The sequence below is a fragment of the Mytilus edulis genome, chromosome 4, assembly GCF_963676685.1.
Source record: "Mytilus edulis chromosome 4, xbMytEdul2.2, whole genome shotgun sequence".
In the NCBI taxonomy this organism is placed as follows: Eukaryota; Metazoa; Mollusca; class Bivalvia; order Mytilida; family Mytilidae; genus Mytilus; species Mytilus edulis.
Genome location: NC_092347.1, coordinates 93,740,899 through 93,812,987, shown reverse-complemented (window position 1 = coordinate 93,812,987; position 72,089 = coordinate 93,740,899). Strand labels below are relative to the sequence as shown.

The following is a 72,089-nucleotide window of genomic DNA, read 5'->3' as shown; positions in this document are numbered from 1 at the left end:
CATATAATAAGATCTATATTTTTCAACGTTTTCAAAATGAAATAACTTGAATTGAAAATTTCCCAACTGTGAAAAGGAGTAGGTCCAGTAAGACCCCTTTTTGGCCCCAAAATATAGCAGTTTTACAAAATTGTTAAAATGTAAACTTTTAGTCATTTATTGGATAGTAGAAAGGTTCTGCTACATAAATATGAGCTCTTTTTGACAATACAATGCACATATATTGACAACTAGCACCATTAATTCATCCTAAATTACTGAAATCTTCACAATTCCAGCATTTTAGTTAAATTTTAGACGGTTTCCGTGTAAAACGAAAGTGGCCGCATTCGTGTTCATCCAAAATATTGAAATGGAAGTTGTATTTAATGATAATACATAACATATATAAAGATTGAGGATGAACACGGATGCGGCCACTTTCGTTTTTGACAAAAACCATCTGAAAAGTGACATTTTTTCGCATATTTGGTAGATTTCTCATATTTGAGCCAGAATCGGATCGTTTTTAATGACTAAATAAGTTAAAATCTTTCACATAAATTAATTGCATCATATGAAATAGACACTTAAGTGTTTAAAAAGTGGTCAAAATCTTTAGTCAGATGAAACTGAAATTTGAGGCCAAAATCGGTCCTTACCGGACCTACTCCTTTGTTATTTCTAAACGTCTTTAATTATTATTTCGGAAAAAAAAATTATTTAGCATATTCATATATTTTCATAATTTTTTCCAAGGAAACCTTTTTTTTTTACAAAGTTTACTTCTATATGTTTTTAACCATCACCAGCGACTTATTCTCTGCCATCACCAATTAGTCCTAATTATTAAAGATCAATTGACCAAATTCAAATGATGATTGGTATATCGTATTGAATATGACCATCGGTCATCCGTGACGTATCCCAAATAACGACGCATGCCGATAGATAGATCAAAGTTTATTAATTAGCGTCTCGCAATTTAAATTTCATCAAGGGGACTTAATTAAACCAGTTACTATACAAATCTTGAAAAAACGATGTACATGTACTTTTTAATATTTTTAAAACAAATTACGAAAACGTTTAGTGTAAAAATCACCGAATATAAATGTTTCTTTCTTGCAGGTTTTGGCATTTGAAAATAACATTAACGTTTTGGAATTCTAATGCAAAAGACAGTCGATTCAAACTATCTTAGCTAACAAGAGACGAAAGATAACAAAAGGATATCAAACTCGTATTTCGGAAACGAACTGACAATACCATGACAAAAAAACCCGGAAACTATAGAAATTATATATTGGTTTTGTTTATTAGTAAAATTCTATTTTTATAGAACTTTGCCATTTAGTTCTTTGCCAGATATAAGTCCTCTCAGAGTCGGAATCAGAATACTAGTTCCATCAAATACCCGTCCAGTTTCTGAATTTCCATAATATATTTGTGAATTATACTTCATACATCTTTCCCGGTCTTCCATGTTTATGATAAATTGTATCTCTTGTAAAGTTATCTACTTCCTAACAAGTTAGACTTTTCAGTCAAACCTAGACTAGATTTCTTTGACTTCTTCGGCATTGATAATTCTAATCGATCCCAAAAAGACACTAAAGACTTCCGATTTGTTTCTCCTGGCCACGTGATATAAGTTACGGACTTTAAAATGCATTTCATAGTGTCGTCCATTAAACCTTGTAGATTTTCGAATGTGTCCACTAAAACTGGAATGATTTGATGTTTAGATTTGCTGGTTATCATTTCAGCATATGCCATTTCATATTCAAAAGTGGTATATCCTCCTTGAAGGTATTCTTTACTTATGATCAGTATAGAACGACGGCTGTTAACTATAGAGTCCACTATGTTGGTGGCAATGGCTGGTGAAAGAAAACATTTAAAATTAATGTTATTATTGCAAGAACAAAAAACTAAATATTTCCATTTCTGCATACATTTGTTTTTCTACAAAAATACAACTATCTGTGGCGTTTTTTGATTGATAATTCATTGTATCCATCGTATATTACCTTCGACAATGGAAATATATTAAAAGCCCATCAACTAACAAATGAGGTACGGTGTTTATTTTTTTATTAACTAAACAAGAAGACCTGTTTGAGTTTTTACGTTTTCCAAATTAAATCGATAAATATGGCTCTCTACCTTATATGTAGTATGCAACATGAAAAGTGCTATTCTCCATGTAGTTATAATAGATCTAAGCAATATTATATAGTATTGTGGAATTTTTAACTTGTGTCCAATTCATTGGTTACACCTTTTACTAGGATAACAATCCTATAAAAAAAATATTTTAAGCGTGACACGGGAACATTTATTTGACAGATATCCAGGATATACTGTTACCAGAAAATAGATTGCAATAAAATTATGATAAAATTTTTCTCTTCTTTTTTTAAAGGTGTTTTCTGTATATTTTATCTTTCTTTAGAAATATATTCATACATCCCTTTTAGAACAAAAATTGTTTTCATCCCATGAGAAAAAAACCCAATGCCCAACAATTAATATAGATAAATATTCTATACCTTTAAAATTTCATCCCTTTACAGAACAGGTGAACTCTGACTTGGGTTATGATAATGTTACATAACAATATATTGACAGGTAGACGTGCAAACCAAAAGCAACCAGGTGACATTAAACAAAAAAACATGTATTACCAGAGTTTAAATTTTGCGATATAAAATAGTTTTCAAAAGTAGAAAGGGATTAATATGGGTGCGTCTAAACACTGCTAAGGAGTCCTTAGTGCACTAAGGACTTATAACATGCTACTAAGGACTAGATAAGGTGCTGTTACATGTAAATTCTTTTCATATTATGGTAGAGGGTGATATTTAATGGATAAATTTCAATTTTTGTAGAAAAATGATCATAGATAAATAAGATATTCAACATTATTTAAACACGTGCCCGTATTTCTTTGATGTGCCGAAAATCAATGAACCGTTTGACACGTGTCAAATTACATAACTGATTACACGGGAATCATGCTATTTGTTGTGTTTAATGGACAAGATTGGTAAAGTTGGATACTAATAAATGAATTGTTGTTGAAATACTATTATAAATGTGGGTTTTTTTTTCAGAATGAAGAAGTATTTTTTCTCAAGTGTATTTTGTAATTATTTTGTGTAAATAATAAATTTGTCTCCAGAACAACATATTATATCTAAGGGAGCTACCATTTGATTTTTATGGGGGGGGGGGGGGGGGGGGGTGGGGGGGGGGGGGGGGGCTAGGATGAAAAATTTTGTCCTGCATTTTTTTTTAGCTGTAATCTCTGTCCTGCCTATTTTTCACTCTGTTCGGTCCTGCCTTTTTTTTTTTAGTTTATCCTGACTTTTTTTTACCTAAATTGTCGTCCTGACTTTTTTTTTTTGCAAGTGTCTCATCCTGCCTTTTTTTTTTTACTCAAAACTCCTGTCCTGCCTATTTTTTTCAAATTTCATCCTAGCCCCCCCATAAAAATCAAATGGTAGCTCCCTAATGAAGGTTGTTTAATTTGATGTTCATATTAATAAATGACGGAATATATATATTTCTTTTGAATATTTTAATTCACATTTATATATATATATATATACATATAGTATACAGATATTTACATTACATTTCATAGCACTGAATATCAGACATTTAAATGTTCAAAATCGCGGCTGTGTTCGGGCAACCCTAGGTCTTTGTGTCTGTCATGGTTTTTTGGCAAGTCTTTGGGGGTAACGGCATAGTAAAGTCATACAGAGTACTTGTCACAGTTTTTTCTTTTTCTGCAGTCAATCTTGACTTGTCACTGTCTTTCATAAGTTAATGAAAAAGACGATCTTTTTGGTCAGCTGATTTTGTAAGCCAGCATTGATACAATAATTGGTGGCGCTTATAGTATCCAAACAGCAGGTATTTGCCTTGGCTGTACAGTGCTCGTCTTAAGTCGGCAAACTCCAGCTTTACTAGTTCGTGGAGAATTTTAACAAGTTCTTGTATGCTTTTTGGTTTCCAGTTAATCGCCGTTTTGAACACATGATTTATTGATTCACAATTGTTATTTGTCCATAAATCAACATGCTGAAGCTGATTACGTGGTTTCAATACATATTCGTACAATCGCTCTTTAAGTTTTTGAAAGTACGTGTCGAAATTTGGGTAAGAGACAGATATGTTTGCTGCTTTTTCGTTGAACTCATCATGATCTTGGGCTGTGATAAGTCCAGTAGCACCGAAAATTGAATTTAATACTTCGTAGCGTTCTTTGTCGTTGGAACCAATTTTATTTTTCAGGTGGTCGGATACATCATCTTTAATGTGTTTTGTACATAAAAGTCTTGTTGCGTTTGGAAAGACGATATCTAATGCTTTAGTCAGACCACCTTTGTCGTCACTACCAACACGTATCTCTATACTGTTAATTGTTTCTTGCAAGCGTGCTTTAATGTGTGACAGGAAAGTATGATAGGATAGAAATGATCCTTCCCAATGTATTAAACAATTGGCCGATGAAAATTGGATGATCACCAGTTTCCTTGCTCACAACTTTATTGTTTTTGTAGACAAAGTAAGTTACTCTTTCATATTTATATATTTGAAATAAAACCTAATCTGACTAAAATTCGTTAAATGATTATTTTGAACTTCTTTTACTTTTAGAAAAAAAAATGTAAAACAATTTCAAATAAATAAGTACCGTATGAAGCCTTTGTAAACTGATATCAAACTGGTTGAAAACTAGTGGTTTTGATAAACCCCAAGGACGCCACATGATTTTTTTTCCCAATTCAATCGTTATTCGTACTAGAACGTATAAGGCAGTAATAGAAAGTGGAACAATAAAAATCATGATTTATAGTTTTTTTTTCGGAATTTACTCATGGTTTAGTGAAGCCATTTGTATATACACGCATCTTTGTCGGAATTAAAATAAAAACAAAAAAGTTATAAATATATATATTCATTTTGTCTTCATGTCTCTTACATAAACATTTTACCAAGCTGACCACACTCTTACTTATTAGTTGGCGCACATCAAAGATAAAACCTATGGCAAATAACTTTGTCGGGAAATAAATGAAACAAAAGCAAAATTATTTGTCCTTTTAATCATTTTAAATAAAAACAACACATTTTATTATGATAATCAAGTATTAATCTTTTCGATACAATTGTTAATTACTTAAATTAAAGAATATGATTGTTCAATCAGAACTTTGTTATATTATTTGGCACGTGTCAATCGGTTCATTGATTTTCGGTATATCAAAGAAAAATGGGCACGTGCCTAGAAAATGTTGAATATCTTTTTTATTTATAATTATTTTTCTATAAAATTTGAAATTTATGCATTAAATATCAATCTCTAACATAATATGTAAAAATAACACGTATAACAGTAGTCCTTCTAGTCCTTAGTGGCATTGTATAGTCCTTAGTGCACTAAGGAGTCCTTAGCAGTGTTTAGACGTACCGGATTAATATAAGTTGAAAAACTTGTTTCCCAATCCACTATAATAAATAAAGATGTTTAAAACTAAAAATAAAAGTTTTCACAAATGTACAAATAAACTAGCTTTCTCTTAATTTCCCGTTTCTAATCAGAAGTATCTATCATAATAAACTTTAAGAAAATATGAATATTATGAAAATGTCTTTAAAAAAATAATTTTTAATTCAAAGATATTCAAATATTTTCATTTTTCCATAATTATTATAAAGAAATATTATGATTCAAATTTAAATTCAAATGGATTTTTTTTTGTTTTATAATAATAATAATAATGAAAATTTATAGAGCGCCCTATATAAAAAATAAAAATTACTCTAAGGCGCTGTACATTAAGCATAATAATAAAAACAAATCAAAGACAAAAACATAAAACATATACTGTGTTAGATTCAAGTACTAAAATAAAAAATAAAATAAAAATGCCTACCATAATATAAAAGGTCCATTCAAAAGAAACATTGTAAAACAACAAATTAAAAAATAAATAGCAATCTAGGTTAAAAACATGCAAAACAAGCAAAAATCACAAATAAGATGCATTAAAAGTTTATACAAAACTACATAAACTAGTAAGAACCCGTAAAAGAGAAAGGAAAAAGTCTGATTAAAAAGCAATGCGATAAAAGTGAGTTTTTAGCTTGGATTTAAAACACCCCAAGGACTTGCATTGTCTTAAACTGTTCGGGAGATTATTCCAAAGAGATGCCGCTGCCCAATCGAATTGTCTTTCACCGTACGTCTTTGTCCGCACTTTTGGAACGGTAAGTAGTTTAGTTGTGCTTGAACGCAGAGATCGGTTTGGTACGTGCAAATTGACTAGTTCCCGAATGTACGCAGGACCAATGCCATTCAAAGCGCAGTACACATAAGTAAGTATTTTGAATTGTGGTCTGTATTGGACGGGTAACCAATGTAAATCGGCAAGTATCGGCGTAATATGTTCATGTTTTCTTGTCCTGGTGATCAGACGAGCTGCTGTATTTTGTACCTTTTGTAATCTGTTCATCGTAGTTTTGTTAATACCGTTCAGCAGAATATTCCCATAATCAAGTCTGGATGTAACTAGACTGTTCACTAGTGTCTTGCAAGCAGATGTTGTTATATAGCTGCGAATACGCCCAATGTTACTGATGTGAAAATGACAAGATTTTACTATGGCAGAAACTTGCCGTTCCATCGTAAGGTGTTGATCAAAGTATACACCTAGGTTTTTCACGCAGGATACACTATTTATCACTGTATTGCCAACTTTGAGTTGGAGATTTGGTACACTTGCCTTCAGATGCTTCGGTGTGAAAATGATAAGTTCGGTTTTATCTTGATTAAGTTTGAGCATATTTGTTGACATCCATGAACTAATGTCGGAAAGGCACAATTCAAGTTTAGAAAAATAATTCTCCCAGTTGTCTATCGGCTTGATAACCATGTACACTTGTGTATCGTCCGCATAGCAGTGATATGTCATGTCATGACGACGGCATATTTCACCTATTGGCTTCGAGAAAAGACAGTACAATTTCGGGCCCAGCACGGAACCTTGTGGAACACCGAATGTAAGATGACATTTCTTTGATGTAGTTGTTCCAATTACAACACGCTGATGTCTATCTGTCAGATACGACTTAATCCATTCGAGAGCGCAACCAGTTATACCATACGCAAACGACAGACGTTCCAGGAGAATTCTGTGATCTATGACATCGAATGCAGCGGAAAGGTCCAGAAGCACTAATACCACTGATGCATGTTTGTCTAAAGCTGCATTTATATCATGATGTACTCTAGCTAATGCTGTTTCAGTTGAATGGCGTGGTCTGTATGCTGACTGGAGTGGATCACACAATGAGTTAGAGTCCAAATGAACATCAAGTCTCTTATCAACTACCTTTTCTAGAGTTTTTGAAATAAAAGGTAAATTTGACACCGGTCTGTAGTTTTTGTAAATTTCAGAATCAAGTCCCGGTTTTTTCAGAAGGGGTCTCACAAGAGCCTGTTTGAAACCTGACGGCACGATTTTCTCGTCGAATGATGCATTCACGATATCTGAAATTAGTGGCACGACAACTTCGGAACACTGTTTCAAGAGGTTCGACGGAATCGGATCAAGCTCGCAGGACTTGTTAGGTGCCTTTTGTATGATAGTTCGAATCTCATCATTGGTTGTGTGTTTAAATGACAACAAAGGTGTACCAGTGAATTCAACATCAGCCTGTAAAAATGCAATGTTGTCACCCTTCACTACGTTTTGGTCTCTTAGTCCATCTCTTATTGTGACGACCTTATTGACGAAGAAATCAGCAAAAGAGTTTGACAGTTCTAAATCCGAAGATGAACTTGGCAACGGGGTTTGTTGTTGTTTACCCATTAGATGTTTTGTTAGTTTGAATAACTGTTTGTGGTCATTTCCACAATTCTCAATTTTAGAAGAGTAATAAGTTTCCTTGGCGATATATAACAATTTACCAACAGTTTTACATTTTTCCTTGAAAATTTGATGATGAACTTCCAATTTTGAATCCCGCCATTTTCTCTCCGCTTTTCGTTTATCTCTTTTGGCAGCCTTAAGATCGTCTGAATACCATTCTGTATTAGGTCTTAAAACAACTGATTTGATCGTGACTGGGGCATGTTTATCAAAGATATTGGTTAAATTATCTTTATAACGTTCGACTAGTTGCTCTACAGAACTATCTATTCCAGAACATGAAAAAGAATCTACAATGTCCTTCTTAAGTTCCGTCATGTCGATCTCTTTACATTTTCTCAAAGAAATATCTTTGCGCATACTCTTTGGTTTCTGGCATGCTAACGTTGCATGAACAGAAAAATGGTCACATACTAAATTACCTTGCGCATCACTGATGTTCGGGCGCTGAACGTTTGGAACTCCGTTTAGTATCTGACTGTCTTTGTTCGTTATAAGAAGGTCTAATATATGCCCACGTTCGTGCGTGGCATCTTTGACATGTTGTGTAAGGTTACGATCTTCAAGACTCTGATGGAAGCGTAATGCGTCTGGATCGCTGAGATTATCTAGGTGGAAATTGAAATCTCCGGTGAAAAGAACGTTATGCGTGGGTACTAGTATAGTATTTTGATCAAGGTATGATTCCCATTCCTCAAAGAAAAGAGTATTGCGCAAACCATTAGATTTAGATGGTGGGGGTCTGTATATTACACAAAGACGAATATTCAGATCCCCATAATGTACAGTGAACTCCATATGCTCAAAGTGAGTAAAATGTTTTTCATGTACGTTCAATCGTTTTATGCCAATACCCCCTTTGAACAAAAGTGCAATTCCACCGCCTCGACGATTATTACGACTGTGATGCATTATGTTGTATCCAGATGGTACTAGGTCTTGAATAACACCTTCATCAATGTCAGAACCAAGCCATGATTCCGTGATAGCCAGAATATCTAAATCGTGAGATGTCACAAAATCACAAATTGATAGAGCCTTGTTTTTAACAGATCTGCAGTTTAGAGTGGCAAACAACATGCTACTTTTAGGATACTTTTTGATATTGGGAATGATATTCACTGATGCAAGTGTTATTGGCCGATCAGAATTATCAGAATTTCTTTCCATGTATGCCCCAACAGGCCTGTTACCTACACATGTCATGATATTACTTGTTGACTCTGTATCAGTAAGTGTGCTTGATATCATATGATTAGTGTCGCATTTGTTCAGATTTACGATGTTATTAAAGGAATTATATAAATTTTATAGGAAATTCAACGAGATTTTTTTTTTAATTCAAAATTTTAAGCTAAATCCAGCCATTCAATGGATCTTTAAAAAGTTTAACATTTGTAAAAAATAGTTTATTGTTTACATTTAAAAAGAGACGTATAATACGATTGCTCTGATTTCAATAATATTATATACCCTATATCAAGGATTTGTATCCTTGCCTATATATAAACCCGAATAATTCAGTCGTTATGTTCCGCTGATCTACGAACTTCAGGCTACTTTAACCTCGTGTGGGAGAAAATCGGACACGGAAATGGCTTGAATTATTCGAGTTATACCCTATAATGTCTATCGACAGAGTTACGGTCCTGAATAGGACTGATATAGTTGGGTATGCACTTTTCGATTTTCTCTTTGAGTTAATATATGACCAAAAATGTTTACAATTTGTATTTGCTGATAACGGATTGATTATGAGTCTGTCTTTACTGGATTGATTATGATTCTGTCTTTACTATGTCTGTATAAATAATTTTATCATTTATATTTCAGTAACATGCATAATATTGGTGTCCAGAATGTGAGGAAGGTCTTTGTCATTACTGTCTCAAATTTCACATATCTTTCTTTTCTTTTAGTCTGTACTGTTCCGCCTATATCAGACGACCCACTTTTCAGTGTGAATATCATATATATATATTGGGTCTAAAATTAAAAAGGAACTAGAACAAATACAAAAACAAAACGAAGAACTGAAATCAACCGTGACAGATCTGCAATGCGAATCTCTGAAACAAAACTTGGTGTTCTACGGAGTCGTTGACCAACCGGGTGAAAACACCGACAGTCTATTAAAAGGATTTATCCGTTCTGAAATCAACATAAAAAGCGAAATTAAATTTGTTAATGTTAGACGCATCAACAGCAAATTCAATCCACGTCCCATACTTGCCTCGTTTGAAAGTTTGAAAGACCGGGAAAAAGTGCGCCGTTCAGCTTATAGATTAAAGGGAACTCCTTTCAGCCTGAGTGAGCAGTACCCATCAGATATTCTTGCTAAACGGAAAAGGTTAATCCCAATTTTAAAAGAAGCCCGAAGTCAAAATGTCAAGGCAGTGTTGCTCAAGGACAAGCTTTACATTGATAATGATGTTTTCGACCCTTTAAAACACAAGCAATTTATAAAGGAGTCAACAGTGGCATTTCCTAGTGGTGCTAGTTCTGGGAATTCGAAGGCGAAGAGCACAGTTGGTAGTAACGATGATGACCCGGATCCCAATAGCAGTATGGCTGAGAAGGAAGACTAGGATAGCGTTGAAGGACTTCCAACTAGTGTTTCATCTAACATTTGTACTGAGAGTTTGAAATTTATCTCGTGGAATATTAATGGTGGTTTACAAACAAAACTTGATGATAAAGCATTTGTAAATTTTTTATGTACATATGATCTTGTTTTTCTTACGGAATGTTGGTTTGAAAAAGATTTTTCATTTCATTTACCTGATTATAATTGTCATTTATTCCCTCGATTGAAAGCTAAATCTATTCAGGGAGGAGGTAGTGTTATCTTGATTAAAAAATGTTTTTCTACTGTTATTGATATTGAAACTTGTATTTTAGACTCTATTGTATGGTTGAATATTAAGCAGGGTATATTAACCAAAGACAAATCTGTATATATTGCTTGTATTTATATTCCCCCAGTCAAATCTAAATACTATAAGTTATATGATTGTGATTTATACAATGAGTTAGAAAATAGCATTGAGTTATACTCTGAACTTGGTCACGTTTTTATTCTTGGGGATTTGAATGGTCGAACTGGGACGTTAGTCGATTTCCTGGAAAATGATGATATTCATTTTACTTTAAAGAACCGAATTTGTGGCGCTTTCGAATATTTAGCCGATAGTGTTCTCCCGAAAAGAGTCAATCCCGTTTGAAATACAAACAGTTATGGATCTAAAATAATAAGTATGTGTAAATCCTCAGGCTTAAGGATAGTGAATGGTAGACACAAAAACGGATTTTCAAATGACTTTACATATTGTGGCCCTATTGGTATGAGCGTTCTGGATTACTTCATTGTACCTTCGTTTTATTTCCCGAATATAAACCAGTTAATTGTGTCAAACTTTACAACTTATTCGGACCATGCATTTTTACATTTAGAACTGAATTTATTAATAGACACCATGCGAAACACAGGCAAATGCTCAGATGCCATGGAAGATACTGAACGTCGTGTTAAATACAAATGGAAAGATGAATTTAAAGAACAGTGTACTGAGTGTATTCGTATCAATATGGACAATATCATTCGTTTACAGAATCGTATAAACTTTGAAAATCAAAATTCTTTTGATAAATCGTTGAGCAATTTTACATGTATGATAGAGGACATTATGTCGCCTTTCTTTAAAACGATGCCTTATGTAAACAACAAGCCGTATAAACCAGTTAATTATTTTGACAAACCTTGGTTCAACACACGATGCAAGGAACTTTATCGATGTTATATAGATTATCTACATGTTTTCAATCGTTCAAAATCAATTGTAAACCATACAAACTTAACTTGTGCAAAGAGGGAATATAAAGTTATGGAACGTCGTCTTAAGCGAGAATACCAACGTATAGAGGGTAATGCAATGGACTTTTTGAAATATAGTAACCCAAAACTGTTTTATTCGAAATTTAGGAAAAGGACCGAAAAGAAAAATAATGTACCGTTACAATCTTTCTATGAACACTTTAAAAAATTGTCTTCTGTGAATATAGACAATACATGTGACGAAGATTTATTTAATAACACTGATGGCGATTGTGTATATCCTGAACTTGATGAAGTGATTACAGAGGAGGAGATTTTAAAAGCCATCCGCAATTTAAAGCGCAATAAAAGTCATGGAGTAGACGGTATTTTGAATGAATATTTTATAGAGTATAAAGATGTTTTTATGCCAATATTAGTCAAGGTTTTCAATGGTATTTTACAATCCGGTATATTCCCTACTAGCTGGGCCATTGCTATACTTGTGCCTATTTTCAAGAAAGGAAACGAAGACGATCCAAATAACTATAGAGGTATAAGTCTTGTAAGTAATTTCGCAAAATTATTTACTTCCGTATTAAATCAACGTTTGATGGACTGGTCTGATTCTTTTGATGTCATTACTGACGCCCAGTTCGGCTTTCGCCCAGGTTTTGGAACTGTAGATGCAATTTTTGCCCTAATTTCTGTAATTTTTAAGTCCCTATCAGCAAACAAACGTCTTTATTGTTGTTTTGTTGATTACACAAAAGCATTCGATACTGTTCAAAGGCTAATGCTATGGTATAAATTATCAAAAATTGGTATTCAAGGTAAACTTTTAACTGTTATTAAATCTATGTATACTAATGTGTCTACTTGTGTATGTGTTGATGGTTTTAATTCTGAATACTTTTCCAATGAATTGGGCTTGATGCAGGGAGAGGTGTTATCTCCCATACTTTTTTCATTATATGTTAACGATTGTGAAATGGCTTTCATTAATAGTAATGCCATACCATATGAGATGAAAGAATTGAATTTATTTTTACTTATGTATGCTGATGATATGGTTATTTTCTCAGAATCTGTTTTGGGGTTACAAAATATGCTTGATACATTATATGAGTATACATCAAAATGGTCATTGAGTGTTAATATTGATAAAACTAAAATTGTTGTATTTAGGAAAGGTGGAAGAGTTCATGTTGATGAGAAAAGGTATTATGATGATAAGGAAATTGAAGTTGTTGATAATTTTACTTACCTTGGTGTACTTTTAAATTTTAATGGCAAATATAATATGTTACAACAGAAATTGTCAGAACAAGGTAGAAAAGCAATGTTTGCTTTAAGAAGAAATGTGAAAAGTATGTGTTTAAACTATGTCACTTTGTTATCACTGTTTGATACTTATATAAATTCTTTATTGAGTTATGCAAGCGAAATATGGGGTGCACATAAAGCCCCGGCAATAGAGAGAGTCCACATGAACTATTGTAAAAATATACTTGGTGTTAAGTTGTCTACTAACAATGTTATGATATATCAAGAACTAGGTAGATTGCCTCTTATTTTCGCAAGAAAATGTAAGATTTTCAAATATTGGTTTAAATTGCTAAATACTTCAAACTGTATATTGAAAAATTGTTATAACTACTTGTATTGTGAATTAGAGAGATGTCCAAATAAGAAGTGTAACTGGTTGTATTTTATAAAGAACGAACTTTTTCTTATTGGTTTAGGTGATGTATGGTATAGCCAAAACCTTATTTGTGACTTGCCTGATGTATATTTTGCTGTCATAAAGCAACGTTTATACGATTGTCTAAAACAAGAACTTGATGCTCAGTTACATATGTCTCCAAAATGTTCTAATTATAAATATATGTTAGATAATTTTTGTCTGCAATTTTATTTATGCAAACCAATTCCAAATGTTTACAAAAAATGTATAACAAAAAGAAGATTAAGTAGCCACAACTTAGCTATAGAAAATGGAAGATTTTATGGTATAACAAGAAATAATAGAATATGTACTTTTTGTAAAAATGATATAGAGGATGAGTTTCATTTCATCCTCAAATGTCCACGTTTTCAAGGTTTTAGAACAATTTATATTAAGCCATTTTATTGGAAAAAACCGTCGATGTACAAATTTATCAAACTGATGAGTACTAATAATGTAAAAGAATTGTGTAATTTAGGTAAATTTATTTTTAGATCTTTTAAGCTTAGATCCGAAATGTTAAAATAATGTTTGTTTATCATTACAACACCTTCTGCTGTCACATAGTCTGTGTTTATGTATGTATTATATGTTTTATTGATGTTGATATAATTGTATACCTATAGTTTATATAGACTTTGGTAATAAAGATATATATATATATTGTCAGTTAATCCAATGCACTAATATTGATTGTTTATACACATTAACCACCACCTCTATTTACACACGAGAACAACAACTCTTCCAAGCTTTCACGGGGGCATGGTATTCCCCATAAAATTTATAGTAAATTACCACAGTACATAAACTTTCCACCCCCTCTTTTAAATTAAATAGTCGTTCCCATATCTTTTTAAATGACACACAGGAAAGAAATATACAAATCCTTCAAGGCTTGCCCTGGATTTTTTTTTTTATTAGGGGTGCTCCTTATATATACGGTTTCATACAAATTGTACACATATGTAAAAACACGTTCCTTTCCCTTTCCCTATGCGTCCCCGACAACAGAATTTTGTTTTAGTAAGTAAGTAATTAGCTTTCCCTAATCTACCTTGAGGCCCTCACAAAAAACAAACAGTACAAATATTACAAAGCTTACAGTTTCTAACATATTATGTAAATGCACTATTCATACTAACTATAAACTGTGTGTAGAACAAGAGAAAAATAAATTCATTGATATATATATACATAACATACAAATCATTAGAATATTTGAGTATCATTTATAGTCAAGAAATCAACACATTTTTGTTTAAAAGTGTCCAGGTTTTTACAACATTTTATTTCATTTGGTAGTTTATTCCAAAGTATGGATGAGCTATATGCAAAAGATTTCTTCATTGAATTTGTGTTTGGTCGTACAACAGCTAAATTATTATTTGCAGATGACCTTAGATTTCTACTATGTAGGTTGACAATTGGACAACAGAGTTCCTTTAAGTAATCAGGTGCTTTATCATTTAAAATTTTATGAACAAGAATAAGTTTATGATATGAAATTAGAGATTTGAAATTCAACCACTTTAGCTCTTTAAATAAATTTATACTAGGTGTTAGTATTGGTGCATCAAGTATAATCCTTGCAGCTCTTTTCTGCATTTTAAGATTTTTTTTATATCCATCCTCATAGCAATTTCCCCATATTGAGCAACAAAAATCAAATATGGGCAGAATATAAGCATTATAACATTATAAAACAGCTTTCTACTACTTATATCCAAAAATTTCTTAATTCTAGATAGCAGTGCGATACGAGAACTTAGGTTTTTACATACATAGTCAATTTGAAATTTCCAGTCCAAATTTTTGTCAATATATACACCCAAAAGTTTCTGTATTTCAACGGGTGTGATTGGGCTATCTTATATACATATATTCATATCATTTCCTAGCAAATTCCGTTTCTTATTTGTTCCAATCAACATAGAAGTAGTTTTTAAGGGATTTATAACCATCCTATTGTTCAGACACCAATTACATTTGTATTTATGGTGTTGGCATTGTAATTTAGTTTCCTCTCTATCTCTTCCTTATTTGTTCCATATGTATGAAGTGTTGTATCATCAGCATACATATCAATGGCTGTATGAGTGGCTTCTAAAGTCATGTCATTTATGAATAAGACAAACAAAAGGGGACCTAAAATGGACCCTTGGGGAACCCCATATTTGATACATTTAGATTCTGAGGCTGTATGACCAGAGCACACTTTTTGTTTTCTATTAGACAGGTACGACTCGAACCATTTTATTGAATAATAAGAGACTTTGTATAAATGTAATTTATGGCAGAGAATGGTGTGATTAACAATTCAAATGCCTTTTTTAAATCTAGAAAGACTGTTCCTACAACATTAACATTATCAATACATTTGAACCAGGTGTCAATTAATTTGGTAAGGGCTGTCTGACATGAGTGGTTAGATCGAAATCCAGATTGTGCCTCATGTAATACTTTATATTTTGACAGATATAGATAAAAATGTTTTGCGACATGTTTTTCAAATATTTTTGATAATGTAGGATAATTTCGCTGAGGAATTTGTTGATCATTGGTTATTATATGCATCATAATACAATAGATGTTCATGAATAAAGAGAACTATCGGTAGTTTTAAATTTTAGCTATAAAATATCAAAATCCAAACTGACCCCAGAAGAAAAATCCGCTTCTTAGGCCAAATAAAAATGTATAAATTTTGTGGTTCCAGTAACCCTACCGTCCCTACCTTTTCAGCTTAAAAATAGCCTACCCTAAAGATTTTATTGTCATTTTTCATCAAGCACTGTTAAAGTCAAAATGTTGCTCCCATAGACTCAATGCAAAAAAAAAACATAAAATAAAAAAAAAAATCCCTACCTACCTACCCTAACTTTTTTTCAGATGTAACTGGAAATTCAGGAACCACACATACTTTTTTATTTGGCCTTAGAAGAAGCAGGAGGGAGAAGCAAAAGCTGACCACAGGCACAGCTCCTGACCTGGGGACAAGCACATGACCCTAGTCTAACTTCCTGATCATGACTTACAGAAGTGAATATAAATGTATACCGTAGATATTCACTGTATTCACGTTGTTACTTTACCATTTGCTTAACAAACAAGTATTGAACACAAAACCCAGGAATTTTTATAGTATTGGCCATATAAGTCTTTTCTTAGCTCTAGAAGTGCTTTTGTCTTGAGACACCACTTTTCATCCTTTTGGTCCCTTTGCCATTTTAGCCATACACCCATAGTCTAAACGCCCTCTTATGGAGGCACTTGTTTCTATTCATGCGAATCATTGGAAAGTACCTACATGTATGATTGTATCTAGGAGATCTATAAAATACTTTGGTAGTGGGTCTTCTCATGGATAGAAACAGGTGCATGTGGCCCTCTAGCAGTTGTACTTGCTGAGAAATCATTCCTAAGTGCAAAGAAAATCATGACCAGTTCTTGCACTCTCTAGCCTGCAATGGAAGTCATGGAAAGCAAGCTAGACAAAGAAAGTGCTTTCTGGGAAAAATGTCAACATTGACTGTGAATTAATTGTTATGTTTTCCTGCTTAAGTTATATTGATACCTACGGTACCGTAGATTAGACAACCATATTTTCTTTTAAGGTTTCTGAGTACTGTCTGTCATGTCTGTATATCTCTGTTTGTCAACCATTTTCAGGGCCTGCTCACTAGATCATGGACCATCAACTTTGATTAAATAAGAAAAGTTGTTTTCCATCAGATTGTCTTTTTCTAAAAAGAAACAACTACTGCCTCTAATATTCTGTTGAAGTACTAGATTCAGCTAAAATATTAGACACCTGCTGTACATATCTATCCCTAGCATAATTAATATAATTAACATGATTAAAATTGTTCAAATCTTTAAAGTAAGACTTTACTAGAAACAGTTTGTGAAATGAAATGTTTCAAAGATTTGTCTTGTGTGTGCAATAGATATGGTTTATACTTTTCTGTAAGTTTCTACACTTTTTATACTTGTTCAGGTTGTACTGAATTCCATTATATGATGCCAATATAATGGATAGTTTTCTATATATAAAAATTTGGACGGAGTCTCAAGTTAAGGTAACACGATACCGAATGACGTTACGCCATGAGTTATCGTTCCTGACGTTATCGAATAACGTTCACACATATAAGCCAATGCAGCGGGTTTTGTGTGGCATTTTTAACGGTAACTTTTCCTAGATGCAGAGTGCCGAGAGTTTTGATGCAATACGTAGCGGTTATTTGACATAGATTGTTTTATCGTTTTCCGGCAATCATTCTGATCATTGTTAATCTTTAAAAAGTATTACTTTACTTTTGAAATATTCTGTTTCTTTGATATTTAAGCATCTGCACGCTTTATCTATATATTTTCTTATGCATAACAGACACAGTTTTATTACTTTATTTTTATTCTTGGTATAGATATAGGAAGATGTGGTGTGAGTGCCAATGAGACAACTCTCCATCCAAATAACAATTTATAAAAGTAAACCTTGGTTTATTTTTGCAATAAGTACTTATTCATGATTCGCGCTGTATCCCCATGAAATTTTGTTTTGAAAGTAGAAATCTAATTTATAGCACAGGTATTTGGGGCATGGACCCCCCTTTTTTGGACCTTACTAAAAAAAAGAATTGTTTGGTGTTTTTTTTATTTATTGATAGAAACAAATTTATTGTAATCGACTAGCAATGGATTGTTGAGACTTGATATATGTTTTTATCATATACTTAGACTTAATAACTTGTAAGTTTTACCGTATGATAATAGCATTAAATTGACGTAAATTCCATATTTTTCGAATTGCTGCTTAGCGGGCTGATATAAAAAGTTTATCACATGTTTCCGAATTGTTATCACATGCCTTTCCGTTACGTTATCACATGGCATTCCGGTAATACTCGGCCAATTCCGGAAAGTACACCTCAATGCCACGTTTTCAGTGAAAAACATTACAAAGTAGTGTAAAAAACAATTATTTTAATATTGGAAAGTATATTGTTAAAAGTAATAAAAAAATTAAAAACAAAAAACAAAAAACAAACACATTATTTAATAAATGCATTTTTAAAGTTTTTCTGAAACATAATTTAGAAAGTTTCTTTAAAAAGTTGACTTTTCCAAACAATGATCACTAGGTATATTGTTGAATTATTTTTTTGTCGATTTGTCCATATTAAAATGTTTTTTTTCTCTCTCTCTCTGAGGCATATGATAGAAAGATTTCATATTGAAAGTATCAAATTTTGGGCCCGACGGCCGTGAACTTTTTAACTCTTTAAACTTCGGGAACCACGTAAAAGGATCAATAAATGAATCTGTTATTTTTCTCTTCTGTTGAAGCATATGATAAAAAGATCATAACATGTCATTTTTCATATCGCATGTATTATCAGCCCTCGGTCAATATCAGCCCTCGAGCCGTGCGGCTCTTGGGCTGATATTGAACCTAGGGCTGATAATACATGTGATATGAAAAATGCCATGTAATAATCTGATAATACATTGTAGAAAATTGTAAATAAATTAAAAAAAAAACCACCAAACATTATTTTTTAGTGAGGTCAAAAAAGGGGGGCCCATGCCCTAAATACCTGTGGTCTACTCAGGACGGACAGCAACATCGGAATGAAGCATTAGAAAGTTAACGAAGGCTGAGAAATACATGGGCACTTGATTCGGCAGAAATAAAATAACAAAATTAAGGTTCCGTTAGAGTCTGAATAAAGCCCGCCCCGAGTATCCACTTGCGTCTACAAACGCAAGTTGGTTGTTGGGGCTGGCTGTAGTCGGACCGGTTCCATGTTCCCTGATTCCGTTAAAAAAAATTTCTCGAAATTTACATGCAAACGACTGACTTTTTATTATTCAAACGGCAAGAGACTGTAAAAAAGCTAGATCTTGAAATCATTTAGATTTTATATTCGTGTTAATTTACGCTTGCATGGGTATTCGGTGTTTTTTTAGTTTTGAATTGGAAAGAATGTACATGTACAAGTTGGGAGACAAAACGACTGAAAGAAAATTTACAAAGTTACCTTTTAGGGCTCTGGGGGCCATATTGCTCGCATACTAGGCGTCGGAAAAGGTCCGAAAAGTTTCTTTCTTAAAATTAGTTTTTAGAACGAGTATACAAGTATATATATACATGTATAGCGTCAGTTAAAATTTTCCCGACCATCATCGCGGATGCCCTGCCTCTATTGCAAAACGTACCTATTGTATTTATTGTTAACTTGTTCTCGTCCTGAGCATGCATGAAATATTTTCCACTGGACGTTAACCAACCAATAATCAAAGCAATCAATCCTACAATTTACACCCGTCACTTGGAACTTTAGTTGTTAAAATTTAAATCATTGCCTCTATTTTTTTCAAAAAATTCGAAAAAGTTTAAACGCAGACCGCGAGGAAGACCAAAATTGAACAGTTACGCAAAACAAAATATCTACGTTACCGCTTGCTCATTTTAAAAGTGGGGTAACATGAGACTTTATTTGTAAAAGTACAAGTACAAATATGTTTTTGTGTGTACATGCACATGTTATTTGTACAAAAGAAAAATGGAGATATGTGATATGCAATTTATAAGATAGCAACAGCTGGGCATTTATTAACTGACATCAACACCTTGAAGACATCAAGAAAATCGTAACTAATGCTAATTGGAATAGTATCTTTACACTTCTTATTTGTAGTTTTAGTAAAAGTTGGAAAATTTTGAGTATGTGTAGTATAATTGTCACAGTAACATTTCAGTCTCTTGGTTAATATTAGTTTAAGTCTTTTAAAACTTTTGCTCTTCTCTAGAAAATTCAAACCACTATGAAATATAAGGAGATGCGGTAAAATTTCCAATTAATCAACTTTCCACCAAAGACGAAATGACGGAAATGCTAGCCTTCTTACATTGCTACTACATTTCAGATCTCCAAATTACCATTCCATTATATGAACTGCATATTAAAAAATATGCATTGTCACCAAATTACTTATAGAGCACATTTCATCATATTGTTTTACATTTGTTCGTTCGACCGTTAATCCCGCACTTAGTATATATAGGGTTAATTCGGCTAATTATTTAGGACTACAGTAGTTTTGCTTTAGCTTTAAAACTATGTACCTGGTGTTACTACTCATATTATAGGTGCGCATATCGTCTGGAGTTTCTTTTTTGTTTCATGACAGGTTGCTGGATTAGGCATTTTGATAAAATACAAAGGCACACAGAGTACAGACTCCGGCTTACATCTGATACAGGTTGAATTTTAAGCTGGAACTTTTAAATTTCGCAGTTGTTTTACTTATATAAAGAATACATATATGATTTCAAGATTTGTTATGTAAATAATTTTTCACAAATGACAGAATGTTGAAATTTGTGAAATTTTGCATACAGTTTGCTAACCCGAATAATTCAGTCCCTCCCCGTAATCGATCTCTCCTACTTACTTAATGTAGTAAGCGGAATATAACGACTGAATTAATTCGGGTTAACAGTTTGCAAGGTTTGTCCGACTTGCTGAGCAAACAAGTAACACATTTACACCACGCAGAGTACACTATACTAAATGTATTGTATGTACCAAGTCAAGAATATGACAGCTGTTTATCATTCTTTTGATGTTTTTCAGCTTTTGATTTCGTCATTTGAAAAGGGATTTTTTTCGTTTTGAATTTTTCTTGGAGCTTTGTTATTCTATTTTTTGGAATGTGTATTTTATCATGATTATTATTTTTCCTCATAATTTTCACTAATAACAGAATGTTTAATCTTTTTTGACTGGTACATCAAATGTGTCTTTTATAAACAACTGTTTTCAAAATTGTATTGTATCGTCCCGAACATGCATGAACTTTTTGCCACTGAACGTTAAACAACCATCAAACCGAGCAATTTAAAAACAGTTAAATGAATCAAATTTTTTGAAGTACTGTATTTATGCATCACGGGATGCAGTGATGATACCACCATTGTCTAATATGATGGAGTTAAAAATCAGTAATGATGAATCTCACGTGAAATATTTCATTTAATTTTCACGTAAACTTAACAAAAATCTGAAGGAATTTTTTATGGTTTTAATCAAATTTAAGAACAAAGATATTATCTAAATAATTTTATTTCAAATATTTACGTGAATTTAACGTGTACAAAATTCCGGTGATTTATGCATGAACTATTATCATTCGATTCACATGGAACCTGTTCACGCAAGTTTCAAGTATATGCTCGTTTGATGTGAAAATCAGACGATATTGATATTAATTCATATGAGTGAAATTCCATGTGCAGGACGAAATAAAATTATATCTGATTCAGTAGAATTTTATATTGCATTACTAGGAACTTTACGACAGTCGACAGGGGAAATGAAAATAAAATATACTCATTCAGATCCCGACACATATTTTTTTCTCCATTTCTCTGAGAAGGAATAACGTTATATTCCGTACACCATAACGTCACACGTTTTTGGTCAAATTCTAGGCCTATCGATCAACTTTGAAGCCATTTATTTCAAAAACAAGGATGGTGACATATGAGTTTCTATACGTGTATGGATTCACTATGCAATCATGGATATTATGTTAGTTTTTTGTTTTTCTCCGTATATAAGAAAATAGCCATCCATTCGAAAATCTAAAAAAGTAAGCCGAAAAAAAGGCATTTTCCCTATATACCTAAGTAAATTTGTCGACAAAATTGACGTTTTCTTATGAAAATTACAAAAAAACAAAAATGGTGACCCCCATTTTTTATTACATATTCCGATGTAACTCGATTCAAAGAACACGTATGCCAAAAATTTGGGAAATCGGGAGATATGCCATTCGGTATCGTGTTACCTTAAGAAATAAACCTATTATTTGACAATGTCAAAACATAATTTTTTGAATTAGCACTCGAGGTAAAGATATAACTAAATGTGCAGAGATGTTATTATCAATACAATAAAACATTAAAACTCAGCTGTGATATTCTATTAATCTATAAATATTTAACCAACCTTGTTTTACAAACTAGCTATAATGATACATTTGTAGGTATATGTATATAGTTTACAGAGACAAGAGACTTTGTTTAAATCAGCAAAATTCAAAGACTTTTTGAAAATTTTAACATACTTTTTTAATATATTTTTACATATCACTGTTTTCATTTTTCAGAATATGATGAAATTTGGTGACCATCGTATATGTAGTAACTGTTTAAAAGCGTTGCAGTTATCTGTGTACAGAAAGCAGCATGTGAGGATGAAATGGACATCTACAGCTGTCCGTCAGTCATTTATAGATTTCTTCTGTCAGAATCATGACCACAAGGTTATCAAGAGTTCATCAATTATCCCAACAAAAAATCAAGGAACTTATTTCACAAATGCTGGAATGAACCAAGTAAGTTTACTGGTGTCTTTGTCCAGTGTTGACAATACATGTACTTGTACCTATATTCATTATGTGATTTAGTTTTAATTACAATTACAATATCTACATTTTTGTAAGGAAGTGTGGAGATGTCGTTAGAATTACAAACTGAAACAATTTCAAATGTAACCATGTCTTATTGTTTTATTTTGCAAAAGTATATTCTAAAGTGACATGCTATGTACACTCCTTATAAAAAGACTACATGTATATTTAAATCCTAAGGTATTCACAAGTTTTAATTTCAAAGTTCAATACAGGAACAGAATTGTTAGCTGTTGTTTTGGAATTTTTCAATGTTAAAAAAAGTCTAATCCATTCATTAACTAGAGAGCCTGATGGACAATGACGGACTTGAATTAAAAATTAAAAACACACTTATTACATAATTATTCTGGGAAGTCTTTATGGATTACCCTGTGCAACAATTTGTTAAAAATGTATTAATTGTTATAGTTTATTAACATATTTTGACAATGAAGTATTGTAAATTTGTTCCTCTCGAAAGACATATTTAGCAGACCACATATTCACCAGAAAAGCATTTTGAGAACTTGTATGATAAAGTGGTAAACATAGTATGGCTGATAAACACCTTTGTCATGTCTATTCCAGGCAACTTTGATATTTTTTTGTATTTTGTAGACAGGCAGCTGAAATTATTTTGACTTTAACTCTTTACTGTTTGTGCTTTTTACATGAAAATGAACAAAATTTTCCAATAAAAAAAAAAATGCTGTTAAAATTTTCAAATGTTTGTTTTTATGTTTTATGTAGTTAAATTTTTTTCCGAAATAATTAAATTTATTTGGTTGTGCTGACCTTTGGGGCATATATATACAGAAGGAAACCTTACAAACAAAACATGATTTTTTTTATCTTATAGAATCAATAGAAAGAAAATGTGGTGTGATTGCCAATTAGACAACTCTCCACATTCCACAAGAGACCAAATGACACAGAATTAACCACTTTAGGTCACTATACTGCCTTCAACAATGAGTAAAATCCCTATTTCATAGTCAGTTATAAAATGCCCTGAGATGACATATATATATATAGAAAAATTTAAACCAGAAAACTTAAATGGCCTGATTTATATACAAAATAATGAACCAAAAACAAATATGATATACAGCAAAAATTGAAAAACACTGATTACAGGCTCCTAACATTGGACAGACACACACCAAATGTGGCAGGGTTGAAGTAGTTTGATGGGGCACTAACTTTCCCCTAACCTGGGACAAGTAACAGTGGTGTAACAGTGCAACATAAGAACAAACTGTAAAAATCAGTTATACCTGTATTTAAAACTATGATGTTAAGATTAACATAATTTAACTAGAGGCTCTAAAGAGCCTGTGTCGCTCACCTTGGTGTATGTGAATATTAAACAAAAGACACAGATGGATTCATGAAAAATTTGTGTTTAAGTGATGGTGATGTGTTTGTAGATCTTACTTTTCTGAACATTCTTGCTACTTACAATGATCTCTATCTATAATGAACTTGGCCCAGTAGTTACAGTGGAAAATGTTAGTAAAAGTTTACAAATTTATTGAAAATTGTTAAAAATTGACTATAAAGGGCAATAACTCCTTAGGGGGTCAATTGACCATTTTGTTCTTGTTGACATGTTTAGGTTTTACTTTGCTGTACATTATTGCTGTGTACAATCTATCTCTATCTATAATAATATTCAAGATAATAACCAAAAAATGCAAAATTTCCTTAAAATTACCAATTCAGGGGCAGCAACCTAATAACGGGTTGTCCGATTCATCTGAAAATTTCAAGGAAGATAGATATTGACTTGATAAACAATTTAACCCCATGTCAGATTTGCTCTAAATGCCTTGTTTTTTGAGATGTAAGCCAAAAACTGTATTTTACCCCTATGTTCTATTTTTATACGCCGGTCAATATTATAGTATACAAATGTCTGGTGTCCGTCTCTCCGGCGTAAACATGTCGCACCATAACTTGAGAACGACTTATCCAAATTACATGTCCCGCCATGTCTCAAAAACAATAAATGGCTATTGCTTAAAACTTTCTCTGAAACTATTTATGATTATTGCATAAAACTTCCACGTCGGGTGTATCATGCGCTCATGGCGCAGCTGTTTATTATCCATGGCGCCCATCTTGGTTGGTTGGCCAGGTCACCGGACACATTTTTTAAACTAGATACCCAAATGATGATTGTAGCCAAGTTTGGTATAATTTGGCCAAGTAGTTTAAGGGGAGAAGATTTTTGTAAAAGATTACCAAGATTTACGAAAAATGGTTAAAATTGACTATAAAGGGCAATAACTCCTAAAGGGGATCAACTGACCATTTTGGTAATGTCGACTTATTTGTAACTCTTACTTTGCTGAACATTATTGCTGTTTACAGTTCATCTCTATCTAAAATAATATTCAAGATAATAACAAAAAACAGCAAAATTTCCTGAAAATTACCAATTCAGGGGCAGCAACCTAACAACAGGTTGTCTGATTCATCTGAAAATTTCAGATCAGATAGATATTGACTTGATAAACAATTAAACCATGTCAGATTTGCTCTAAATGCTTTGGTTTTTGAGATATAAGCCAAAATTGCATTTTACCCCTATGTTCTATTTTTAGCCATGGCGGTCACAGGCCTCGACAATAACGCTTTTCCGATTGTCTTGTACCAGAGGAAATAAAGGTCGGACAAGTAAAAGCTGTCCCAAGTGAGGTCCCAAGCTTGTCCGTCGGGACAATTTCAATTATTCTGCAGAAAATAGATTTTAATAATCCAATTTTGATGATCAAAGTAATTATAAACAAAAAACAAGAAAAAAAATAATAATTTGACATGTTTCTGTATTGTGTTTATTAAAAATGCAAAATCATTTTCTTCAACATGTTTGCTAACTTGCATTCAATAATTTTTAACTGATTCTTTGTCAGGTATATTTTCAAAGGTAAAAGGTATACTATTCTTGGAAACCAGTCTTACTGATCCGAATCAATGATGTGCTTTGTAGATACTGTGGATTCATTAATTTTCGTTGGATACCAATTTTCGTGGGTTTCGTGGTTACAGGTAAACCACGAAATTAAATGTTCCACGAATGACAAATTTGCTATGGGCTTATAGGAAGACTGCATCAAAACCATGAAATTAAATATCCACGAACATCCAAGTTTTCCCTTATCCACGAAAATTGGTACCCACAAAAATAAATGAATCCACAGTAAGGTAACTTTACAGGACAGTTCGCCACCTCAACAGGTTTTACTTTAGCTCCAAGTTTAATAGACAGTTTTGCACTGTAGGAGACATATTTAGTAGAAATGATTGATAGCCAGAATGGCAAGACAGGAGAGATCGCGGGACCAAGACAAATCAGTACCTCATTTTGCTACCTAAATCTGTTCCTTAAAATACAAACCATATGATACCGGTAATTTTTTTCACAAAAATACTTTTTTTTTATTTACCATAAAACTCACAAAATCATATTTGATCATAAGCAGAAAAAACTATACGTTCAATATAGTGACCTCTAGTTGTAAATTTCTGTGTCATTTGGTCTCTTACAGAGAGTTTTCTCGTTGGCAATCAGACATTATTTTCTTTTTATTGGTTGCATTTGAATAAACTTTTTTCAACTTAAAAAAAATAGGATACAAATCCAATGAGTGTACAGGCCTATTAGATGGTGCCTCATGTGCAGAGTCTGATGAGACTTGCATTGATGAAAACTAGAAGTCCTGTGACATGACTAGATTCAGTTGTACTTGACTCATATTTTTGCAAAGTATTTCAAAAGAAATACATCAAATGCTGTTCTATTGTTTAAAGTTGTTTTGTTCCTTTAATCAACTTAAGGTGTAAAAAGGTTATTTTTAATAAAAAAAAAATTGGACAAGTAACAATTTTATTCGGACAAGTAAGTTTTGGAATGTACTTGTCCTACTGGACAAGTTCGAAAAACAGTTATTGTAGAGGCCTGGGTCATCTTGGTTGATTGGCCGGGTCACCAGACACATTTTTTAAACTAGATACCCAAATGATGATTATGGCCAAGTTTGGTTTAATTTGGCTCCGTAGTTTCAGAGGAGAAGATTTTTGTAAAAGTTTACTACGCAAGATGCAAAGTGATGAGAAAAGCTCACTTGGCCTTTTGGGCCAGATCGATGAGCTAAAAATAAACTCTCTTGAAAGATATTATTTAAGATTTTTTTTTATTTTCTAGTTTAAGCCAATATTTTTAGACACCATTGATAAAAGCCATCCTATGTCAGAGTTGAGAAGAGCTGTCAACAGCCAGAAGTGTGTACGAGTTGGAGGTAAACACAATGACCTGGAGGATGTTGGGAAAGATCTCTTCCATCATACTTTCTTTGAGATGCTAGGAAATTGGTCTTTTGGAGATTATTTCAAGGTTAGAAACTTATTCAAACCCTAAAGCACGGATTTTCACATGATGTATCAGTGTTGCTTTTATTCAAAATTACAAATTATTGGTGTTGATTTAAATCATTATTTTCTAGAGACAACATAAGGTTGAACACATATATTTGTATATATTGTAAAATAGTTCTTGTTGTTATCTCTGTACTGATGTCATGCATTGGTTTCATGAGAATAAAGATATATAAATTAAAAAAAAAAAATTGAATATCATACTGACAAAAAGTGTTTCTAGATTATTAACATACTTTTCCCCCATAAACATAGAACTTAGAAATAGTTTTACCTTTGCAGATGGAAGCCTGCAGTATGGCATTGGAACTTTTGACCACAGTGTACAAAATACCAATCAACAGATTGTACTTTACATACTTTGGAGGAGATGAAGGTCAAGGACTGGTGGCTGACATGGAAACAAGGAATATATGGCTTAGTTTAGGGTACATTAACTTGATCTGATTATATTGTTTAATATAATATATAATCTCTGTTAATGTCAACTGATAGAACACTTTAATATGAAACTTAAAAAAATCACAAAATATGAATAATTGCAAAGTCAGCTAGAAACTAAAAAATGCAAAATAAAGTATCCAGGAAATAAGTTTTGAAAATTAAACACATGATATAAGTTTAAAAAGTTAAACACAGGAAATAATTTGTTAACTTTATTTGATAAACCATAGAGCTTATCTTTTGATATATTTCAGTGTTTCAGATGATAGAGTTTTACCATTTGGGATGAAAGATAATTTCTGGGATATGGGAGACTCTGGGCCCTGTGGACCATGTACAGAGATTCATTATGATTACATAGGAGGTCCAAACTCGGTCAAACTGGTCAATACAGGGTTACCTGAGGTTCTAGAAATATGGAATTTAGTATTTATGCAATACAACAGGTAGGTACAATATATTCATTTTGTATGTCAAATTAAATTTACTCATGTATGTTTTAAAAGTTGTACATGATTAAAGCTTAGAGAATTTTATACCTTTTGATAAACATGATAAAAACATATATGTTAGATATATATAATCATGATAATACACAAATCAGATTATCTTATAAAAAAAAATAGGAAATATCCTTTTATCAGTAATATTGAGAATAGAAATTGGGAATGTGTCAAAGAGACAACAACCAACCAAAAGACAAAAACAGCTGAAGGCCAAAGTTCTATATTTCTGCTTTTTCTTGACATTTCTGAAATGTTACCAATGAAACTTTTTGACAGTTTAACATTATGTTGTAGGAGAACAGATGGAACTTTAGAGCCATTGAACAGGGTACATGTAGATACAGGGATGGGATTGGAGAGGATGTTAGCCGTCATGAACAACACATCTTCAACTTATAATACAGATCTATTTATTCCTATGTTTAATGCTATTCAAAAGGTTTGTGTTTGTTTCAGTTTTCAAAATACTTAAAAGATGGAAACATTCTTACAGATTCACACCAATATGCAGTAGGTGTTTTACTTTGGTAACTTAAAGTTTGTAGTGGCAGCTTTAATGACCACTGGAAGGTTTTCTTGGCTGGAAATGCAGCAGTAGGCACTTTTGAATCTTTTGTATGCATAACAAATCCAACATTTGAAAAGATATATGAAATGTACCTTATGTGATTATTTTTCCATGTTTTTTATTTATATATACATCTATATATATCCAAGTCTAAATTGAAAACTACGTTCAAACCTATGATTGCGTTGGATGAAAACTGCAATTTTTATACGTGTGCATGTAAAACAAATTTCGTCGTAGAAGGGTCTAAATACAGCACAAACATTTTCCAAAAGACCAAAAAAGTGAAAAAGTATATTTAAACAAAATGCATTTGACTAACAGGTTGAACAACTGATGTTCTTTAACCCTGCTGACTGCCATTGGCGATTGCCAAATAAAATTGATCACAAGATGTAACAAAATGGATCTTAATATAACTTTAATACTAAACAAAAAACAATAAACTTGTGGCCAAGATGTTATGCCACAAACATAAGGTGTCAATATTTTTTTAGTACACCAGATACAGATTTCGACAATAAATGTCTCTTCAGTGATGTTAGGGATTGAAATAGTATTTGGAAGGCCATCGTCTAAATACAGCACAAACAACATTTTCCAAAAGACCAAAAAAGTGAAAAAGTATATTTAAACAAAACGCATTTGACTAACATGTCGAACAACTGATGTTCTTTAACCCTGCTGACTTCCATTGGCGATTGCCAAATAAAATTGATCACAAGATGTAACAAAATGGATCTTAATATAACTTTAATACTAAACAGAAAACAATAAACTTGTGGCCAAGATGTTATGGACAAAAAATGTCTCTTCAGTGATGTTAGCGATCGAAACGATATTTGGAAGGCCATATAATTTACCCTCAATTTAAGATAGACTCTTGAATTTAAAGAGTCTATATAGCATGAACTGATCATAGAAACCGGAGGGAAAATATGATACAAGCTCAAACAAAAAATATAAACAAGTCTAAATTGAAACTACATTCAAACCTATGATTGCATTGGATAAAAACCGCAATTTTTATACATGTGCATGTAAAACAAATTTCGTCTTAGTTCTATATACATCTATATACAACTCGTCTAAACATCAACCCAGCATCTATTCATATATGTATTTACGTCTGAACCAGTGAAAACTCTAAACCAGATTTATCCATCACCAGCAGTGATGGTGATACATGGCTGTGTACATTCTGTATATGTTGTGTACAAGTTGTAATGTTGTACAAATTATAATTTGTACAGATTTTTTGTACAAGTTATCAGTGTTTTATGACCTGCTGAACACAAATGGATGATGCAAGCACACAATCTTTTGCTTCCCATATTTCTGTCATATTTTCACAACTTCGTGATACAGTCTAATACTGAGCATTGATACAAAAACATTATATGACCACACAAAGATTTTGTATGGAGATTAATATGGTATAAGGAAAAAAATAAAATTAGAATTTAAACCATTCAGGTATCCTCATTTCCAGTTTGAAGACAAGGAGAATAGTACTAAATGTTAGGTTGAAGTATTATATTTTGAATTTAAAACATTCCACTGGTACATTTTATAAGATACACCTGTATCACCTGTTGCAAGAAGGAAGGTGTCAAAAAACTTATAACTTGTACAAAAACCCTGTACAAATTATAATTTGTACAAACTTACATCTTGTACACAACATATACAACTCGTAACTAGCGCTCTAGACCACATGGCCACCTGGGCTTATTTCATTTTTTGACCTTTAGTATTTAATCAATTATTTCAGAGTTGTAATATTAGAGGTTATGGTGGAAAAACTGATGATTCTATAGATACAGCCTACAGAATTGTTGCTGACCACACCAGAATGGCGTCAGTCTGTATTGCTGATGGTTTGCTGCCAGGAACTAAAGACCAGGGGTATAGACTTGTTTACTAGCAGTATCAGATTCAGTTTAAGATTTATAACTGTATTAAAATTAAATCAGCTGAAAGTAAGTTCTGCAAAACTATATCCTACAAAATCAATCAGTCAATATTTTTGATGACATGATTTTATTTCTTATAAATACCATGAGTTGTTGTCCATTTAGGAAATTAATCCGAACATTTAATCATCAAACGATATCACTAGGAATCTCCAATAAGACTATTTACCATACTATAAGACTACAAGGAAGACCTAACTCTTATAAACTTTTGTTAATTCATTTAAACAACATTTACTTTTCATTCTATTTATATTCTCTATGTCAGTTCACTTTTACTTTCATTTTCTATTTATATAACGTCACCATAACTACCATAATTATAATTACACTTCCGGTTAACCGCTCAACTGTAAAAAATGCACCTCACTGTAAATTTTATATGTAACATTGTCCTGATGACGCCTATCTATAGGTGAAACATGTCGATCAAATAAACAGATACTTTGCGGTAAAAACTTGAGTGTTGTTGTCTTTATTGTCGACATAAATATAGATGTGTTATGATTGCCAGGGAGACAACTCTACACATGTACAAGAGACCAAAGGTAGATGTGTTATGATTGCCAGGGAGACAACTCTACACATGTACAAGAGACCAAAGGTAGATGTGTTATGATTGCCAGGGAGACAACTCTACACATGTACAAGAGACCAAAGGTAGATGTGTTATGATTGCCAGGGAGACAACTCTACACATGTACAAGAGACCAAAGGTAGAAGTTAGCAACTACAGGTCACTGCAAGCAAGCTAGAAATTGCCTGGACATGACAGTGTGTAACTCTTGGCCACATGTAATGCTAAACAATGAGTGAATCAAAGAGAGATAACCTCTTTCAGCAATAATTCATTCGCTTGTTAAAAGAACAATGTAAACTTTTTTTAAATTTTCATTAGTTACAAATGGCTAACCTTTTACTAAAAGGTTCAAGAATATTTCCACCTGAATCCTTACGTTAATATATGGAATATTTCTTGTAAATTTATGTTTGAAGATACGGAATGTGTTCCCTAAAACAACAATTATCTGCACATTGTCAACTATTTAACTTTATTTCCTATAATTTTCATTAACAAGTAGTTAAAAATATATTACAGACACAAGCTGAGGTCGGTTTTGTTCAGATGCTTTCACCAATCAAAACGAATGTTACAAATGCCTCATGGATTAGTGCCTTCACTTGTTGATGTTGTCGTCCAAAGTCTGGTATAATAATTAGTAAACTCCTTTCGCAACTGAAATGTGTTGAATATTTTCATCAAACTTTACATGTTTGAAAAAATGAAAAAGTATTAAAAATTTTGAAAAGGTAAATTAAAGAAGCCTAAAAAACACTAGTACAAAGGAAATAAAAAAGTAAGTACCCAGTGAGATATGAAGTACCTGTTTTCATCTTTCAATATCTTTTAAAAATTACACTCTATCAATTACATTCAATTGAATAGATTTTGTTGACTATGTAGGACAAATGTACACCTCTCTTAGACATTCAAATTAGTTTCAGTGTGGAGCCCTGAAAAAAATACAACATAAATCATATTTATATTCTCTAGGGAGAAGCTTTTCCTGAATTGCAAGAACATAGATTAAAAGTAAGTTAGTACATGTAGTGGCTGTAAAAGTTTGCATATATTTAGTATATGTTTTATCATTACCAATTTGTCCTTCAACTTTGCTATGTACCAAAACCATACTTATAAATCTTGTATTATTGTCCATTATAGACATATCTCATTGATAAAAACAAGCATTAACTTTAAGAATGTTATTATTACATATTTCTACCTAGCTACATGGTTTTCCAGCATAATAAAGTAAAACTATTTTGAAAATATCTGATGTTGCAGTTTATACACAACAATTATAGAGTATAAAATTGAGAATGGAAATGGGGAATGTGTAAAAGAGACAACAACCCGACCATAAAACAGACAACATACAGCAGAAGGTCACCAATAGGTCTTCAATTCCCGCAACCGGAGGCGTCATTCAGCTGGTCGCTTAACAAATATATATACTAGTTCAGTGATAATGGACGTCATACTAAACTCTAAATTATACACAAGAAACTAAAAATAATACAAGACTAAGTGTTGGGAAATGTGAATCTAATTTGTGGTTATTACAAAATCATTGAAAAATATTACCACCAATGCTTGTGTTTTGTTCTGTATTTATAAAGCTTATACAAAAACATTTGATGAAGCAGGTATAATGCTTAAAATTAAATCTGTTTCCTATGTTTGCTAAAAAAATATTAAACACTACCAATTCAAAGTATCGACATATTTAAAAAAAAAATAACTCTTTGTTCTATTATTAAAAGTCACATGACATAATGATATCTTTTATTACATACTCATTGATATACAATTATCATTCAATTAAATGAACAAGAATTAAATGAACTTGTTCATTTGTTACTGTGAAAACATTGTATAGGAGTTTTTATGCTCCACCTACAATAGTAGAGGGGCTTTATGTTTTCTGGTCTGTGCGTCCATCTGTAAGTCCATAATCACATGGCAATATCAAATAAGAAAATGATAGTGCGAGTGGGGCATCTGTGTACTATGGACACATTCTTGTTTGAAATGTATATTATTAAATTACACGTGGTTTCAGATTAAAGATGTGATATCTGAGAGTGAGGACCATTATGAAAAAGTATTCACAATTGGAGTAAAAGCTTTTGACAAGTGCTTATCTTCTAACAAGGATACCATCTCAAGACATTTAACAGGTCAGCATTGTTCCTCAATATACTATATTTAAAGGTTGGTAGTTATATAACTACTAAGGTTTTTGTAAAGATTTTGGGATGAATGGTTGACATTTTGTTGCTGTGAGAAGAAGGATGAGTGCTCCTCTTGTATAAATTTTTTGCCAGGTATTTGGAACAGGGACTAATCTTAACTCTTTTTCTCCAGGAGCCAGCTGGGCCCCTGAAATATTTTTTTCAGGAGGCCCAGTTGAAATTTTATGGGCCCAACCAATTTCTGTATTAATAAAATATAACTTAAATTTACTTTTCCTTAACCATGTTTACTAATAAAGCCTTTTTATGTAATCCTATATGTTATGTTTGAGTCTGAAAAAGATAATGTATGATAACTTCATAATATTTGAATTATTGCCAACAGAAATATATCATAAAATTTAACAGTACTAATTTTTGAAGATTTCTCACCAAAATTGTCTCCCTTCAATTAATTTTAGAACTTCCTGTTGACAATAGGGCTGTTTCCATAAATCATTAAATGTTGTTTCAAATCCAAGCCATCCTCCAACAAGTGTTGATCAAAAATATTACTCAATTACTTTTCATAGAAGATTGTTTACCATACTAGATATTATGAAATTTATTTATGCGATTTTTTTAGTTTCATTTTTTGTATTGAAGAACAAGTTGTGTTTGCAAGGACTCGTAATAACTCCCTTAACAAATGGGATGTTTTTTTAAAGCAATTCAGATGCAAAAGCGTAACAAAAACACTTAAAAATAATGAATTAATCGAGAAGCTTTAAAAAAGAGTGTTAAGAGAAAATGTATACATGTGTCATATCGTGACTTCATATCAAAAACTTAGTTGTTCGACTGGATTTTGGTTATTAGAATGACCTTACTTGTTTTATAAAATCTGCCGTTCTATTTTCCCTTTTTAATTAGACAATTGGGTTTCTGTTTGGGAACAGTTTTTAAATGCTCTTTTTTGTTTATTTTGTGGGGGAAAGGATAGACACAGGATTCAATGCAAAATATTATTTGTCGCCAGCTGGGCGATCAGGATGATAATTATATTCGCCCAGCCGAAAATCTGGTCGCATTGGGCAACTGGACGATCGTTAAGTTTAGTCCCTGTGGAGTCTCTGGTTTTATCCATATGGTGCCATTAAAACAATTTGCCCATTCACCCCTACTTTTCTTTCCAAAATTAGATAACATATACGGTAGTCAAAAATATTTTTTTTAAATCTTATGTAATCATTGTTATTTTTTCATCTTTTTTGAAAGATAAAAGGTGCCAACGGTAAATGTATGAAAAATGTAGAGAGAATTATTTCCTGCCAAATTTTCAATTGCTTATATCTCAAAAACAAGCACACGGATGCTTCAATTTTTTCTGCTTTTTTTTAGTTTTTTGATTGACTAATGCAACCATACGAATGTTACATATTGCAGATACGATTTTAATGGATATAGTAGATGGTAAATACAGTGATGGGTACGGCATACCATCAGAAATGTTACCCCATCTGGGTGAAATATACAGTGTATCATTAGATATACAAGGCTTACATCATATTGTAGAGCAACATCAGAGTAAAGAACAGGTAGGAGGGACAGTCTATAGTAGAGGCAAAAGTAATTCAATAAGTGCATCTTTCCATATAGGATTAATATGTCCTTTATCAGGTTTAAGTTTTTGGTTTAAAGTAGATAAATGTGGTCACATCAACTAAAAATTTAGCACACATTTTCATTATGTTGTGAAATTTTTACAATAGATTACACAGTTCACAGCTGAACATAGAAACGTTATGGTATTCGTGATTTATGCAGTCATTTGGACACTTATTTTAAATACAGAAAGGAGTTATGTATTCCTATTAATTGAAGATGAATAGTATTTAACAATGCATGTAGTCATGAAAAATATATATATGTAAATTCTCATATTTCCTCATTAATTTCCACTTTGTACTCTTTTTACTTTTTACACAGAGAGATTGTGCTAGCCCTTTTTTTTTAAAAAGTTTATATGGTAGCTGACCATAGTTTGATATTTTTATCCTAATTGTAAGTTACTAAAACAAATTGGTTGATAAAACCATGTATTTCACACTAAAAAAAAATCACATTATATGAACTCTGAATGTATCTTAAATACCCATGTACAATTTCACAAATATATTTTTTCCTTTTAAATTTCTTGAGTGCTTCCAACAATATTATTTCAGGTTGAAAACCCAGACAAAGTTTATCTTTCCCCAGAAACTGTAAAGGAAATAGTTGGTATGGGAATCACACCTACTGATGACAGTTTTAAGTACACATATCAATATAACAGTAAAGATGATATGTATGGTAAGTAAACTATTATATATAACTTAATTCACTGGCACTTTACAGCATGCCAGCATAATTAAAAACAATGGATCTTTTATTCAAAATAAACTAATTTAACACCTATTCCATGTTTCCATTACTTTGAATTATTAGTGGAGGTTTGTTTAGCATTACAAGGTGCACACTTTTGTTAACATTTGGATTAACTAGAATCTTAGAATTTTCAGAGGTTTGAATACTGAGGCTGACCTGAAAACTGTTGATAGAATTAAAAAGTTGTGAAGATAGTTTTGAGCTTTGTTTCAAATGACATATCTTTTATGTCCACTGGATCTTTTTTTTTTTTTTAAATCTTACTTGAATTTGCTTTGCAGGTTCTAAAACAATATTCTATTGTGTTCTTGTTATCAATTCTTGGAGTTTAATAAAGTTATTCTGAACAAATGATTATTAAAACTCCAGTATTATTTATTTGCACAAAAATTGCAGTATATATGTATGGCAAGAAAAGCAAAGATATTATTATACCGCAATCAGATATTAGAAATGCATGGCTATTATGATATATTTTCAGACTTCCCACAGGGAATGAAGGCTGTAGTTTCAACTATTGTTAAAGATGACCATTTGTTCAGTGAAGCTGTGGGAAAAGATGAGTTTGGTATTCTGTTAGATAAAACAATATTCTATGGGGAATGTGGTGGACAGGTTGCTGATAAGGGATGTATTAAGACTAATGTAAGTGTAGGAATTTTGTATAATCTAAAAAAGTCTCTTTCTGCATATCAAACTTTTTAATGGACTTACTGAAAATGTCTGAAAAATTTAGCTGTAAAAGATGTTAATAGTCAGTTCATTAACAGAATTCAAACTAATGATGTATCTTCATGAGAGATCTATAACTTTTGTGATAATTTAACATAAAAACAAAATAATTATTATGGGGACGAAGTCCCCTATTACAGTAGAAAAATCAATTAAAAAATAATAAAATAAAAAATAGGGAAAATTTTCTGAATTTTTCAATATACTAATGAACTCAAAATCATTAACTTTTGTTTCAGACTTTTTTAAATCCCCACATTTGCTCAGAAATCTACTTCCTTTTTCCGGTTTTGTATGCATGAGATTTTGAATAAAATATATATTTATCGGTATAGTAAAATATAGGATTGGAACTCAATACCAATTCATTTTTATGCCCCACCTACGATAGTAGAGGGGCATTATGTTTTCTGGTCTGTGCGTCCGTTCGTCCGTCCGTCCGTTCGTTCGTTCGTCCGTCTGTCCCGCTTCAGGTTAAAGTTTTTGGTCAAGGTAGTTTTTGATGAAGTTGAAGTCCAATCGACTTCAAACTTAGTATACATGTTCCCTATGATATGATCTTTTTAATTTTAATGCCAAATTAGAGGGTTTACCCCAATTTCACGGTCCACTGAACATAGAAAATGATAGTGCGAGTGGGGCATTCGTGTACTGGGGACACATTCTTGTTAATAATTGTTTTATTTGAAAAAAAACGTTACCTGATGAAAGTGTTTCTTTGTTTACATTGAATATGACGTCATAACTTAAATAACGTCACAACTAAATCCCTAACAACAGAACCAAAATCGGAAACATTACGGGATTTCCGTTTCTTTTATTAACATGTTTGAATTAAAAAAAAAAAATTCATACAGACTTTGTCCCCATTCACAGGTAATGCCTGCCTCATATTAGTTGTTGATGATTTGATAGTTAAACATGCTCAGCATTAAATAATTTAAGTTTTACTGTGCTTATCCAGTGACCTTTGGGGTATCACAATAGCAATGGCCAAAACAGTTTACCAAATTGCAGTTAGATTTCTTCTCCAACTAACTGATCAACTGGTAAAATATTTTAGCTCAAGTGAAATGTTGTTAGTATGAGGTGAGTGCTGTAAAATCAAAAGTAATACTTACCATCCAGATCCAGTTAGTTGATATCTTTGTCATTTGTTTCAAACACAAAAATGACTTATTATAGTATGAGTCACTGAATAAGAAGGTCTAATTTTGACATGGAAACTTCTATCATAAATAGATTTTATAAATAAATAGTTGAAAACATAGTTTTGTAAGTCTATAATTTAAAGCTCCATTTTCCAACAACAAGTTAGTGCATAATTGTAATTTGGATTTTTTTTTCTAAAGCAATTACTTATCTGCTACCATTAAAGGGAAATAATTTACATTACTGAAAATCAGCAAAATGTTGTCACAATTTTTGTCTGACAAATATCAACTTTCCTCATTTCATTTGTTTGTAACATTACTTTTATGATTATTAAACTTTTATCCTCTGTTTTGAAAAGAAACAATGAAATTTATTTTTAAGATGATTAAAATTTTGAAAAAAATTGTAGGCAAAATCAGAAGCCAGGTATCATTGATTAATTTTTTAGTGTACAATAACTCAATAAAAATTATTTCCCTTTAATGCCAGCAGATCAGTAATTTGTATAGAAAATATTATACGAATCATAATTACACAAAAACTTTGTCTTAGAAGACAAAGCTATAAAATATACATCTACAAAACAATGGTTTGAACTATTTATTTATAAAATCTATTTATGATAGAAGTTTCCAGTCACGTCTCAGTCCTTACAGCTGAACGGACGTGCTGGGTCAGCTCTCCTTTACCCGCTATCTTCGATGAGGGTTTATTGCTAGATGGTCAACGACATACTACTAAGATGACAGAAACCAATCCATGCCGTACAGAGAGACGTAGTAGTTGGCGTACCCGCGTTAACATGCCTCCAAAACCATTGTCTATTATGGGGAGTGTCATGCCGATTAACGTCCGAGGGCTGTATCCTAGGCTGTTGGGTGATACGACCTTCATTTTCCTGCCTCACGGCTTGGGTCCTGATAACGCTTCCTGTCATCTTTAGAACTACGTCCACGATTCATCTACCAGTACTCCATCATCGAGGCTAGCGGGCTGCCAAGCTGACCAAACTGGCCCTGAAAGCAGCCGTTGTGAAGAAGTAAAATCCAAAATAGTCAACAAACCAAAAACAACTCACCAAAACCAAGATGGCGGCCTCCATTCGGCGTCCTTTGCTACCCGTTCCTGACCCACGGCACAAAATATTTAAATGCTCACCAATCGTCTTCGGGCACCGAGCCGACCGTGCGAGGGCTGAAAAGCCAGTCAAGGTCGTTAAACACTTCCATATATATATACAAATGACAAAGATATCAACTAACTGGATCTGGATGGTAAGTATTACTTTAGATTTCACAGCACTTCATACTAACAACATTTCACTTGAGCAATCTGCTAAAACATTTTACCAGTTCATCAGTTAGTTGGAGAAGAAATCTAACTGCAATTTGGTAAACTGTTTTGGCCATTGCTATTGTGATACCCCAAAGGTCACTGGATAAGCACTGTAACTTTTTCAGAATGGGTTTTTCTATGTAAGAGATGTACAGATATTTAATAAGTATGTTCTACACATTGGTAACATGGAATCAGGAAGTATCAGTGTGGGAGATTCTGTTTTTCTTCATATTTATGAGGTAATTTTTAGCTTTACTAGGTAGACATTTTTAATGCACACATATAGATTAGCATACTGAAGAAGCGTTCTTTTCAACAATGGAAGTACTCCACAAAACAGCCCTTGCTTATACAATACTAGAAGATGCCAGCAAAATCGCCTTACAATTGGTTAAGTGTTGAAACAAAGAGTTTTTATATTTCATGGGCAGTACCTCGACTGACCTTGCAAGAAAGCGTATAAGACAAAGACCATGAACAGTGTACTAATTTGGATATTTTCTCAAAAATTCACATTTTCTGTGGTAAAAAGATTATTTCTAAGACTTTAGGAAGTACAAAATACTACATCTATAAATCATATCACACATAATTCTGACTTTGAGAGGAGTTGTGGCTCAATGAAATTGGTTTCTTCCTTTAGTAGTTTAGATAGATAAGTGATAATACAGAAATAGCATAAAGTTCTTTCTGCAGCCGGTAATAATTCCAAATAAAATGAATACATGCATGTTTTTTTTTTTCAGGAAAACATTGCTAATTGAGGATGAACTTTGTATTCATTTCTATTTTTACATATATCAGGATCAGTGCAATAGCCTTTGTTGATATTAGTCAGAGAAAAATATCTCCAAGTCATTGTATACTAAAATTGTCCAAATTGAAGATATTTATTTATGTGTGTTGTGCTTATTTTTTAGGATCATAGATTAGGATGTATGAAGAATCATACTGCTACACACATACTGAATAGATGTCTTAGGAAGATTTATGATAATGTTAGACAGGAAGGATCAAGAGTCTCTCCTCATAAATTCTCTTTTGATTTCTCCACAACTGTAAGTATTAATACACATATCACATCATCTGATTTAGTAACGTTGTGTCACTAATTATAATGTTAGTTATTCTCTTCTATCATTTAACGGTTTTTGCAGTTTGTATTGTTCTTCAATCACTACGCTATTTGGAAAGTACATTTTGTGTTGTAAAAGTTTTAAATGTTATGTACCTAAACTATTCATTGTTAAGATTTAGTACACACACAAAGAAATCACAAGCAATTCCCATGCTTAACAGTGATTCACTCAAATAAATATACGGCCCATTCAACTAGCTAGTGTTTATTATTTTTTGAAAAGCCACTTAAGAACATTATGCATAAAACATTTAAGTATGTGACAATAAGAATATACTATAAATGTCAGAAATAATTGGGATGTTCTTATTATTGTTTAATATGTGATGGGATAGGTATCTTAAAAATAAAAACAAATAGTATTTTATAAATTGATAGCATTTAAATAAACACCATGTCATAAAATTGTAATAATTAATATAGCATGTCTGCCCTTCGTTCAACAATTATGATAAAATACACACATAAATTTCATATGATGAATATAACAGTAATAATTCAAATTGATATATTATTTTACAGTCTCAAATGAAGCAAGAAGATCTGACTACATTACAAGATAATGTACAACAAATCATCAACTCTGGTGTAATAATGTGTAGAGGACTTCAACCACTAGATAAGGCATTACAGATACCTAACATAATAACAATGACAGACGAGGTAGGGACAAATACTGTTATTGAATTTAACAATTAAAGGCTTATAAATTATGATTATGAGTGTTTTTGTTCATAGAGTAAAAAAAATATTTTTGCGTATAAATATAGATATGAATATAAAGGTTTATACATTAACAAGGCATTAACCAAACATCACATATACCCAAAGACAACAACATGATAGGATATAGTCCATATCATTTTGTAAGCTCTAAGTATCACACATCATTTTGTAAGCTCTAAGTAACACTTCATTGTGTAAGCTCTAAGTTACACTGTATTTTGTAAGCTCTAAGTTACACTTCATTTTGTAAGCTCTAAGTAACACTGTATTTTGTAAGCTCTAAGTAACACATCATTTTGTAAGCTCTAAGTAACACATCATTTTGTAAGCTCTAAGTAACACTGTATTTTGTAAGCTCTAAGTTACACTTCATTTTGTAAGCTCTAAGTAACACTGTATTTTGTAAGCTCTGAGTAACATATCTTTTTGTAAGCTCTAAGTAACACTGTATTTTGTAAGCTCTAAGTAACACATCATTTTGTAAGCTCTAAGTAACACTGTATTTTGTAAGCTCTAAGTAACACATCATTTTGTAAGCTCTAAGTTACACTTCATTTTGTAAGCTCTAAGTAACACTGTATTTTGTAAGCTCTAAGTAACACTGTATTTTGTAAGCTCTAAGTAACACTGTATTTTGTAAGCTCTAATTAACACATCATTTTGTAAGCTCTAAGTAACACTGTATTTTGTAAGCTCTAAGTAACACTGTATTTTGTAAGCTCTAAGTAACACATCATTTGTAAGCTCTAAGTAACACTGCATTTTGTAAGCTCTAAGTAACACTGTATTTTGTAAGCTCTAAGTTAAACTGTATTATGTAAGCTCTAAGTTACACTGTATTTTGTAAGCTCTAAGTAACACTTCATTTTGTAAGCTCTAAGTAACACTATATTTTGTAAGCTCTAAGTAACACATCATTTTGTAAGCTCTAAGTTACACTGTATTTTGTAAGCTCTAAGTAACACTGCATTTTGTAAGCTCTAAGTTACACATCATTTTGTAAGCTCTAAATAACACATCATTTTGTAAGCTCTAAGTTACACTGTATTTTGTAAGCTCTAAGTTACACAGATTCAGTAAAGAATTTTCATGCAGATACTCTGTACTGTCAACGACTGAAGCATATTGCAATTGCTGTTTACTAGGTTTTCAACAGCAGAGTGGGTCTAATTGGGGTCTTGGCGTGCTGCAGGATTACATTATTTTTTTTGTAAATATGACATGTGAGAGTCAAATTATTAAGCTTGAAAACGTGATACGAGTCTGGCGGGACAAGTGAAATTACAAACTTTATGGTAACAATGATAAGCTGGATACAGGAATCTGACACAATAATAAGCATGATCTGGAATCAGACCCATCAATGAGACCCATGAAGATGGTAAAATTTAACATGTTTAGGTTTAGACTATTTTTATAATATATTATTACAGGAGTACCCCAGTCATGTGTATACAGTTAGTATAGGAAGAGGAGCTAGCAAATTCTCAACAGAATTGTGTGGAGGAACGTAGGTATTTCTTAATGTAAAATACATCATAGTCTTTTCTTTTACATTGGACCAAGCGTAGGTAAATAAACAACGAAAACAGCTTTGTTGTCTTGCATAATATGAATGTTAATGTAACAGCAACTCAAAAACACAAAAAAACAAGACATCTAGAAATCAACATACATCTGTTAACATTTGACAAGTGTATATAAAATAAGCCAACACCTAAATCATCCAAAGTTTAAGAAAATAGTGAAGAAATTAAATAGAGACTACCAAAGATCTTCCACTAATACCAAATAAATGGTGAGGTTCTTGTCTTTTTAAAGGCACATCAACATGTGACCTGTTTAAACTAGTTTTGTAGTTCACCTGGACCAAAATGCTTTTCTCATCATTAGGTCATCATCATCCCTTGTCAAAGTCAACATTGTTCATTGTTTTCAACATTTACAAATATTTTCCTCTGAAACAACTTTTGATACTTTTGTCTTGCAAATTGCTATAAATAGGGAAAATCTGACAGGGCAGAAATGTTTAGAAAGATTCACTTTTACAATTTGGTAGATAGCAATATAATTTCAAAACACAATAATTTAATTTTGGATGTAATACATATTTCAATTGGCTGAAAGTATTTTGTCTACCAGCTCATACACATAATTTTGTCATGTGACCATGATATCACCAACTTTCGTTTTTTTCTGGAAATTTACTGCATATTCAAATGGAATTTAGAATTAAATTATAAGGAATGACTGTTATATTTTTTCTGTCTATTCCAAATACCCTAAAAAAGGTGTTGCACACTTTTAAATAATCTGCTATGCAGGTTGTTCATTGTGCACCCCTTTTTCATGCTATTTCTTCATTCAGAAAATTTAGCATCATTCCTTAAATGAAAAAATGACTTACTTTTTGTAAGCAATGATTCCTTTCTTTTGAAAAAAAGTGTTTCAATCCATTAGACTAAAGAATTTTAATTGTTATTATAACCCTGGCGGTGATCTTTTTATTACAGACATGTAACAAATACCAAAGATATTGAATCATTTTGTATAACATCAGCTTCTATGTCACCACTTGGTATAAAACGTATGACATGTTTGTCAGGAACCGAAGCGAAACAGGTAATTTTTTCCAATATGTCACTTTTAAACAAACAATTCCTGAAATGTTTACCTATTACACAATGGAAGCAGGTTCATATAGAATTACAGTTGTAACTTGTCTAAAGGTTGATGTTAGAAAGTGTCAGTATTATATTGAGTCTAGGCTAGACTGTGCAATATGAGTCAACTTTGTGCACTGCTAGTATGCTGTTTATTGGTGATAAGTAATGTTTTACGGCAGGCTTTGGTGGCAGAGTGGTCTAAGTTGTCAATCTACTGTATCATTGTCAACACTGAGGTTGTGAGTTCTCACGTGGCAGGTGCATTGGACTCCAATCTCAATTGAACAGAAATGTCTAGTTCTATCCAGGTACTTCTCCACCGTGCCAATAAAACCTGACTGATTAATCTACTGTCACATTACTGCTGGTGATGTCTGATACATTGGCAAATTAGGATAGAACATAAATAAAAAGAAGATGTGGTATGATTGCCAATGAGACAACTTTACACAAAAGACCAAATGACACAGAAATTTTAACAACTATAGGTTACTGTATTGCCTTCAACAATGAGCAAAGCCCATACCATATAGTCAGCTATAAAAGCTCTGAAATGACAATGCAAAACAATTCAAACGAGAAAACTAACGGCCTAACAGCTGGTTAAAGAAATTACTGTCAGCAATATAAAACAGAACAACATTCAAGTATCTTAGTAAATTGTTGATAAAAGCATTTGAAGCAAAGTTTTCAAATTTAAAGAAACTATTTAGTAATTTATTTCATATATTAATATAATATTTTACAGGCTATTGAAAATGGTTTTATTCTTGAGAAATATCTTCAGGAATTCGAGGCCATGATAAAATCTGAAGCTCAAACTGATACTTGGTTAGACAGAGTTAAACATATCAATAAGGTTTGTTTGGTCTTATAATTAAGTCATCTACTACATTTTTTAAAGTTTCAAAATGACAATTTTCCTAACTAAAGCTGATTTTGCCAGCCATGTCATAAAACAGATGTTAGAAAATAACTGGCTCTCCTTAAAGAATGGATGGGAAGATGTTGAATTTTGACGTTGTTTTATATAGGAAATATCCAGCAGTATATATAATAATGCTGTTAAACATGCTTTGGGAAAATTCTTATCTGTAAATGTCTGATACTAATGCTTAAAATATTATTATTTCATACCATATTTAACTTGGTCGATTGTCTCTTGGTAGTGTGCAAGCCTTGAGTGCTTGAAGCCATTAGTTCGATCCAAAAAAAAATAAAATATGTGCTGGTTCTCTGTGTAGCAGACATAAAACAAAATGCTAAAACTTTTATAGCATAATATATGCAAATGTTTGAATGTAACAAGAAGTTTATAATAATTGTAGATGCAAAATAATGGCAAGATACAAAAGAGGGGCAACAGGTTCCAGAGGGACATTCAAACTCATACAAATATTTAACAGTGATACCTTCAAATTTGTAAAATTGATAATGAGAGTTGTGTTTAACATGAACTAAAGGCTAGATTAAGCAGTCACATATTTTTAGTAGCTGCTTAACACATATTTAAGCTTTGTTTTGATTATTTTAAATTTTTTTTTAAAGGTTTTAAAAGATGAAGCCATTCCAAAAACAGTACATGATGATATCAGACTCAGGGTCGATAGACTGGGAGATTCTATGAAAGCTGTGTTAAATACTATAAAGAAAAAACAACTCAGACAGGTAACTATAAAAGAAAGGAGATTTTTGGGGTAAACATCAATGAGACAGCAATCCAACAACATAAAAAAACGAACACAAAAGTTTCTGAATGTGTAATACTACTGATAGTTTTCAATACCTATCAAATAAAAGTAAACAATTCATTTAAACAATAGGAAAAATAGTGTTTTCAGTTGTCCAAAGGTTTGATATATTTTACTTAATAGTATTCGTGTTGTTTTTATAATTTTTTATGGTTCTCATTTTATGTAACATTGTTTTACAATTGATAAATATACTTGTTGACAGACGAAACTTTAATAAAATATTGAATTGAATTAATTACCTATTGTTCAGCCACATTAAATGATAAATTTTTACCTTAATTATATGAATATTTGGATAGAAATTTTCACTTTCAGGAAATTTTTGAGCAATTGGAAAACACTTCATCAGCTTGCTGCACTGTTACCACAGAATTAGTTTTAACTCCACAAGTTGTAAGTTAACTTTAATAACAACAAGTTAACTGATTATTACATATATTTTTTTGTAAATTGACTGTCACTGACGAATTACATGTATTTACAAAAAAACAAAACTTACTTAACGTAAAAATAAATGAAGTTGTTGAGGTTTGGTTACTGAAATTCTGAAATAAATGCATGAATTTATTATTGAGAATCACAGATTAATGTTATGAATGTGAGATCTAATTACTGTGATTGGAAATCTTTTGTGATGGGGAAAATACTTACTGAAAGTATGAATGTAATAAACATGACGCAATAATTTCATAATTTACAGAGATGTATATACTGTGTTATCTATGAAATTCAAAATGAATAAAATTAAAAGAAGGAATAGAAGGCTTACTTCAAAGATAGAGGTAACCAACAATACAAAAAACCTCACATGAGTAAACATAGTTTTCAACAATAGATATTAATCTATATAGCATATTAGGCGAGTGTAATATTTGAAAAAGACGTCTAGTTAAGGACTTTAATGCACCCACCTAACACACGGCTAATTTTTTTTTAAATGAAAGAATAATGATTAAACTTTGATTTTTGCCCGGTCGTCACAAAATCGTACGGTGCAGTTTTTGTAAAATTGACGTTTATTTCAGAAATTAGTTGAAAATTATAAAATTACGACATGTTTTTCAAGCAAAGGAAATAAGTCGTATCTCTTCTTTTAGACAGAATAATTAAGTGAATTAGATTCTTAAAATAATGAAAAACAATATTTATAACTGTAACTCCGCATGCTTTTGCATTCCTTCCTAAATATTTGACATTTTGTACCAAAATTTTCATAATCCCGACCTTTTCGGATCTACAATTAAATTTTTATTAAATGTTTTTGCTCTCTATCCGTTTTAGAACACACCAAATTACTCGTCAGTTATCGTTTTTTCATTCAAGATCAAGACTTTATCTCAACATTTCTTAAAATCACGAATTTCTGTAATTTTATGATGTTGGGTAAAATCACTATAATTTCCGGAATCCCTTATCTATTTCGTTATCGTTTTTTACTGAATATATTAGTCGATTTCCGTGTACTTAATAGTGCTTTTAGAGTACGATAAATCATATTTAAACGGATCTATTTCTATCTTTAACTTCAGTGTAGCTTAAATAGATATAAAATCGTCCGAAATAATGATCAAATCAAAGTAAAACATAGTTTTTGAGTTCTGTAGAATTCACCCCTTTCTAAATAAGGAATCGTATCGGAAAATTGTAGAAAATCTTCCGAGTCGTGTAAAATTTTCACAGTCCAGTTCACAATGAAACCCTTCCTTTGCTAAAAAGCAAAAAAATATCCATTTATTGACACAGATGCATAGTCTGTCATGTATTTACTACATAGCAACTATGTAGTTAAACACTTAAATGAAGATACAGTTGTATTGTCGCAGTGGGAAAACGAAAAAATAAAGTTTACAGAAGACTGGTCGATGAATATGAAAAAAATGAAAACATCCCATTTGAAAATACAAAATATCATAAGAGTTGCTATAAATATTTCAAAAGTAAGCACAACCTATCATCTTCTGTTTTGTCTATACAAAGACTTTGTACTACATGTACCAATTCTACCGACCAGTCTCTTCTCATATATCAACGAGGGCAGTAGATCTACAACTCATTCGATTTGTCTGTTTGTATTTTTTGCAAATGTATAAAGCCTATAAGCAAGTTACACAACTTCATAAGGTATCATCTGAAGAGCAAACTCAAGCTGTTTTGAGTGTTACTACATATATCTCCTACAATGATCTGATTTACAAAATAACTCATGATAATTTTACTATTAAATCTTTATACCATCGAGCTTGCATCGCTAAATATTTGCTACAAAATTTGAAACAGAAATTAAAGAGCTATTTAGTTCTGAACATAAAACAGCTTTTACTAACATTTCGACGATTAAAGATGACGTGCCTGTACACAAGGAAGTATTCTGGTTAACAACTTTAATTATTTGATCCGTGAACCGGGCTTAATTTCTGCCAGAGGATCGCCGCCGAGAAACTTACACAACTTATGATCAGCTTCAACAAAAACTAAAAAACCATGGTCAATTTATAGTTACATGTATACAGCGTCAACAAGGCCAAGGTGCATCCAATATTGTATACAGTAGCTCTATAATTTTGTCTTATGCCGTAATGACGGAAAATTACCCGTTTAAAATGACTGTGATATACGGTCTGTCAAAATTAAAGATCTGAGCAGTGACTGCGAAACTGGTTGCAAGCACTTTAAGCAGCTACTAGTATTTTACGGAAGCAGATATAGGGTAGAGTTGTAATCCAATCACCTTATCCATTATCTAAAAACATTTCACTGGATTATTCAATTGAAATTATGCCATCTGCTTTAAAAACATTTCTGTATTGTCTTAAGCTTTTAGATGATGACACATCTGCGGCAGTTAATAAAGCGTACGATATTCCTATTGACAAAGTTCTTAGACGTATGGCTTTAGTAGAATGTATATTATCTATAAATATTTTTTTAACTCTTTTTCATTTAGGTTTATCACTACAAATGCACCGTATTTATGGACACACCTTTGATAACTATCAACAAGTTTGACTGATCAGGAGATTAGAAACAATAAAAATGGGGCATCCATTCTACATGGCATTATTTTTCTTCTGGGGGTTAAAATTTTATCCAAGACAATGTCGACCTAACTACAGAAACAATAACAGATCTCCGTATGACTTTGGTTGGTTAAAAGGCAACATCGGTCCGGTATGATGTCATTGAACTTTCTACAAGATTTGATCTGTTCACGCTTTGGTATAGGTATAGGGGGAGGGTTGAGATTTCCAAAAACATATTTAACCCCGCAGCAATTTTGCGCCTGTCCCAAGTCAGGAGCCTCTGGCCTTTCTTAGTTTTGTATAACTTTTATTTTAACTTTTTGAGTATATTTCTAAGCTTAGTATGACGTCCATTATCATTTCAAACTAGTACATTTTTGTGTAGGGGCCAGTTGAAGAACGCCTCCAGTTTGGGAGTTTCTTGCTGCATTAACGACCCATTGGTGTTTTTTGGCCGTTGCCTGCTTTTAAGCGCGTTGACCAGTGTCTCTTTGACAAATCCCTCATGTCCATTCCAAATTTTTAATTCAATCTGTATATAGTAGATCTTGTGTCCGAATTGAGCAAAACCTCTACTGTACTGATATATGCCCATGCCAAGGAAGTTGTCTTTGTATGGATATGTTGACCGATAAGAATGATGAGATTACAAGTTTAAATGATGCTATAATATTCCGATATCGCAATATTCCGACACCTTAATGGTCCAACATCTCATTGGTCCGACGTTTCGATCATTTAGGTTATACGCTAACGGGATTTTAACATCAGAAAGCCAAATAAAAGGTTCAATATTAGGATAGCCTTGTCCTCCGTTTGAAGCGGTGAAACAAGATAAAAAAAAAAGTAATACTTAGTGCCAAACTAGCCGAACGTCATCACTAGCGTAATTTAAAAAGAGTACAAACTACTTTGTCAAGTGTTGTTTGATTAATTATATATCTCAAGATACACGGCGGCCGACTGAGGTAAAATCAAACACAGTTTGACGTACAATGAGTGATCATATTTTCCTTGTGATGTTTTATATTAAAACTATCAATTTGTTGATATAAATATACTAGTAGCACTTTACTCATTTTAGTTATGTTTGTTAGTACTCTTATCATATCTGATTTAGTGATGTTTGAGTTGAGAATGTCTGTGTCATTTTGGTCTTTTGTGGATAGTTGTCTCATTGGCAATCATACCACATCTTCTTTTTTATATATCAACATATTGCACTACAATAATAAAAGAAAATCTGCTCTATGGTTGTCTGATCTTGAAGCGGTTGGCAGGCTTTCAAACTAACAGGAGACCATAGTACGCTTCCTCAATTTTAATGAACAGCTCATCATGGGACTTTTCTAAACAATTAAAAATACGTCATATGTTATATTTTCCTCTTGCTTCAAATATTTTGTTTCGGATTATTTATATCAAATTTGCATATATATGTTTGTTTGTAAATACGTGCAATCAAATGATATGGAGGTATTATAAGATTAAGATAATGCAATGGCGACTACAGATACATTTGTGTGACTTAAATGGTTGATTTTCAAAGACTCCGAGAGAAAACGTTATGTAACATGTGTTACCGTTAATATCAACCAAAATTAATTAATATTATGATAGAAATATATTTTCCCAACAGCAATACAGCATTCCTATAAAATTGTTTCGTTTTTGCATTTGTTATGACTCGATTTTACAACTGGAAGTATCCGTGAATTGAAATTGCACCCATGATCTTTGACCTCGATTTAAAACAAAATGCACCATAATTTCTTTTGACGACCGAGATATTTAGAAAGTACACATTCTTAGCTTTCTAGTGATATATAATTTAGCCTTGTGTTAGGTAGGTGCATTAAAAATGTAAATTTGGCTCTCATATCACTCGCCTATATTGCTTTCCTTTCATAATGCAAGTTTCTAATGGAAACCAAAAAAAATCCAAATTTTGATTTCAGATTCAGCAAGTTTTACTAGATATGAACTCAAGCAGACCAGTAGCAGTTGTTTCAACTCGGGACAAAAATTTATCAATAGTTGTATGTTTAAATGAGGTAATTGATACTGATATTGTTCTTCTTTCCTTGTTCTTTCCTATTTAAGTCTTTTTTTCATTAAATATGAGATTGGTTAACACAAAGCATCAAACACAAGGAAATTGCCTGTATCAAATGAACTACAATGTAGATGACCTTGTCAGATAATAAAGGGTTTTCAAAAAGACATTAGATATCAAAACTGTTTCAACCTGATAACCTCTAAAACATTCAAATACTAGTATGGCCACCATTGTGGGAGAAAGTTTGAAAAAACTACTTTATAACATTATGATTACAACATCAAAGATTCTGACAATTACATGACAGATTCAAGTCAACGAAACTGTTGTAGAATGCTTGTTGCTGTTAAATATTTTAGTTGATGACTTATATAAGACCAACTGAAAAGTCAATAATTTTACAATTATATAAATGCCATGTTTAGAAGATATAGTTTTATTTTAATTTTGTATCTAATGTAATGTATACATTAATTGTTGCCTTACTTTTTTGGTGTTTAGAGAGTATAATTATATTGACCCAATGTTTTATATATATTTATGTCTTTTTTAGAACATAGAATTAGATGATGGTTTTGAGACAGTGTTGAAAAGTGTTGACAGTGATGTAAAGTTAAAGAAAAAAGTGAAGAAGAACTGTTCCTTTCTGATAATAACATTAAAACGTAAAGCTTTAGAAAAAAGTGAAGCTATTTGTGAAAAATTACAGAGTGTTTTTAGTTGATAATAAAATTATTACATTTTAAAGAATTTTTACTACATCTATTATGATGATATTTCTTTCTCCTTTTCTGTGGCTCACAGAAAACTGTAAATCTAAAACTGGGCACTAAAAATGGTCTTGTACCTTATAACATAGAAGTAGACAACTATAGGTCACTGCACAGCCTTAAACAAAAAGAAATTAAACCCATACCACTAAGTCAGATATAAAGGGCACAAAAATGACAAATGCAAAACAATTAAAAGGAGAAAACTAACAAAACAATAAACAGAAAACAAATATGATATACAGCAACAAACAACAACCACTGAATTACACACTACAGACATGGAAACAGGCACATACAGAATGTTAAACATGGCAACTTTGAGGGTATTTTTTTTTTAACTAAATCATCCCAACAAACAACATTTATATAGGACCAACACCCATTGAAGCAAATGTTCCAACAATTAAAACTTTACCCTTAGTAACAGGAATGCATACAATGTCTTAAGCATTCACACACACTCATAATTCAAAGTATTGAAAAACAGGGAGTAGGTGTCGATAGATCAAAAAGGGTGCACACATTTCAACTTGCTACCAAATATGTAGTCATTCTATTCTGTACTATTGAAGAAATGTGTGATGACAATTTTATTGCTCAAACACCATAGTGAAAATTTCACAATATTGACAATCAGGAAGTAGGTATCTGTCAGATTTGAAAATCTGCTCACACATTATAACTCATCACTGTCAAGCTGCTAACCAAACATGAAGTCATTCAATTTATTGGTTTCCAATGAAATTATTTGTTGGAAAAAAAAATAGACAAAGTGATTGTAATGTAGCCCCCATTTCCAGCATGGGGTATAGTTTATTCCATAACATAACTAATCCAATAAGGAGTTAATGTTACATTAAGTTAAGTCTCAGCCATCTTAATTCCTTTATTCCATTTAACATGGATACAAATGTCTTACAATTTCTTGACCTTATAGAGTTAAGTATTATGGCGTAAAGGCCATGTAGTTCAGTCAATGTTCTTATTTTTGGAAGGAATTTTTCCAATACTCTATTTTTATTCATATACAATATAATAATCTAGTAAGAAGTTAGTTCTCTAAGAAAGATTCACAAAACTGACTCCCAGAGAGAGATCAAGATAAAGACCAGCAAGTTAAAATGAACATACTTCTACAAATAAATCCTGACAAAACATATCTAGGAAAGTTAGTTAATTCTTTGAAAGTCAAAAGTAATGTCATGTCAATTCTCAGATATGTATAACTCCAAAGTAATGAGTATGTTTATTACATCAGGATTGTAAAATAAGGTCTATAGCTTGTGCTAAATTATCCACATAACCATCAGCCTTTACTGTTGGGTGGTTTTCATCAGATGGCCTGAAATGAATTAAAGAAAAATCAAGTGAAGACTTTTTCTGTAAAACACTACCATTCTTTAATGCAATTTCATTCTGTTTGTTTGAAAAAAAACTTGGTTCTTTTGCAAATAGCAGTACAATTGTTTGTGGAAGAATGCCCCTTCATTATTTCTTTGAAAAAGTTGTCTAGATATGATTTAAACAACAATATTTCAGATACAGATCAATAATTTTAATTTGATTCTTTCTACAGAAAAATTTCAACCAAATAGAAACACAATGTTTTCATGCATTTTCAAACACAATTACTTCTACTCTTTTTTATTACAAGACTGAATAGTTAAACCATATTTGAAACTTTTTTTTGAAAATAAACATAATCTGTTCTTTTAAAAGACTGAAAACAACTTTTATAACAACAAATTTACAAGTGATAAAAGAATTTTGTACATTATTATGATATTGATGTATATTTTTTATTCTGTTTAATGCTATTCAAGATTAAAAAAAATAGTTTTGTGTTATACTGCATGGCTATTGGGTGAAGTTGAAGGTGGTTTTGTTTTTTAATTACCTGTATTTTCCAGTCCGAACTTGTACACCTCTCATGCCACATGACTGAGCACCACCTACATCATTTACAATGTCATCACCAATCATTACTACCTATAAAATATAAGAGTCTGATTATGAGTATATGTAAATCATGCTTATTATAATTACTTTAATTTTTAATGTGTATCATATTTTTTATTCCCAATCTGTAATAAAAATTGATCAATCATAATATTAGCTATCCTACATCAATTATTGACACCCCACCCACCAATGCATTGTCCAGTTAAACCAGTCATTCATTACAGCTGAAGACAGAAGCAAGACACTTAGCCTTTTGGGTGTATTATTTTATATTGCTCGTAACACTGTTGACTGCTTATTCATAGTCTAGTATGCTATGTGGATTATCATATTTAGCAATGATTTAGTTTGTTTACGTTTAATAAACAAACTACAATTTGTTAAAATATTCAGTGGAAGTGCAGATCAGTGACAGTTGCAAATCACAGAGATATTCCTACTTACACACTCTGGTGGTTGTCCTAGATCTTGAAGGACTGCACCAAAGAAGGATTTGGATGGTTTACCAACTATTTCTGCTTCCACATCACAAGCATACTGTAAGGAAACAAGCCTAAAACAAGTTCAAGGTCAAAACTTCTTTCATATTTTTAAGTATACACTAAAGACTGTTCCAAATTTTATCACATTTAGGGCATTGGTAGGCACTTTTATAGACACAAAACTATAACATTTTCACTTTTATATTTATAATTCTTACATAATTTGAAAGAAAATGAAACCAGCCATATTTATTACTTTGAGTGCCTCCAATCCACTCATACATTTAAATCTGGAACAGCCTTACTCAAGCTTTTTATACAGCATGCATTTGAACATTGAATCCTCTCTGAAGTTTGTATAGGTGTAACACCACTAATTCAGGCCCAGCCAGAAAGCACATACCAGAAAGTAGTACATATTTAACACAAAATAGTTCCTACGCATGGACATAACTTTCAATATATTTAGAATATTTTATTAATTTTGGTATCATATGAAAGCTGCATGACTGGTGATCATTGCAGAACAATTTTTGACTGATAAATTTGAATAATAAAAAAATGGCATGAAATTTAAAAAGGAGGGTACATTTTGCCTTTTTGTCAGATCGGAAGTACCTGTTTTGGTACATCCGAAGTTCCGGGAACCAGTTCTTTCTTATATGCAATGTAAGGTGTGTTGATTTTTTCAGTACAGGACACCAGAAGGTGTTGCTTTGACATGCAATGATTGTCACTTTATTTGAACTTAAGATAAAAGAGCTGTGACCACTCGAAATTGAGGAATTTAACATAGAAAGCAATGGGGCCATTAATTAGTGGTGTACTTCCTATTACAGAGAATCACCAGAAATCCAATTTTTAGAAGTTGTACCTATTCCAATGAAAATAAGTCCAATTTGATGTTAGTAATCATGTTTAATCATCTTTTTTTGGTCAACCGTCCTGCTTATGGGAAATTTAAGCTCTTAAATTGGCATACTCAAGTATGTTAGCCTTTTATGGTCATACAGCATGCATGCAGTTAAGACTTGACTCCAAGTTCTTATTTTTGCATTTTTTCTGATTGAAATCAATAAAACAAGTATTTTATGACTTGTATATGGAACAAAATAGCTCTTGGTCAAAATAATCTTATGATTTTTCAAGTTTTTTTGTTTTTCTTATGGTAGCCTTTTACAATCAAGGCAAATGGTACATACTCATATAAGAATTCTAAAATCTCACTGTACATGCAATTTTGAACCAGTTTAGCAAGTTATCTAGCTGAGGGATATATAAATTGCTCTTATTAATCTATGTTTTACCACAGAATTATGGTATATACAAAAAAAAAGCCCTTTTCCAGTTTCAAGAAAAAAGGGGGGATAATTTCTCATTTATGTCTTAAGTTTAAACTGATATATTTTTATTTAATGAAGAACCTCTGATAAAAATATGACTATTAGTAAGCACATAGCTTTCCTAATAGAAATTAATAAATAAAACAACAATATTGAGAATAAAAAAGGTATATTGGCCAATGGTAATATCCATATGCAGTTTTCTTTGAATAACCCATATGTTACTACCAGTCCAATTTGAGCTTAAAATTAATAAAATAGTATTTGGACTAAAGCTTTATATGTTTTTTATTGCTTGAAATAGATCATAGAATGAAATAAAGTAATGCGCAAGTCAATATAGCAAGTTTGGTTCTGTTATAGGTGTAACACCACTAATTTAGGCCCGGCCAGAAAGCACATACCAGAAAGTAGTACATATTTAACACAAAATAGTTCCTACGCATGGACATAACTTTCAATATATTTAGAATATTTTATTAATTTTGGTATCAAATGAAAGCTGCATGACTGGTGATCATTGCAGAACAATTTTTGACTGATAAATTTGAATAATAAAAAAATGGCATGAAATTTAAAAAGGAGGGTACATTTTGCCTTTTTGTCAGATCGGAAGTACCTGTTTTGGTACATCCGAAGTTCCGGGAACCAGTTCTTTCTTATATGCAATGTAAGGTGTGTTGATTTTTTCAGTACAGGACACCAGAAGGTGTTGCTTTGACATGCAATGATTGTCACTTTATTTGAACTTAAGATAAAAGAGCTGTGACCACTCGAAATTGAGGAATTTAACATAGAAAGCAATGGGGCCATTAATTAGTGGTGTACTTCCTATAGTGGTACGATATACATAATGCTGTTCTAACTGTGTTCTAAGGGAGATAACCTAAGTTTTCAACAGAGAAATAAAAATTAAAAATAATCAGTTATGTAACTCCATGTCAAAATTCAAATCATTTTACAATACAGATCCTGAGTAAAATGTTACACAAGTTGTGGACAGACAAAGGTAAATACAGTATACCACCCAGGCCAAAAAAAAAAGAATAGGTTTGTTTGCCCAAACGCTACCTACCCAGAAAAAAACTGCCTACTCAAATTCTTTTATTGTCCTGATTTGAAGAAGTTTTTTTTTAAACAGATAGGCATGAAGACTAATAAACACCTGATACTTCAATTTCTATTTTTGAAAAAAAAAAAAAAAATGCCTACTTACCTACCCACTGTCTCAACCTTTGGGTAGGGTTTCGGCAAACCAAATTTTTTTTAATTGTGGCCCCATGGACTAAATAAGTGGTTGAGATTTTACCTCAAGTGCTTTTGCAAAAGGTCCAACATCTAATGTTAAGTCTGAGCCTTCCTTGTAATATTTCCTGCAAAATATTAATTGAAAAATTATATCTGTAATATTCTGTATACACATAAAGAATAAAAAATTATTTTAAATATTTGAGATTGTTTGTCTTCATAACTTATCTAAATATTTTTGATTGTATGTTATTCATTTCCTCAACATTTTTAAGCAATATACCATTTTTCAATAGTTCTTGCAGCATAACTTTTAAGATTAAATATGATGATTCTAGAGCTTCAATAATTAGTTGAAACATAAAAGAATATGCAATTAAAACACTAAAACTTTCCCAAAAAAAAACCCAACACATCACCAAGACAAATAGAACTGTAAGCTATTGCTCACTAACAATAACCCACATTGATTATTTTGTTAGCAGGAAGTTAAAGAAAAATTAATCTTAAAATACATTACATGGTAAAGCATGTTCACATGTTAGTCATGTAAGTACATTGCAGGAAGCTCTTGATCTTTTTTGTAGGAAATTTGATAGCAACTTTTTTTTTCAGCATTCGAGTAAACATTTATAATAATTTATACATGTACAATATGGATATATTTACCCTCCTCCAAGAGCAAACAGGACGGGTGTTTCTAGGGACATGAGGAGTTGGAAAGCTTTGTTGAGATTCTGATATGAGAAGTTGTCTGTAGCATCTCCTAGTACCACACAGTTAGGGTTCTCTTGATTAACATCACTAAAATCTGACAGGGCATCTGTTAATTGTAAATTTTCTCAAAAGTCATACACATGTATCATAACTTGCAATCAATTATAATCTGTGTATTATACAATATTGTTTATTTTTATAGAAATTTAGAAATTGATTTGAATTATTGCTTAAATCAACAATCAATACTGTAAACAAATTAATTTTTCAAGAGTGATTTTTTTGAGAGGACAAATACTGTGAAAATGAATAGTCGTGAATATGTAAAACTATTCCCTTAACTAAATGTATATCAAGAACATGATTATAATGAGAAAAAATTAATGACAGCAAAGATGGCTGGAAAGGAAAGCAAGTAATACAGTCTCTTAAAAATCTAGTAATCAGTTCATTATGTTGTATATATTTTTAACCCCATTCTTTTTTTGAAAATACAAGACTTACTGACTTGTATTGTGAAATTTTATATATAGTTGCCATTTGCTAACCTTTCTTTATATATACGCTATTGTTTGAACTGGACAATACTGGTCAAACTATACCTGGATTTACAACAAGATGTGGCCTGAGCCCTCTAGACTTCAAGATTTGACAACAGGCTGGTATTGGGGGAAATACATCCTCTTCGGTCATAGAAAACCCAATAATGTGTAATTTCTGTAAAAGTTTCTGTCTGGTCTTCGTTGTTTCATTTGTACAAAATCTCACTGGAATTTTACTGTCCTTTAATCTAAAATAAAATACTAATAAAAAGTAACTGGCCAAAACAATTCTGTATGACTGAGTCACCTATAGATTAGATGTACATTTTTACTACCACCCAAACCAAATTTTAACAGCCAAAAAGTAAAATCACAAAATTACTGAACTCTGAGGAAAATCAAATCCGAAAGTCCCTAATCACATGGCAAAATCAAATGACAAAACACATCAAAAATGAATGGACAACAACTGTTATACTCCTGACTTGGTACAGGCATATTCAAATGTAGAAAATGGTGGATTGAACCTGGTTTTATAGAGCTAAACCTCTTACTTTGTACAACAGTCTCATCAAATTCCGTTATATTTACATTGCAAGCGTTACAATCCAGGCTGGACCATATCCTTGGCTAGAGAAGATGGCCAAACCAGGACTGGAAGCTGTACAATTGGCAACATTGCTTAACCCCAGCAGATAAAAATCTGCTTGTATTTCTGAAGGACTAATTAATGTAATACAATGTACATTAATTTCAAAATTATTTTTTAGTTTCATATAAGTAAAATAAACAATGAATACATAAATATTAAAAAAAGTTAAAACATGATAGTGCATCATTGATACTTGTGGACAGGAAACCCTTTGGGTGTCCCTGAGAGGGCATATCCCAAATGACCCCCCCCCCCCTATCTAAAACTAAATACATGTAATATCTCATTTATGAAGAATTGTTTATTTTTTGTTTGTTATATTAGAAATTCAGAGGAAACAAAGAAAATCTCGACGTCATAATCGGATTTTAACCAATGAAGAACTGAGATCAAACGAACCATACGTTGATTAATTTTTGTTTATACAATGGGTGCAGATAGGGATAAATTTACGATGAATTAGAGAAATATAAATATCATTACTAATGTTAACAAGGCCGGGATAAGGTACCGGTAATCGATGTTTTAAACTAACAAATGTAAAGATTTCAATAAATATATATATAAATTAAAAAAAAAAAAAAAATCCTCCCCCCTCCCTTCCTCTATAGTTTAATTTTGATTTATATTTTATTGAACATTTATTCAAATTGTTTTCACCTGGAATATATCATGTATATATATTGTAGAAGTAACTGACAAACTGAATTTTAGATTTTTGCCAGTCAACTACACATGATTTTGGTTACATCTTCTGATATCAGACTCGGACTTCTCTTGAACTGAATTTTAATGTGCATATTGTTATGCGTTTACTTTTCTACATTGGCTAGAGGTATAGGGGGAGGGTTGAGATCTCACAAACATGTTTAACCCCGCCACATTTTTGCGCCTGTCCCAAGTCAGGAGCCTCTGGCCTTTGTTAGTCTTGTATTATTTTAATTTTAGTTTCTTGTATACAATTTGGAAATTAGTATGGCGTTCATTATCACTGAAATAGTATATATTTGTTTAGGGGCCAGCTGAGGACGCCTCCGGGTGCGGGAATTTTTCGCTTCATTGAAGACCTGTTAGTGACCTTCTGCTGTTTTTTTTTCTATGGTCGGGTTGTTGTCTCTTTGGCACATTCCCCATTTCAATTCTCAATTTTATGATATAAGGTATTCCATGTAATTGACCACTTTCGAGTTCATCCGTCACCGGCAAAAACTCGTCAATTATGCGTGCCTTTATGACGTCATTTACCAGATAGAGGGGATCGCCTGTATCCCTGCACTATTTACGTTCATCAAGCGTCTTAGTGATCGTCATTGTGCAGGATAAACTAGAAATAATGGTTGTTCTGTAGGTACTTAATGACAATTCCCTAATGACAGCAGTGCTGATTGTCAATTTTCAGAATTTAATTTGCTGAATAATTCGTACAATATAGAATTATAGTTTTCCAACCGCTCGCTCAACATTGAAACGGAAGTGACGACGCCCCTAAACGCACAAATGACGTTCACTAAAACCAGAGTTTTTGACGGAAATGCATCGAACTCGAAAGTTGTCTATTATGACATCTTGCAAAAAAAAAATCAAAATAGCCTTGGACAATGAAAGGTGTCCCAGATAAAAAATTAAATTAGCCTTGCAAGACTCATAATTATTTGAAGTTATATAAATCACTATACTCATACTCAAGATATTTCATATTGTATTTTTTTATGTGCAATCTAGTAAACAATTTATTCATTCATTCATATCTAAAGTAAAATTTCATAAATATAGGCCTATATTATACTATACTATAGTCTATAGATCTATGATCATCTAGATAAGTTATTCAGTTATTATTATCTTTTATACCTATTTTCAATCATTGTGGATAGTGACACTTTTTAGTCCAAATAATTATGACGTCTTGAAAGGCTATTATATTTTTTTTCTGTGACGCCTTACTTCGACAAAAAAATATAATAGCCTTTCAAGACGTCATAATTATTTGGACTAGACACTTTTTACATCTTTTCATACCTTTTAATAGCTTCAATAGAACCTTTAATTGGTTCACTCGCACCACTCTCAAACAGAACACCTGTAATATCTAATAGGACACCTTTAACATTTTTACACCAACTCATTATTTATTTTTTTATTTCTTACTTTCAGTTTTCAAGGTGTAGTGAATATTCTTGGTACAGTAAGTCAACTTAGTAAAATGATAATTTCATTTTCTTTTGGGTAACATTTATATGCAACACAAACTAAATGGAATCGTTAAGAAGTTGAACAAACTGCGTAATATTCAAGGCGTTACTCGACAATGGTTAAATGGGCATACAAATTTCAATAAAACAGAAAACTTAAAAAGTGTATTGACGTTTCTCGGCTGAGCGAATTAAATAAATAATACGACTTTTATTTGTCATTACAATTCATATCGGATGTATAAAGCCTAAGATATACAACAGAAACTAAATCATTTTACCATATTTTACTTTATCTATATAATCTAGGGAAGATTACATTCTTTAGTTGTATGCTAAAATCAATACACAACATAAAAAGAGACGATAAGCCTGAAATATTTTTTTGTTTTATCACTTATCGTTCTTTGTACACAGTTCTTAATAACTTTTTAAAACTGCTAAATTCTATACAGCTCTCAATTTGAATACTAGCTTTTGTTCAAAATATCTTATATAAACGATAACTCTATGATTTAAGGCTTGCGTTTTTCTATCAACTATTGACACAGTATTAAAAATGATATTTCATTTGTTCACAGAACATTACCAGAAAAATTGATTGTCGTTTGCTTATCGCCCAGTTGCAAATATTGCATTGATATTCAGAGATACTATTTATTTGTTTAAGAGTTTGCTAACTTCAAGCTTTTTCTATTATCATTTATTTTAATTTGATGAAAAGTCTTATATAACCACGATACTAGACTGTTTCATTGAAAAGTTATAGAATTAAAGATACTATGTTTTCTATTTCTGTAGAGCTCTCATATGTGTTTCGGATACACTCAAGTTGTATAACTCGACAGCCTAGTCATGGACAGTTTTGGTTAAGCTTGACTTCAAATATTTGAAAAGTGCCATCGATGCACTGACTGGGATACCGAATAGGGTTCCAGACTGATTATAAAATACTACGTAAACAGCAGTGACGTCGCGTACGGTGTTGGTGTTAGTTTTGGTAACGTTATTTAGACGTTATTTTTCATGCATTGTATAAATAACGTCGTACTTTTTTTATTTTGTGCAGCTCAATCATACAGCATAATTTATATGAGCGGTTTGGTTGACTTGCTACGTATAGAACCGAAATGCAAAAGTGGCACACATTTTTTTTAAGTACAGTTAAATTAAAACGGAAAAATAATATTCATTTACATTAGTATCCCCTTGGAGCAAATATATTTTTTCTTTCTTTTGATTGAAACAAGATATTTAATAAAAAAAAGTTTAAACCACTGTCTTTTCTGCTGCTTTTTCTTTTAGTTTAAACATATTTATTTATAGTGGATTGGGAAACAAGTTATTACAACTTATATTAATCCGTTTCCACTTTGAGGGTGCGAGTGCTTCCTTGTAGCCTTAGCCTGCTCTTTCCGAAATCTAAAAGGGTGAATTTTATGTGCAAGAGATATTGCTCTCTCTTATATAACACGGGTCAGTCATTTATCGCCCCCTGCCGACGGACTATCATTGTTTCACAAGACCATCATACTCGCAAATGGTGTCAAGGGCTTATTCTTTTATCCGCTTTTGATAATTTCCGAATAAAAATTTTATTAGTTGAATCGTTTGTTTCATCGCCTGTATTAAATGTTAAAAGAAGCAACAGTTATTCGAAATTAACCACAATAAAATTAATTTAATCAAATTTGCCAATTTCATAAACAAAAAGAAATTTAATCTCAACTATGAACAAAAAACAGATGGGCGCAGATAATTTAGGTGTCCTTTTTCAGATTTAGATATTTCAATTTCTAAAGGGAAACTCCATACTAAAATGTACGACAAAACAGACGAATTTTCATCCCCTAGTGTTAATTTTCCTTTTTAAGACGACGATTTTCATTCCGGGCTCGATCAACTCGTTTGTTGTGCCGGGTCGTGTGTGTAGTGATGTCATAGATTTTAAAATGTTTACGAACGTAATCAATGCATCACTAGTAAAGTATTAATTCGGGGATTTCATTACCATAAATTACTAAAAACCTTTTCTAAATTCTAGTATAGATACAAAAAACGGTATTTCAAATCCTAAATTTTTGGTAATAAAGGCGCAGAAATCTTAAGGTGATCTGTGTAAACCCATTGAACCTTTAGATAATAATAATAACATAAGCAACACGACGGGTGCCACATGTGGAGCAGGCTATGCTTACCCTTCCGGAGCACCTGAGATAACCCCCAGTTTTTGTTGGGGTTCCTGTTGCTTAGTCTTTAGTTTTCTATGTTGTGTCTTCTGTACTATTATTTGTCTGTTTATTTTTAGCCATGGCGTTGTCAGTTTATTTTCAATCTATGAGTTTGACTGTCCCTCTGGTATCTTTCGTCCCTCTTTTAAACAAACCTATAAGTAAAGGTTATTTTAACAATGTACATCTTTGAATATAGTTCACATTGGCACAAATGTCGATTTTTTCATCAGCAAACTAAAACATATTTCAATTTGTATTCTTTTAATATGGGATGGTTAAATACACATTCTACAAATTATAGAGATTACTCTATCTATATGGCATCGCTGAAGTCATCACGGTATTCTTTGACTGTCCATGACATTAAAACACTAAATCCCTAAGATGTGTTTTAGTTGATTATAGTTTCTGAAGCATATTCTTTTTTATTATTCGATTAGACTATTTTGGTTTTTAACTAGCTTTAAGTAACTGGTAAAACTCTCAAATCGTACTTTAGTGTTAATTTGACATGTTGATACAATTTGTAATGTAAATTGAGACTTGGCTGGAGAGTTGTCTCATTGGCACCCATACCACAGTTTTCTTACATCTACATGAACATTGATTGTCAACGAGACAACTCAATTCGGCATTTAATAATGAGAAAAACAAATATACTGACCGACTTTAGAAACGCAACACTAGATTCTTTTTTGCAATTCCCATTTTCAAATATTCAATTTTTTTGATCTGTGTAAACCCATTAAACCTTTAGATAATAATAATAACATAAGCAACACGACGGGTGCCACATGTGGAGCAGGCTATGCTTACCCTTCCGGAGCACCTGAGATAACCCCCAGTTTTTGTTGGGGTTCCTGTTGCTTAGTCTTTAGTTTTCTATGTTGTGTCTTCTGTACTATTATTTGTCTGTTTATTTTTAGCCATGGCGTTGTCAGTTTATTTTCAATCTATGAGTTTGACTGTCCCTCTGGTATCTTTCGTCCCTCTTTTAAACTTTTTTGTAAGCAAACTTATGAACAGAAAGTTCTTTCATTACTTCAATATTAAAAAAAAATGCCAGGTAAGTCTCGTTTAGTTTAGGAATTGAAATACGCCATCCCATTTCTTGGACTAGATGAGACTTCAAAGAGCACAAGCCATGAGAAAAGTCAAAAAGTTATTTTTATAAAAACCTAAAAAAATAAATATATACATCCCTCCTTTAAACAAAGTTAATTTTTCCAAAGAATAATTCTATGTTCTCAGAACAGCTCTCTGAAAACGTCGTTCATCTGACTCGATCGACTACTTATAAAATTTAGCAAACATCTTTTCACTTGTCCAACCAGCTCTTCGTAAAATACATTCCACTGGAACCAGATTATGAAAAGCCTTAGAAACAACAGCTGACCCAGTGCTATGTGAAGAATATGATTTTAAATTTACTCCTGATTGGGACATAACAGTTTTGACCCATCTGCTAATTGTCTCTCTAGAAACGGCTTTTAATAAACAGTTTCACATAACTAATAAAAATCTTCTGACTATTACCGCGAGCTTTAGCTGTTCTCGTCAAATATTCTTTTAATACAGTAAAAACGCACAATCTCCTATCTGGAGGATAAGCAAAAAGTTCAACAAAACTTACATTAAACCCAGGTCTATTCTGTTTTAATAAACCTGAATAAAACAAGGTATAATTATCCTTTCCTTTTACTAAATTGTCTAAACATAGCAAAAATAACGACTGTGTCCTGCAAGCCGTGTATAAAACAATTAACATTATTAACTTTAATATTAAATCTTTCAACGAATAGATAACTTCCGTAAAAAAATAAAAACTTTAAATACGTCCCAAGTTTCACTATATCTAGGTTCTGAAGGTCGCAAACTAAATACACCTTTCAAAAATCTGATGATTTTAGCGTGTCACTCCATTAAACATTATTCCTAAGGCTGACAAAGCAGATCTTGCACAGTTTATAGTACTATAACTTAATCCTTTATAAAAAACCTAAGACTTCATTTAAAGCTTGTTGAAGTGGATCAATTTTCCTTTTACTACAGAAACGGAACCATTGCTTGACATAAGTTAAGTATTGTTTTTTCGTACTGTCTCGCCAAGACACCAAAATGATTTTGGAAGCCTTGTCTGAAATACCCTGGTTTTCAAAATTTTGCCTGATAGCCGACAAGCAAGAAACTTTAACTGATTGTGAAGAGGATGAATCTTTTCCTTTCCTGGAATGCACAGTAATCTTTTCTTTCGAGGCAACATTATTGGGTCTATCAACATTTCTAGTAGTAATGGGTACCATGTCTGAGTCGGCCATAATGGTACAATCATCAGATCCTGTGCACTGTCTTTCTGAACGTTCTGTAGACATATACTTATTAGAGAAAAAGGGGGAAAAGATAGTAAAATACCTCATCAGACTATAAAATACTAAAATCATTTTACAAACACTGCCTCAGGGTCAGGTTTCCACGACGAGAAACTCTCAACTTGACAATGTGTTCTAGAGGCAAGTACATGGCCTGGAGTACCCCAAATCTCCACTAATTTATGGAATACTTTTTTTTATCTAGCATCCACTCTAAATGATCATCAATTTTTCTTGATTCAACATCTGCAGCATTATATTTACCAGGAATATGTTCTACTGAAATCTATATACTTCTTTCAATACACCAGAACCATAAAAGTTTGATTATTTCATTCATTTGCATGGATTTTATACCATTTTATGTTCATTTTTATGAATTATCAATAAATTCAAAGATGACAGTGCTCAACTGTATCTAAAATAAATTTATCAGAAGTAATTTTTTGTCAGTTTTCAACATAATTTTTCAATCTACCTCCTGTAAAAGTTTTGATATCAGAGACATCTGCTAAATTTACCTGTTTAGCATAACTTACTTCCTCAGGAAACTTGGAACTCCTCTCAAGTTTTAAGAACCACCTTGCTCATTTTGATACTGGCTTCTACTACCGTAACCACGGCCAAGACCACCTCTGTATCCACCACGACGAGGGCCTGCAGGGCCTCGACCAAAACTAAGTCCTCTACCAAAACTACCTTCTCGAGAAAAACCATTTCCTCTACCTCTTGAATTATTGTTATTATTTAAATTACGACCAAGTCTGTTCATATCTTAAATTTCTTTTGACTTTTGACTTTTGATGGACATTGTCACCATTGTGAACGTAGCCGCGTCTGGCGTATACAAATATTTTTTAACCTGTTACCTTTTGACGGCTATTATTCGTTTGTTTCTCTGTCCTATATTTTCTCCCATTTATTTATTGTAGCCCTGTCGTGTAATGCTGTCATTCTAATGTTATAATTAACACTGCCATAATAAAAAAAAGGCCCATTAAAGCGGGAGGTTTGGCATGCCACACAATCAGGTCCAACCAACCATTTTTTTCATAAAATGTCCTGTACCTAGTCAAGAAAATGGCCATTGTTACATTATAGTTAGTTTCTGTGTGTTTTACATTTCGGTGTCGTAGTTCTCTTATATTTGATACGTTTCCCTCAGTTTTAGTTTGTAACCCGGATTTGTTTTTTCTCTATCGATTGATGAATTTTGAACAGCAGTATTCTTCTGTTGCCTTTATTCAGCAAAATACAACTTGTCTACCATTGACATTAGAGACACGAAATCAGTTTTTTGTCTAGTCTGTTCTTGCTGTATATTTTTCAAAACTGAAAAAAAACATCAGCTAAAGTAGGCTCTTTTCTAGCTTTGCTAGCGTTTAGACTAAGACCTTTTGGTCGTGAAATATCAGTTCCGGCCTCGCCTCACTATTGCTACTGCGATCGTCATTCTTGGAACAAGAATCATCACCAGATGCTTTTCTTTTTCTATGGTTTTTACCTTTTGCCTCATTTGAAGCACTTAAACCTTTTTTCAAAGATTTTGTGTCATTTTTAGAAAACAGAGCATCCGCCATTGTTACAATAAAAATCAACTGCCGTAAATCGGTTTAATTACTGTAAAGTTTACAACATAGAAAATTAAATAAAACTCAAATAAACAATAAACCCCTGGAGTTTATTTACTTGATTAAACAACAAATAATAATGACTGCCTCGTAGTTATAATTATTAAAAAAATCAATTTAAAAGTTACAATATTACAGACCACGTCTGTCTTCTATGAAATAAAGCTACGAACTGAAGTTACACATGCATGCACACAAACATCTCATCTGGTCCCGGAAATGGGATGAAGTAGTTTAATTCATTTGTAATGTGGCGTTTGTACTTTGTAAGGTCTTATAATGATATTATTTTGCTTTGCCATCCTTTATTTCTTAGTTTTGCTCAATTGGCGATCTTCTGATAGCCCGTTGCTATGAAGGCGAGAGATCGGTTAAATCAAAGATTTGAAAATTCGTATTTATTATAAATGTATTTTTATCAAATAGATTATTTATATTTTATATCTACGTCTTGTAAGGGGATATTGCCAATCATACCACATCTGATTATTTTTATAACTCTTGAAATCGTTTTCATTTGTTTTTGTAGTATCAAGCATACAACCAGACTAAACAACATTACGTTAGACTATATAATACTTAATTAAAACGAAATTGCTTATTGACAATCTTATTGAAACATTATAATATGTACTATTTAATAATGGCTCTCTATCATATCATTTATTATTTGTTTTTCGCCCTTTCTGATAAGATAACTAAATATCAATCCATCAACATCTTCCATTAGTATCCGACATTTAACTTTTCACTGTGCTTCACAAATTCCATGAATTCATAGAAGTAATTTGAATCTGACATTTTATGTTTTAATAACGGGCTGCAATGCTTGTATGTTTTTTTTCTCTTTTTGATGAATCATGACATTATATTGTCCCATTATCCAAAGCAATTTCCATTAGAGGTGGTGTTTTGGTTTTAAGAACGCTATATTTGTACAGTTCGGTATTGTTTGTTTAGTACTTCCATTGTTTTTTCATTTTTGAAAATGAAGAATATTTCCTAGTCACGTTTTGTTAATTTTTTCAAATTCTCTGAACTCCAAGCAAGCACACACATTTATTAACTTGGTGGTTTCTAAAGACATTGACTGGCTTATAAGCCCTCGCATGGTCAGCTCGGTACTCGAAGACGTTTGATGAACAATTTAATATTTTGTTGTCAAGTTGCTAAAAGACGGCCACTTTGCTAGATGTATTTGGTTTTAACTTTTGTAGTTTGGTTTGACGTCTATTTCCTCCACAACGACTGTTTTCAGGACCAGGTTGATCAGCTAGGTAGCCCGCTAACCATGTTGCTGATTTGCTGGTGGATGAATCGTGGACTCAGTGATAGATGTCTACAGGAAGCCTGGTCAAGAACAGTAAATCGATATCACATGTAACTAGACTTGGATTCATTACCAAGAATGAAAACTGTTCCATTACCAAACACCTCGGATACAGTGGCCTTGGACGTCTGGACGACATAACAGTTTGATATCCACAATGGGTTAAGAAGTGCATGCAGTTGTGGACCCTTTACAACCTGTTGTTTTGTAGATTGTGGATAAGTTTCTGTAATCACATATTAGTGAGTCGTTGACCCCTACCTCCAGCGTAAAATCTTGCATCTAGCAGATAACGGGGTTACTTTTAATGTGTTACATATGTATTACTAATTAATAATAAGTCATCCATGAAATTTCCAAATTTGCAGAAATAAATTCCATTATCGATTTTTCATCATGGTTTACTTTCTGTGTAACAATAATTAATTTATTGTTATGTTTTAGAATAATACACACAGCTTATTTTTGAAAGTTAAATTTAAGAAACTCAATATATGTTGCTTAACTGTGTTTACTCAATATATTTGAGTTATATATCCTTCAACCAGTAGAACTGTATATACTAGTATATACTGCATCTGTGCTATTTGATCAGTCAAATAGCATGGAACGTATATTCATATGTGATATACAGTCACTATCCGTATATCACCTTGTTTATGACGTTGACAATGTGTTTCTGTAGAGTTTTATTTATGACGTCAATAAAACATCCAGGTTCGCGGAAATTTTACGTCTTCCGCTCAAAAGTAAGAAATGAAGGTTTTTACCCTAAATACTTCAATAAGAACAGTTATAAGAGTTGCAGTATATAAAGAATAACCATATATTGTCTCGCAATATCAATGTTATTTGTACTCGGCTCGAAACAGGTAAAAATGCTCGGCACAGCTTCGCTTTCTACCTGTTTCTAAGCCTTGTACAAATCACGCCGCCTCCGGGTGCGGGAATTTCTCGCTACATTGAAGACCTGTTGGTGACCTTCTGCTTTTGTGTTTTTTCTATGGTCGGGTTGTTGTCTCTTTGGCACATTCCCCATTTCCATTCTCAATTTTACATTGATATTTCGAGACAATGTATGGTTATTCTATATGTAACCTATGTTTTCTCTACGACATGGATTTCACTTTTTTCAATTATAAAAAGTAAAATAACGACAACGAAAAACGAACTCAAAGGAACATTCAAAACGAAAAAGTCCTTTATCAAATGACAAATTCAAACGCACAAAGACTGTCACCCAATGGAAAACGCTGTCATATTAGTGACGTGAAAAGTAAAAACACAAAAATACTGAACTCCGAGGAAAATTCAAAAAGGAAAATCAAAAATCAAAAGGCAAAATCAAAAGTCCAAGCACATCAAACGAATGGATAACAACTGTCATATTCCTGACTTGGTACAGGCATTTTCTAATGTAGAAAATGGTGGATTGAACCTGGTTTTATAGCTAGCTAAACCTCTCACTTGTATGACAGTCGCATCAAATTCCATTACATTGTCAACGATGCATGAACAAAACAAACATACTCAAAGAGTAAAAGTGTCAAAAATAGGGGTACAACAGTCAATATTGTGTTATCATCTTAATATCACTACATAAACAACAAATGTAACAAAGTAGCACAAAAAGGCATACATCAAATTCAACATTCTCATTTTGCTTTTCCTATACGGTTGAATTTATCTATGTAAAGTCTACCCATAAATGAAAGAAGGTTTTCATTACTGGTGTAAAATTGCGCGTTTGAAATTCGCACAGGTAGACTTAAAAATAATTTTGTCGTATGACGGCATACATAAATGCAGACTCACGTAAAGTAGATATAACAAAAAACAGACTTACAGTAAAAATAATAAATAAAATAATGGTGTGGTTCAAAGTATGACGGGATACATAAGTACAGTTTCACGTCAAATACGGCTGAATTTATCTATGTAAAGTCTACCCATAAATGATATACTGGTGTAAAATTGCGCGTTTGAAATTCGCACAGGTAGACATAAAAATAATTTTGTCGTATGACGGCATACATAAATGCAGACTCACGTAAAGTAGATATAACAAAAACCAGATTTAACAGTAGAGGTAATAATAATAAATAAAACAATGGTGTGGTTCAAAGTATGACGGGATACATAAGTACAGTTTCACGTCAAATGTATATCATAAAAAACAGACTAAACAGAAAAAGTAGTCTTATTGAATAAAATAGTTTTGTCATTCATAGTATGTAAAGATCCTTAAGTAAAAGTAATATCAATAAATGAAATCATTTTGCCGTTCAAAGTATGTGGTTTTACATAACCACAGAGTCACAGACAAGTGATACAGACATTTCCATATGTAGAAAAAGGTTCTATTGCTAGCTAAACCTTACACTTGTATCGTTAAGTTATCTATAAAACCTATACTTTTAATTGCCAGACTGTTTGACATACCGTATTGCATTTGATGTAGTTGCTTTATTTTTTCAGTGGAAGACTTTTAGGAATGAACGTTTGTAAATCAAAGCTTTGGAAGTTGATTATTATTACAAAGGTTTATTTATGAAAGTTCATAACTTAAATGCGAGACATAATAACCGTTTTGAACAGTCAAATCACTAAAAAAATCTGAGTAAAGTTCCAAACGGAAAATCCTTATCAAATGGTAAAATCAAATGCTCAAACAGATCAAACCAATAGATAACAACAGTCATCTCTCTGACTTTTCTTATGTAGAAAATGCTGGATTGAACCTAGTTTTATAGCTAGCTAAACCTCACACTTGTATGACAGTCGCGTCAAATTTCATTATATTGACAACGATGTGTGAACAAAACAAACATTCACAATAGGTAAAAAGTTCTCGTTAAAACGTTTGCTTTTCATGCCAGTCTGTACCAAAACCCGTTGAGCATCTGATGTAGTTTGTATATTAAGGCTTTGGAAAATGATTATAACTTCAAAGATATGTTTTTGGAATTTCATAACTTGAATGCGAGATAGAATAACCGATTTAAGTTTTGAAATATGACAAATGTCAAATGCATTCATATTCTCATTCAATCAATATAAAACAATCTGATTTTTATTTCGAATGACAAAGTGATATCCTTAGAAGGATAATAACCTCAGGAATTATACTAAGTAACCAAGGCATTGCATCATTAATTTTGATTCAAATGCTCCTTAGAATATAAACTTCTTTCAAGTTGTGTATAATCCGTTGGATGTTGTCAATATGTTCAAAGCAATGCAATACATTAATTGATGAGCATGTTAACTTGTACATTACAATTAATCTATCAAACACATTTCTGCATTCCAATTCCCGTTTAAGCAATTTCAGGAACAAACCCAATTTATTTCCTTAATTAAATGTACCAGTAACGATTAATGCAGAAATCAATATGTAAATTGCAGTGAATTTCCACTTTGATTGTAACACATTCCACCTTTACTAACCTGTTTAAAGCAAGTTCTTAGATTTATTCCTATTCAAAGACGTTCTATATTCAAGATATCTAAATGTTTCTTTTCAAAGAAAATTAAAATGTTATCAGTTATGAGTATCATCTCAAAATACCCGGTAGTATCGGCTAAAGGTGTTCAACATGATATCATAAATGTATGCAAGATGAGATCAGGAGCTCTCTTTAAAACACTCTAGAAAAGCTGTATTCTCCCAAAAACGAGTAAGGCATTTAATTTGATACCTAACATTTAATTGAAAAAAACCCATACATATTAGGTAATTGGGACAACAGCCGAACGGCACAAAATACCATCTTTACATGTGATCATGTTGCATATTATTTTTTCAACATCTATACAACCAAATATAAAGTAATTGGTGCTATTGTCAGATGCCCAAGGAAAAGTTCCGCTAGTAATTTCATGATCATGCACCCTTCCTCATTTAAGACACCATCCAACGTTACCTTTCACCGAATATTTAATTACCCATCCCACCTTTCCGCTCACCTAACTTTTTCTTTG

The 72,089-nt window shown here is 32.1% G+C and overlaps 2 protein-coding genes across 6 annotated transcripts; one reads left to right on the top strand and one right to left on the bottom strand.

The window, feature by feature from the left end:
• Nucleotides 1-14,460: 14,460 nt before the first annotated feature.
• Nucleotides 14,461-51,380, top strand: LOC139521089 (alanine--tRNA ligase, cytoplasmic-like). 5 transcript variants are annotated; one of them, XM_071314360.1, is made up of 23 exons: nucleotides 14,461-14,504; nucleotides 22,658-22,885; nucleotides 27,153-27,341; nucleotides 27,665-27,810; nucleotides 28,081-28,272; nucleotides 28,627-28,771; nucleotides 30,675-30,808; nucleotides 31,976-32,084; nucleotides 32,432-32,470; nucleotides 33,504-33,621; nucleotides 35,062-35,213; nucleotides 35,841-35,967; nucleotides 36,524-36,687; nucleotides 39,390-39,506; nucleotides 40,188-40,325; nucleotides 40,928-41,068; nucleotides 42,565-42,641; nucleotides 43,645-43,753; nucleotides 44,546-44,656; nucleotides 45,346-45,465; nucleotides 45,867-45,944; nucleotides 50,530-50,625; nucleotides 51,184-51,380. In XM_071314360.1, exons 2-23 carry the CDS (start codon nucleotides 22,661-22,663, stop codon nucleotides 51,352-51,354), a joined length of 2,898 nt encoding a protein of 965 aa, XP_071170461.1. In that variant the 5' UTR covers nucleotides 14,461-14,504; nucleotides 22,658-22,660; the 3' UTR covers nucleotides 51,355-51,380. The 5 variants fall into 5 exon arrangements, with proteins under 5 accessions (XP_071170461.1, XP_071170459.1, XP_071170460.1 ...); XM_071314358.1 differs by having other exon boundaries at nucleotides 14,471-14,500; XM_071314359.1 differs by lacking the exon at nucleotides 14,461-14,504 and adding an exon at nucleotides 16,010-16,090.
• Nucleotides 51,381-52,275: 895 nt separating this feature from the next.
• On the bottom strand, nucleotides 52,276-60,519 carry LOC139521090 (phospholysine phosphohistidine inorganic pyrophosphate phosphatase-like). The gene is made up of 7 exons (XM_071314363.1): nucleotides 60,369-60,519; nucleotides 57,758-57,945; nucleotides 57,108-57,261; nucleotides 56,500-56,563; nucleotides 53,810-53,902; nucleotides 53,301-53,392; nucleotides 52,276-52,745 (listed from the first exon to the last, which is right to left on the bottom strand). Exons 1-7 carry the CDS (start codon nucleotides 60,473-60,475, stop codon nucleotides 52,658-52,660), a joined length of 786 nt encoding a protein of 261 aa, XP_071170464.1. The 5' UTR covers nucleotides 60,476-60,519; the 3' UTR covers nucleotides 52,276-52,657.
• Between the last annotated feature and the right edge of the window lie 11,570 nt (nucleotides 60,520-72,089).

Excerpts from the sequence above, each read along its gene's own strand:
- LOC139521089 (XM_071314358.1), top strand. The coding sequence starts at position 14,471 with ATGCGTCCCCGACAACAGAATTTTGTTTTA. Across the intron at positions 22,886-27,152 it reads CAAATGCTGGAATGAACCAA|TTTAAGCCAATATTTTTAGA; the intron begins GTAAGTTTACTG and ends TTTATTTTCTAG. Across the intron at positions 36,688-39,389 it reads AGGGATGTATTAAGACTAAT|AATGGGTTTTTCTATGTAAG; the intron begins GTAAGTGTAGGA and ends TAACTTTTTCAG.
- LOC139521090 (XM_071314363.1), bottom strand. The coding sequence starts at position 60,475 with ATGAGTTGGTGTAAAAATGTTAAAGGTGTCCTATTAGATATTACAGGT. Across the intron at positions 57,262-57,757 it reads ACATCTTGTTGTAAATCCAG|ATGCCCTGTCAGATTTTAGT; the intron begins GTATAGTTTGAC and ends TACAATTAACAG. Across the intron at positions 53,903-56,499 it reads CTTTTGCAAAAGCACTTGAG|TATGCTTGTGATGTGGAAGC; the intron begins GTAAAATCTCAA and ends GTTTCCTTACAG.